The sequence below is a fragment of the Fragaria vesca genome, linkage group LG2, assembly GCF_000184155.1.
Source record: "Fragaria vesca subsp. vesca linkage group LG2, FraVesHawaii_1.0, whole genome shotgun sequence".
NCBI lineage: Eukaryota > Viridiplantae > Streptophyta > Magnoliopsida > Rosales > Rosaceae > Fragaria > Fragaria vesca.
In genome coordinates, this window is record NC_020492.1 from 14,144,138 (window position 1) to 14,201,077 (window position 56,940).

Below are 56,940 nucleotides of genomic sequence, written 5' to 3' on the forward strand. Positions count from 1 at the left end.
AACTACTCTCTCTCTCTCTCTCTCTCTCTCTCTCTCTCTCTCTTAGATCCAAAACCCGGCTTCGGCGACGAAAGCACCCCCATCGCCCCGTCAACTTCCTCCTCAGTCTTCACGAAAGCAGTTGTCGCCCCCATCCCCGACGACAATGTGGACGACGTGGAGGCTATCATCAGCTGCCGCTTCTTGTCCCCCTTCGCGACTCTCCGATCCTTTTCCAACATCATACGTGGCAGAATCTCCGGGGTCCTCCGCATCATAATCCGATCGCCGAATCTATTGGCTATGCTCCGTCGTCAGGTTTCTTCAAGAATTTGCTGATCGGTCTTTTCTTCGATGTGAATTCGATGTTGAAAAGAAATTGATCTTTTTTCCTCTATGGCAGTATTGATCGAGCTTCTGTTTCTTTTCAAATTATTAGCTAATCTAATTTCCAATCCAACTTGCATTCCAATGCTCCAAACACACAGTAGGATCAAGATATTCGTCAATCCAATCTGCTTAAAGTCCAATCCATATCAGACATGGATACTTATCTAATCTAGTCAGGTCTGCCAAACACCCCCTTAATGTTTAAGAAGGTATTGTAAAGATCTTGATCAAGTTAACAGTAATGATTGATTTTGTGAATTGAATAACGAGTTAACGATGATAAGCGAAAAAAAGAAAAAGTAATAGATTCAGAGAAGTGTGACATTTGTTTTAAGCTGGGTGTCAACCCTTTCATTGATTCAACGGAACTACGTAACAACCTGCCCCAGTGGGGTTGACAACAGAAGTCATTACATGCATGCATAGTTCAACCTATTAGTCACTCATTGTCGGTGAGCTGTGGCTTGGTTGGTTAGGTTGGCTAACCAACAACGTTGAAGTCATGTGATCGAACTTCATCGACGTATGTAGGGTGCATGAGTTTATAACAAAAAAAAGATAATGAAGCTCAGCTAAAATCTAATCTACACTAAGAGAAAAATATGCCCATATAGCGTGATTAGCCTTGACGACACCTAGCCTAAAAAAGCTTTAGGGTCTCAAATACCACATTCATCTGAAAACATATATACATATAATGATTTCTTATGAAATCCTCTTAGCTACACGAATGTGTTTGTTAGTAACCAGATGATACTTAGCTCCATGTAACATTTTCATTCCTACCAAGCATTGTAAGTTGAGATTTGCTTTTATATACTAAAGAAACAAAAATAATAATAAAAATCAAAAGAAGATATGTTTAATTCACACATGACAATTAAAATTTTTAACCTAAATTTTGAATATATAATACGGTAAATACCTGCTTATATATGATCAAAGTTCTCTCTTTTAAAAAAAAAAGTTGCATAATCAAGTTCATAATAATTCTTAACCGAAGTGCAATATCAATTGCAGTAGCTATTTTTGCCCTTGCTGCCTCCATGCATATCAATCTTCCGGCCAGTCCAAAAACTTACTTTCTCATACAATGATAAATTATATTCTAATGTTATTATACAGCTGTTCTCTACATTGTATGCTCAACTTTTCTTTTTTCAAACCTGCTACTATAGATTTTTTATTAGATTTTGCATATCCCTAATTGTAAAATTTATCAAGTTTTGTATCTTCTAACTAGCTTCAGCAATTGCCACGGCATGATGCAACTACATAATAGTTCTGTTATCTGCGTCTTAAGAAGTCTCAGATCTTCATTAAGTTTTGTATTGGTCTCTGATAATAATGTGTATTTGGCTTCTGCATTATAAGCCCTAGCTGTAGCTTTTAATTATGTCTCTCAAGTTTGTCAGAATATTTCCCATTTCATTGATTTCATCTTTGAGTGAAGTCACCTTTTTACTTAGAATAAAGAACTCTTGTTCTGAAGAGAGTAGCCTCACTTTTAAATCATCTTCAATTTGTTTTGCTTCAGTCAATTTCTTTTCAAGATCCATTTCTCTAGCCAAAGATTTCTCTAGCATCCTCTAAATGCCTTTGTTGTGCAATAATTTGCATTTCCATTGGTTCATTCTTGCTTGAAAATATATCATCTTTTAAATTTTCTAATACTCTGTTATTATTCACTCTCAATATGCATGCATTAGAGATTAGAATCAATAGTAAATCCTTACTATATCAACTTATGCACTTAAGGTGCTTATGCACTTAAGGTGGTTAGGACAACATGCGCTACCTAGTTCACCGCCCTGGCAAATGACCAGGGCCAATCCTAAGTGATAGGAGTAAGTGATAGGAGGACTCATGCGAAAATCAAAATATGACCCTATTTACACAATTTTGACCCGAAATGTATAAAAATATAGATCAATATTTAAACCCCTAATCTCTCATTCAAAAACATGAAGTTTCATATGATATATGTCAAGAGCTTCTATTTAACTTTGAACAAGAAGCTCATCTTTTCTTTTTCTTTGACGTATGGCATGACCTGATTCAAATTTCTAGTAAGATGCATTCTACCTACTCATGAAGACTAATAGTTCATCACAAATAAAACTAAAACAAAAAACAAAAAATGACTGATCAATGATTCAATGTATAACATAATGATAACAATATCAAATTATGTCATTGTTTCAATAAGATCGATCATAAGAAGAAATCAAGAATGATTTCGATAGGGACATCGATCAAAGGTTGAGATGATGAAAAAAAATGAAGAAAAAAGACCTTTTGATCAGACATATACAAATATATAGTAATGATAAAGAGCTATCACCAGATGAAAAAAGATGCAAAACGACTCAAGAAAATAGATCAATAATAATTTCAATAAGATCATCGATTAAATGAAGAAAAGAAATAAGAATGAAGAACACCGTTGAAATAAAAAAATAAAAAAAAATTGATCGTGTGATCAATTCTTTCAACGCTGTCTAAAACACTCTTACCGCCGAAGAGAAGACTCAGTTGGAGAATCTGATTCTGGGGAACATCAATGACATTTGCAGACGGCTCAATTTCTCTACACTAGAGTGTTTCTGACAGCTTTAGGAGTATGCTATTATGGCTTTACAAGAACGGTAGACAAATATTGATGTTTTGAATAAGAAGTTGGTGGAAAAAGAAAGGGAGTTGGAGGAAAAACAAGTCGTATTGGATAGCCAATCGGAGTATTTGGTGGAGCTGGCAGCCGATATCGAAACACAACTTCGAGGTAACAAGTATAGCAATCAATGATGTCAAACTATTGGCTAGGTCTGATACAGACACCTTAACCGAGTCCGTCGTTGTCTGCACCAAACTAGCTTTGGAGATCGGTATATCGGTTTTGGAGCCGTTTACAGCCTATGTTGTACAAGAGGTTAGGGTGGAGGAGAAGAAAAAAGGGGAAGAGACATCTCTTTTGGAGATAGGTTGATGAAAAAGAATTTACTGGTTGAGATTGAGGTTGGTGTGGCTTCGATTATTCTGGTGTTAAGCTTAATTGAGATTGTGATGAGTTGCAGGAAGCAACCTTGGTGGGTTAATGATAGATTTAGATGGAGGAGGGTTAGTTGGGTTCTTGGTGTTTATGAGGTGCTTATTGCTATCATGGAAATTGTTCTATATGCACTGGCTTTCCAAACTCACTGGAGTCTGCACATTGCACTGTTTGCATGGGTCTATGGATTCTATTCAATTTGTGAGAAGCTTGTGAAGAAATTGACAAGGAAAGAGAGGCTTTATGAGACTGTTTTGTTCGAAGAATTAAGAATCCGTGCAAGAGGAGGATTCGAGTAGGTGCTAGAGGAGCTGGTTGTATTTCTTTTCAAATTTCTTGGTTTGTTCATCTGGATTTTTAAGTTTGTTTTTAAGGATTGTTGTTTGTATTTGGATTTTCTCAATTTCAGAGTGAAGTTTAGTTTTATATTAAAAAAATAATAATAACAACAGAGAAAGAAATCTAAGATTAAATTATGTATCAGTGATTCAATGTTTTTAACAGAATTTGATCTTTTGAGAAATAGGAATTAAGAATTCGGGTTTTACTTAGATAATAGAATACAAAAGAGCAAGTCCACCCATATGATTTTTCATGACCTAGGTCATGAGCCACATAAGTATGATGACCCAAGCCCAAAAGTGACATTCCACCCATATAAAAAAGGACTAATTTCAGTTTACCCCCATCAACTTTAAGTTGATCATCATGTTAGTCATTCTTCTTTCAATTTCATCAAAAACACCCCTCGACTCCCAATTTTCATTAGTTGCGCATGTCCAAACCTCTAATCTCCATCCAATTCATCTGTCAAGTGATGACTTGATATCAAGAAGAAAGTCAAATTCTGAAAGTTACCTTTCGGACCATTTTTCCCCCATATCGATACACATCTTCGTTCCAATCACAACCCCTTAACCTTAGTGATTTTGGTGGGATTGAATGCAATTTGTCTATTTTCCTTTTTCTTTCTTCTTGATATCAAGTCATCACTTGACAGAGGAATTGGATGGAGATTGGAGAATTTGGACACGCGCGGCTGATGAAAATTGGGAGTTGAGGGGTGTTTTTGATGAAATGGAAAGAAGAAAGACTAACATGATAATCGACCTAAAGTTGATGGGGATAAACTGAAATTAATCCTAAAAAAAATCACACCCCATCTATCATTGGGTCTTCCCTTGGGTCATCACCATGACCTAGAATAATGACCCAAAGACTTGGGTCTTCCCAGCACTATGTCAACCCCACACACCCACATGGCCGACATCAACGACGCGGAGAGAGAAAGTTGACGCCCTATTATTACGCGTCTTACGCACAGACCACTCACTTTGCTCCATTATTTATGCGTGTGTTGCAGTCATTTGTCATGACTTGCCCCCCATCCCGACCTATGTCAACCTACATGTGGTGTATTTAAAAAGTTGAACACAAAAATAATGCAATCATGACCCTTTGTTTGAATACAAATGTCAATCTAATAGCTCACAATTTCTTTAAGCCCATATAATGAAAAAATATAAAAAAATAGAAAAATCATATAAAAAATTAGAAAATGATATAAACCTAAGACAAACACAATAATCTAATTAATATTTATATTATGTTTTAATATTTACTTAAGCTAAATTCACTTATCTTTTATATTCTATTTATATGCAATAGAAACCCTTATTAACAATAAGAAAAAGTAATATCAAATTCAATAAACTGTAAATGTCACGTGTTGACCCAGAAACATAAATCAACTGGTGGAAACTACTATACAGTGGCAATTACCCATAGTGACCCAGGTTAACCCCCAACGATGATCCAACGGGTGAACTTGGTGTTAATATGGATGAATACATATCACTATATTAGAAGTGGCGAGAAAGACATTGCAGAATGAGAAAATTGCACATAAAAAAGAAGAAGGTAGGATTCGAACTGAGGTGGAGGGGTTTTGAGTTTTAAAAACTTAACCAATTTAGCTGTAACATATCAGCTTTTGCTACTATTAATCCATTACTGTATGATAAAAATTTTCAGAGATCCTCGAAAATCAGAGTCTCTATGCGACCGCACACATGGTACGGCCCAAAGGCCGCTCCTGGAAGTGACAATCCCATGATATGCATGTATTAAGCAAAATGAAATGTAACAGTAACATGCACTCCCTAACAATTTGACTTATAAACCATATATGGTCTTCTCATTATAAAACCCTAGCAATCTCATCCCCATATACAAAATAAATGAGAAATTAATGATATTGAAATAACATTACCAAAATCATTTTGAATGAGACTAGTGGCTTACAGTTTTCTTCTCCATCGAAGCATGAATTTTTTTCTGGAACTTCAAAGATTGCATCTTGATTTCAGATACATGTTCTTGTAACTGCTTCAAAGACTGCTCAGCATTGTGCAATTTTTCTTCCATTAATGTAAATATTTCTCCCAAGTATGTGTATGGAGACAACAACTCTTGGGAAACCGTGATCTCTATTTGAAGTAGAGCCATGAGCTTATCTAATTCACCCGCCTCAGAGTCTAAAATTCTAGATAGGAGAGTGAACTCCAGTTTCATGTTGACATAATCAATTGTTTCATGCTCTTCATTGAAAATAAAGGCCTCAAAATCACTCTTCTTGGTTGCCACTTGCATCATAAAACCACTTAAATTAAGCAACTTCTCAGAAGCACATGCTATGTCCAACTCAACTCTAGGTATAACCTCACTTATTTTTTGTATTTCTGCTATAACCATGCCATCAAATGAGACAATTTCAAAACTGTCAACTTTACTCATCTCTACTATTGCGATGTCAATATTAACTTTATTGTCAAAAACACCTGCTTCATAAGTAGCATCATTGTCCATTTTAAGGGTGCAATTATTCAAATGTTTCTGAAACCTGAACATCAATAAAAAAAACAAATAAGCTCATCTTAAACAAATATTAAAAATTTATTACTCAATTATTTAAAAATTTCCTTGAACAGTTGGATCCATAATTTATGCTGACTCTCAACCCAAAGTTTGGAATTCTTTCATAAATTCAAGTATCTCAGATGCACATACATATTTGATTATGAAACAATATCTCATACTTAGGCTTTAGAATTTAGCTATTAGGATTCGAAGATTTTGCATTGTTCTTGGATAATCATAAGCCAATGTTGACCTACTACTGTAATTGTATGAGAATTCAACCGATCCAATAAGAAACAAAAATATCAAGCAGATTGAATGCATATACATATCCATACTAATGATAAATCACCAATAATTGGATCAACAACGAATTCACTTACAACTCAAGAATTTAGATTCATGACACAACCTTTTTGGTTACTATGTCTATCCTCATTTTTTGAAAAATCAAACTTTTATTGTACTTCTAAAGACAAACAATGGCACCAAACATCCTATAATCAAAGAATCATTTGTTTCTTATATATAGCATACTGAAATTCCCAGCAACTTCAATCAAAAGTAAATAAAACAAAGACACAAAATTAATTCGAAACATGAGGAGAAATAATGACCTGAAACTTGCAGAACTAAATCTCTTCGCTACTTGATCAAAATCTTTAAGAGAAATGAGGAATTAACCCCAAAGTTAAGTCTCTTGGTTGCTTGATCTCTGACGATCAAACTGTCTTTATTATAAAATTATTTAAAGCTAATGAGAAGAATGCAAAATATATCATTCTCTTTCTATCTACCTATTTCAGTTTTTGTAGATCAAATCGGGGATCAAAATCTGACCCTTGTCTCTCTCCCCAACTCTTGATTTCCACCTCTGTGGATCAAGCTGCTTTGTAGTACATTTGCTGTAATGATATTTAAATAACATAATGAGACAATTACCTACGAAAAAAAATATCAAAATGGTTATGGAATTTTTAGAAATTTTTTTATTAACTTAAACTATAGATGAGAATAATCATGGTGGTCTCAAGCCTACCCGCCTTTATTCACACTGATAAATTTATGATCCAGGGTAAATGAAGATTAGACACGTCAGACTCAAAGATGGACAAGCAATCTAAAAACTGATCTTAGATTTTGATCAAATGTAAGTTTGTCATAGTTTATCACTAATTAACAACAAAGGTTAGTTTTGATTTATTGATTGATCAATCACTTCTAAGTATATATGGGTCCAATTCAAGAGACACTTTATTTAACACAAATTTTTACACCGTTTTTTAACCGTTAGATTTAATTGCTTTCAATGGTCTTGATCCATTATAAGCATGATGTGGCAGATGATGTGGAAATAATTATATATGTATTTTCATACCAAAAACAATAGATAAACTTTAATATAATAAATTTATAATTAAGGAAAATTAGAGATAGAAGATGAAGGTATTCTTCTTTCTAGGAAATATGAGAAACAAAAGCTCTTCCTTTTCTTTGTTGATTCTTCTTGGGAAAATTCCCATTAGTCTTAAATATAGAGATTTTTTTATCACTAACAAAAAGAGATTATAAAATTCTCATCAGCCTAATAGACTCTTTGAGACTATTCCTAGTAACAAAATTTTTAACTTTTTGTGTTTTTTTCGTGACCAAATTACCTTTGTTTAGATCCCTTTTCTCTCTTTTGTTTCTCTCGTTTAGATCTTTGCTTCTCTTCGCTCTCTCTCTCATAACCAGATCTGGACTCGGCAATCACATTCAATGTCGTCGGAGCTCCAGCGTGCCTCTCCCGCCGAATCTCTCACCCAAGCCAGCATCCTTATTCACCACTAACTCTCCTCGACGTCGCCGCCTCGATGATGGCCTCTCGATGACGACGAAGGACGATGCCTCGACGTCAATTGATGAAGATCATCGACATTAAGGTTTCCTCTACCGCATCGACGAGGACTAGGTTTACGCCAGAGACGCTCGACGTTTGCTGTGACCAGAGACGCTCGTCGAGGAAGTTGATGACTAGGCCAAAACGGATCAAACTCTAATTGAGAAGTACAAGATCACATCAACATATTTTGATCGAGAATCACCAGATCTGGTCGACGACTTGAAGATCCAGACCTCCCTTAGTACAATGTGTAAATTATATCCTGCGGTTTAAAATCTTCATTCATAGTTTTTGGTTATTAAGGCTGATGTGGATTTCTAAGGAAGAATACGACGAGTCTGGTCAATCCATTGTTCACAGGAAGTGCTTCTAAGTTCTACAAATGTTTTGGCAATTTAGTTGTATTTTTGTCTCAAGTGTCATGTGAAGGACGAAGTTTGTAGTGGAGACTGATTGGGATGTTTTTTCTGCCTTTTTTTCTTCTTTGTTCTATATTTGAAGGTCTTTTTTCATGGAAACATTAATATTACTAGTTTTATTGTATCTGAATGGTAGTGTCAGTTTGTGGTCCTAAACTGCTATGAGAATTATATTTAAATATTGGCTTGGAAGCTTGAGAGGAATTTCGCTCCCGCTTGCCTGCTTGTTGTATCTGTATGTTGTTGCTCTTCCTCACAAGTTGAGAACTGAAGATGAGTTCGAGTATCCTTTTCTGCTCTCAAACTTATATCTATTGATACAACTTCAACCAATTGGGGCATTGTAAGACATTTTTGTTTTATTTTCTGTGTGCATTATTAGACTATTGATTAAGGTGACTATTGATCATAAATACACCCAAACCAGCATAGAAAACTACATCATAGATTAGAACTATGCTTCCCCGTACCAGTCCCTTCATACCACACTACCATCCATCAGCAACCTTCTACTGCGCCCAGTAGAACCCCTGACGTCATACCTCCTATTACCCCCAATAGACCCCATACTGCCCCTAATAGACCACTCGACAAACCTCCTATTGCCCCCAATCAATGACTAAAATATCAGCTTTTGGGGAAATATCGAAGATCCGGAAAATGGAAATTTCAATGGAAGTTTCAGGAAATATAGATTTAGATAAAAATTCGACTGGAATTCATGGAAACTTAGAGGATATATAGAAACATATAAACCTACTAAACATATTCCTCTCCGGCATGAATGGTTGGGAGCTTATGATATAAGCTACCAAACAAAGGTTCGAGTCTCCTTGACTCCATCTTTGCGCCATTTTTCCTAAATTTTGAATATAAATTAGTTCATTGGGGCCAAGTTGGCCATGGGACAACACGAAATTCGAGAATTTCTCCCAATGTCCAATAATTTTGAAAGTTTCCAACGAAATTGTTCGATATGTAATAATTATATCGGGAGGACGAGAAAACGAAAATTTTGCCGAAATCAATTTTGTAGTCCTTGCTCTCAATAAACCTCATACTACCCCTAATAGACCCCTCGACAGACCTCATATTGCCTCTAATAGACCCCCTATTGCGCCAATAGAATCTTGACATACCTCCTATTGCCCGGCCCCTGATAGACTGCCCTACTGCCCCCAATAGACCCCTTGACAGACCTCATACTGCCCTCAATAGACCTCATATTGCGCCCAATAGAACCCCTACTGTCTTTACTAGACACCATATCACCGGAGTCCCGTCAACGGTCGCGGAGCCCGGTAAAAAGTCGTCGAAGCCTAGTCTAATCGTTGTGAAATTCGGATAACGGTCGCCGAAGTTCGGTCAATGTCATCGGTCGTCGGAATACGGTCATAGAATCTTTATTTCATAATAGACCATTATAATTGTATATTGTAGTTAATTTAATTCATTAAGGATATAATTGTCTTTTTGCTGTCTAAGTTGACTCTTAGAAATTTAAAAATGTGATTTTGTTGATAGGAATAAAATTCTCAAAATTAGGGCTAGTGGGAATTAACCCTTCTTCTTTTTGCTTGAATAATTCATCTAAAACCTATTGTTGATTCTTCTTTTTGCTTGAATAATTCATATAAAACCTAACAGCCTCAAATAAATTCACTTAAAAGTTCAAGTAAATGGACTGGATTATGTTCCTCCCGCCTCTTGTCTATTATATAGTAATCGAAAGTCATTACCATACATCAGTCCTACAATCCTGCTATTTATTAGATTACTGGTTAGATGATTGGATCATCGTATAGACACCATTGGGTCCATTGTTATTGCCAAATGCCAAACTTGGTGTCCTTATCAAATTAGTATGAGCAATGGTACAGTTTTTATATCTCTCTTCTTCTTGAGTTTTCAATGGTCTTCAGATTCCCTCTTCTTTCTTTTACATTGGATTTAGGTAAGATTTTTATTTTTTATTTCAATGAGATCTAGATGAAGAAGATTGATGGTCTTTGTTTTTTTTATTTTTTCTCAATTACATTTATCGTTTGCAATCAACTTGGAGAATATACACTTCGAAGGAGAGAGTTAGCCGTTGTTTTCTTTCTGCACAAAGAAGAAGAAGAAGAAGAAGTTCATCTTCTAATTTTGATTTGATTTTCTATACAAAATCATCCTCATTTTGAGTTTAAAATTTTTCTTTTTAGAAAATATCATCTGCCACATCATGCTTATAATGAATCAAGGCCATTGAAAACAATTAAATTTAACGGCTAAAAAAGGGTGTAAAAATTTGTGTTAAATAAAGTGTTTCTTGAACCGGACCCAGTATATATATAGCTAGCAACTTGAAAGTCATGTAATTACCTTAGGTTACAATCGTTACATAAGACATATTCATGACAACAATGAAAAAAAATAATTAATATATTCAGAGAAAAATAAAACGAATCGCACGCGCATACATACCGCATGCAGGAATGCTAGTTAATTGAAAAATTGATATTAGAGATGACAGCTCTCAGTCTCTCTCTATGGCGACGTCTAAACTTAGGTTTCTCCCACTCAAATCCCATTAGTTCTCGACTATATTATGCCTAATTTCCGGCTGACTTCGGGTTGCTACATTCTTGTCATTCCTTTTTGGCGTCATTTTAATGAACCCTATTTTTCAATGGAGATTCAAACCGGATCTAGGATCTTAGGGTGCCAAGGTAATTTGATGGAACAATTTCTATGTTATTATGTATTAGGCGTAGGCAGCAGTAATATTCTTTATTATACTGTGTAAAAGACTTAACCCATAGTATTGTAGTAGGATAATCAAGGCCCATCCGGCCCAGCAGTAAGAAGTTGTTGTAGGCAGTTATTTCCCTTGATTGTAGGAGATTAACTCGGATACAAATTTGCTCCCCACCTTGTTTCTCCACTTTCATCCTCACCCACCCAGATATATGACATATGTCTATTTTTATTTAACTTATCTAACCATGGTTAACAATTAATATGAATATAGAATTAATTAATTTAATTTAAATTTATCAAATTGGGCATTTCAGGTTTAGGGTTTTAAGCATTAGGGTTTTAAGGTTTAGGGGTTAGGGGTTAGGGCATATTTTTAATCATGATTAGACAGTTAAGTAAAACCCTAAAACTCCAAAACCCTAAACCTTAAATCCTAAACTCAAACTCTATCCCTAATCCCTAAAAAACCCTAAAACCCTAAACCTTAAAATCCTAAATACCCAACCTCATAAATCTAAAATAAATAAATTAATTCTAGATTCATATTAATTGTTAACCATGGTTAGATTAGTTAAATAAAAATGGACACATGTTATGCATCTGGGTGGGTGGGGATGAAAGTGGGGAAATAAGGTGGGGAGCAAATTTGTATCCGATTAACTCCATATAAGTCAGTAAACTGATATAGTTTGATTATGGATGAATGATATGAATATTGTTTAGTTTATTTCCTTAGATTTCCCTTGATTTCCTAGTTTTCCTTTTATAAATGGATTCTGATCTTAACAATTGGTATCAAAGCCCAAATATGGGTCTGTTTTCGGCGAAGTATGGTGGCGTTATTTTTCACGACTATGGTCTTAGTTCTTCCAATGGAGTTCCTTTTCATCTTCAATACCCATTTCAAACGATAACCAAGTTTTCACAGCCATATCATTACCCACCACCACAACCCAACCATTATGCAACCATGATCAATGGTTACCCATTCCTTACTGTAACTCCTCAAGTCTCTTACAATAATGCACAGATGTTCCAATAGCCACCACATATTGCTCCGCTGCCCTTTAACAGTAACACTCCTCAAAGCCTTTCTATTCCTCTTTACTCACAATCGAGTTTTCCATTTGTTCAGTACAATTCATCATACCCTAACTTTGATCACAAATATCCTTCTCCTCGGCGCGAGCCATTAAGAAATTTTAGACAGAAGGTCGTCATGGCAACAAAAACAAGAACTCACAAGAGAACCCGAAAACCACATATGCTCTGTGATGTGGGTAAGTACTGGTAATTTGAAGAGACAAGGTCTGATCGATGAACACTCAGATTCTTAATCGTCCTCGCCGAATGTTAACGACATTGTTGTGGCAACCAATTTTCAGAACAAAAACTTGGCATCTGATTATATTGAAGTTACCAAGAATGATTTTCTTTTCCAGAAAGACTTCATCCTGGGTTGTCGTGGTTCTGAAAATGTTGACATACAGGATTTTATGATTGGTGATTTATTGCAAGACTGTTCTGATTCGATTCCAATAATCAAGATAACTGGTGGTCTTTTGCATAGCCATGCGGATTGCCTAAAGGAGACTGCCATACATACAGAGTATCAATTTTTTAGTTTTCCTTTTTATAAATGGATTCTGAACGTAACATAATTTGATGGTGTTGGAGGCGTCGTTGCGGGGCTTCTTTAGGGATTCTGAACGTAACATAATTTGATTGGTATCAACTAATTAAAATGACCAGCAAAATTTTTATCTCCAAAAACCCTCGTGTAAGAAACAAAGCCGCTAAACCCTACGGGAGACGAATAAAAACGAGAGGCTAGACCGGACAACATAAAACCGAAGGCACTGAATTAACGAGTGTTGGCGCCAAATTAGTCCGGTGCCGCCATGTACGGCCGTCCTTCTCGCTCCTCCGGCGCCGCATGGGGTCAGGCCTCGTCGGTTCCTCAGCCTCTGAATCCTAATTTCTCACTCCAAAACCCCAACACTCCGTATCTCTACCCTATAAACCCTGCCTTTCAAGCTTACCGGAACTTCTCCCCCAACAATCTCCCGCCGCCGCAAAACCCTAGCTTCGTTCCCCGGCAGTTCTCCAATTCGCCGTTCCGGCCTCCTCCGCCTCAGATCTCCAATGAACTGCTGGAGAAAGTCGACCGCGCCGTGGCGAAGGCTCGGTCGGACCTTATTGCCGCCGGCGACGGCGTCTCGGCGTGGAAGGTTTCGCAGTCGGCGCTTATGATGCTCCAGATTGATGGCTGGGGCTCTTTAGGGTTTCAGATGCAGCAGGTGCCGTCTCTACAGCGTCTGATGTTCACTGAAGGCAAGGTAATATTGAAAATGGATTTCAGAGTTGATTGTTACTGTTAATCTGTTTAGGTCAATGGTTTGTGTTGTTGCAACAATTAATTTGGTGAAAAAGATAAGAGAAAACGTTTTGATTGCATGGAATGTACTGAATTCATCACTATAATAGATACTGATGTGGTTTTATATTCTCGATTTGAATGAGAGCTAGACTTTGGGTGATTATGTACAGTGTTGTTTGTCTTCTGTATTCACCTACTTTTAGTTGCTTAGGGAGCTGGAGGCCTGGAGTAATAGGCCCTTTGGCATAATAGAAGCAATCATGAGGAGCTAGCAACTATATGATATCTCTTGTTTACTTGTCAACTGTGAAGAATAATGTACATTGTTAAATTTTCTGTCTCTCGATTAAATCCTGCCTCTAATTACTTATTCTCTGTTGGGATATAGATAAATGCATTTATCCAGTGTTTTGTTGCGGTTCGAAGAATTTCTTCATTATATGATATGGAAGTAGCAATCTGCAAGAATGAGGGCATCGAGAAGTTTGAAGAGCTAGGATTGGGACCGTTGGTGCGACATCCACTTGTTTTGCATTATTACTCAGTGAAGTCTAATACTAATAAAGTTTATAAGATTACTAGCGATGAGATAATATCTTTACTCTCTGCCTACATGGATACCTGCAAGAACAAAGAAATTAAGATTGAAGAATTTTTAGATTTTATTGTAAAGAAGCGATCAGTTGCAAGCAAGGAAGAGCTTGGAATACGAATTCAGAGCATCGGGTATGTCACAATTTTTTTGTTTCTACATCTTGACAAAAATTAAATGATTACTATAAGCTGGTTTGGTAAATAGTGTTGCACCATATTTCTTTATAGATCCACCGAAAGCTATAGCAGTTAGTATTCTGTCAATGTTATGGATGTTGGGTTATAAGGGTAGCTTCCCTTCCCTTAATGAGCCAAGATTACTTCACAATAATTTGTAATCAAGTAATTTGAACTGTCCTTTTCAGGACACACACAAAATATGTTCCTTGAAATTATGCAAACATACAATGGTCTTCATTGAAGCAATTTTTTTATGATCACAGGATGCATATATCTGCTATCCGCGCTGTGAAGAAAACTGAACCGTCTTTCAAGCAAACATCTAAGAAAGATAAGAAGAAGCGTTACTTCTCATTGAAAAGGCAATTAGATGAACGTTTCAGCGACATTTCTCAGCGTGTTGAATCATTTTCCTCTGTACAGAAGTTTTGTGGCGAGCACATTAGGTTTGATTCTTCAAAAGACTCGGAGGCTGATAGTAGTGATGATGATGTATCTGAAGATGGTGATGAAGTTAATGACCATTCGACAGGTAATCAAGTTAAATTGTCATCTAAATCTGTTACAAGCTCTGACCGAGCTAGCAGATGTCCTTACCCTTCTGAACTAGAAGAGAAGAAACGGCTAGGATTGAGCCAGCTTTCACCAGCTAGTTGCTCCCAAAAGCAGAGTGAGAGTAATCAGTCAGCTAAAAAGAAAAGAAACTATGAAGATGTAAACAGTGCAATTTCAGTGCCTGCCAAATTGCGTAAGAGAGATAAGGTAGGAGAAGATGCTCCTCGAACAAAGAATGGCCGGAAAACCAATGAGGTTAGCAATTCGGATGAAAATGATCTCTCAATTACCAATACATGTTTGAAGATCTTCATTACAACTTGGAAGGAAGCATGTCGGGAGAACACTGTGGCTGAGGTATGTTCATCCTGTTGTTATGATGTGTACAGCTGACCAATGCATTTTACAGTGTAGTAAACACCTGTGTTTATCCATTTTACAATTTTTTTCCTGTTAACTATGAAAGACAGAATAATGCTGAAGTGCTTTTCAAAAAAAGAAAAGAAAGAATAATGCTTAAGAGAGCAATTTTTTTTAATTTATTTTTTTTTAGTTCTATGTTCAAACCACATGAATGGAGCACTTACCCATTGGACAGTGCTAAAAAGACCACATGACAATGGTTGAACGCTACATCATGTAGTCAAAACTGTGGTAGAAGAATAAACAAATTTAACATTTCTGCATAGCGTGACTGGCATTTAGAATTTTCAATGCAATATTTATTGACGTAAAATTAATGTTGAATTTGATCAATCTCTAACTCTTTGATGATAACATTATGGTAGAAAGTTTGCCTCATTCTCTGACTAGAAGTTCTAATATTTATAGTAAAATGGAATTGCTTGTTAATGTAACCGGTTTCTGGGAAGGCTACTTGTGAAGTGATAAGAGAGAAATCTTGGGAAAAATAAGTACATGTCAAAGTTAAAATTTTTGGCTGCTGTTTAATTTTATTTTTGTTTCTAAAACTAAATGCGTTCTTAGAATATGCCTTCTGTTTCTTGTAGGTACTTGATAGATTACTGCAGCTTAATAACACAGACGCTGAGAAGAAAACAGAAATCAAGTCAATGTTTTCCTTGGATCCATTAATTGGATTGTTAAATGTTGCTGTAAGTCATTGCGTTCCATCATCGGTTTAATGCCACAAGTGATATATCATTATTTTGTGGATATTTAACTATTATATCAAGAAGTTTTTAAAGTGTGAATAATAATATGGCTTATGTCATGCATGTATGTATTGTTCTGTACAAAAGTGTAGTTTATCTACATACTTTAATTTTAATTTTGCCTATGATGGACTGATTGAATACATCTCAGTCTCCTGTACTTTACAACTTCAAGAACCGTACGTTTGTATAAATAACTCCCTTGATGTCTCCATCTATGCCAAACAGGTTCAAATAAATATGATCTTTAATGAAATTGATGAAATTCTTTGGTGGCTTTTAGCATAAATCCTTGATTAGTAATCGGTTCAAATGCTTATTTAGTTATGTGGAAAACATACATACAATTGTACAGCTTCTTAGCTACATTTCCTTATAGTTTGATTTCCCATCTAGTTATTGAAAAGACTGCTGATTAATTTTATCGTTACAGATGGTTGAAAGTTGTATTAGGTACAATTTATTTAACTTATTACTTTTGCAATACATTTGTCTCTAAGATATATAGATTGACTACACAGGTGCAGTGCAATGCTTCAAAACTGTGATGGAATATATGGTCACTTGGCTGACATTGTTGCTTCCTTGTTGTAGGTCTCATCTATCAAATCCGGATTGTGGGATAGCATGTATGATACGTTCCAAACTGTTGGTCAGTTAACTGACAATCGTCCAGATAACTGTCCTGAATATGTGAACATAGATGTTGAACCAAGTATTAAAGATGAGAAGAGTACCAAGGATGCACCAGTCATTCCTGAACATGCTGTTGAGCACAGGCACAGTGAGTGACATTGGCTTCTCGTACCATTTGACTAGAACTAGAGTTTATTAAATTTAAGAAAATTTTGTATACTTAACATTCCTGCTTTCCACAAATTACACTAATGAGAAAAGGCATGCGTAAGATCCACTTTGGATTACCTTGCACATATAAACTTTCCCATGTCAAAACTTGCACTCCATGTGGAGCCTTGTGCTCCCTGGATCTGCCTGTTATTCTCCCGATGTTGGAGCATAACATACAAATCACTTGATAATTCTCCTTAAAAGTCCAATGTATCTCTTGCATTTGATCTAGCTGGTGAAAATAGCACAGTTTCTAGAAACATTAGTGTTACAGAGATGTTCCTGTGAAATGTTCACCACAACTTCCTAGAGATTAGTGTTCAGTCCTGATATCTGAAGAGCATATAATCTAAGTGATGCTGCTTTGAAAAGTCAGGGTTTGTGTATTTTAGTTAAAGGGTGGTGCTGCATTGTCTTCGTTGCATTTTTGGTCCATCTTTTTTTTTTTTTTTGATAAAATATCATTGTATTTTTTTTTTTTGTCCTTTCTTTTCTTTTCATTATTCTTGATTTGTTATACTTTTTTTTTGTTTTCTACTAACTCTGAGTAGATAACAGAATGTTGAATAAGTGAGTACCTGAAAGTATATCTTTGGATGGTATTTGAAATGTCAGTTATCCTATCAATATTTGTCATTGCTTAGTGTTTGGAAGCAAGAGCCGGTGCTTGATCTCGGTTATTGTCTTGTTTTGCAAAACTTACCTTCCTATATAAAAGTTCATGGGTCAGGACTGCCAGTATGTGCAAGGAAAACGATATGTCTTCTATTTTGTAGATCCACAATTGAGCGGAATTGAATTTAGAAATCAAATAATATTTGAACAGCTAACTAAGCATTCTGTACACCATCAGTTTAGTGCTTTGAAAAATTGTACAACATGAACCCTTCAAGTAGAAAGAAGAATAAATACAACTAGGTTCATCTTGGACTTTACATTATCTTCTGTATTTTGACTATTTGCTGGAGTTGAATCTTAGCTTAAGGATTTTAATTTTTAAAAAATTGTTTTTAGCAATAACCAGATGTGTTCTCTAGTTCAGCCGATTCTGATATAGTTCAATGGAAGAATACTGTACTATATTGGAAGTAGCCCTTTCCCTACCCAGAACCTACACCATTTCGCTGGCGAGTCTAGTTACTATGAGTACAAACCTCTTCATTCGTATACATTGACACCCTTTTTTATGTGTTCTCTCAGTAGACTTGTAAACCTTATGGTATTTTGTTATTGAATTTCACAGGTGTTTCTGTTGAGGACATAATCAGGAAACTTACGATGTATTTTGAGATTGATCAAGGTGTACATGGCAATGGTAGATCACTCCAGGAGAAAATATGTACCTTCTTGACAAAGCTTTGCAGTTGTGAACTATGGTTAGTGGAAGAATTTTCTGTCAAGGAGTTTAGATCTCTTGGTCATGGAGAGTTTTTACAGTTCTTAGAAAATTATGCAGGGCTACTTCCACAAGAGCTGTGCAAGTACCTGACTGATGATGTAATTGGGAAGTGCCCTTTGGAAGTCTGCATGCTTCAGCCCCATTTGGTTGTTTTACTATCTCAAGCGTTTAATAGTTTATGGGAGGATGAAAATATCACAAAACAGGAAATTATGTTGCTGCTTAGGAAGCAATTCCCATCGGTCAGTTTCAAAATTATTGAAAATGGTTCAGTAGAAGACTTTTTAAGCATAGTGGGAAAACATAAAGATGATGTGATTTCCAAATGTGTTCTATTCTCAATGGCATTAAATGGCACTAGCTATGCTATTGACTCATCAGTACATTACGAGAACGTCCTATTGAAAAGCATGACAGTGAGTTCTGACAGTTGCCAGAAAGATGTATCTGTTACATCCAAGGATGCAATTAAAGTCTTAGCTAGGGCACCAATGATGTCCGACTTAAACTTATGGTCACACTGGGACCTTTTGTTTGCTCCTTCACTCGGTCCTCTTATACCATGGTTATTAAATGAAGTTAACACAGATGAGTTGTTGTGTTTGGTGACCAAAGATGGAAAAGTCATTCGGTTAGACCAATCAGTTACTGTAGATTCATTTGTGGAAGCTGCCCTTCAAGGATCATCTTTTGAAACAGCACTGAAAATGTTATCTCTATTTTCAATAGTTGGAGGAGAAAAACATGTTCCTGTGCCCCTTTTGAAAATCCACATACAACGTGCATTTGAAGTCATTTTGAAAAATTTTGTAGATAACATGGAAGTACATCACGATAAGTATGGAAAAGCATTGTTTGGACAGCAAATGGTTGGTGAAGATGCTGCTGGTAAATTATCACACAGAGACTTACAGAAGACAGATATTGGAAAACCCATTATATCAAGATTTTTTCTTGAATGTCTTGGGTATCTTCCTGCAGAGTTTCGTGCGTTTGCTGCAGATTTATTGCTTTCGGGAATGCAATCTGTTGTCAAACATGCGCCTTCAGGTATATTGAGTGAGTGCAGTCAATTGGAGCAACGTATAATGCTTCATGAAGTTGGCTTGTCTCTTGGTATAGCTGAGTGGATTAATGATTACTACGCATGTCTTACCAATGATACCACTCAGTCATTCATGTCTGCGGATTCATGTACCAACGCCGTTGGACATGAAATGGGGTTAGGTTCAAAGCCCTTGCAAGATGTTTCAGATGCGTTTGACACTTCTGGAGGAAGCATGGTTGGATCTGTTAGGGAAGATGTGCAGGAAGTTGGATGTACTGATGTCTCTCTGAAGATTGGTGGTGCAGAAACCGGCAATGAGAGAGCTGGTAGTGGTTACACTCAACAATCTGCCAAAATTAGTGAACATGAAGATGCATCCGAGGTGATTGAGTCAATCAGAAGAGATGAGTTTGGTCTTGATTCAAGCCAAACAACTTCTGAAAGTATCATGTTGAAGAAGCATCATGCTCGTCTAGGGAGAGCTCTTCATTGTCTTTCACAGGAATTGTATTCTCAGGATTCACACTTTCTTCTTGAGCTGGTAAGGCTGCCTTTTCATTTTATATATGTATTTTGAATCTGGATTCTTTATTGTGGTTTGTGCAGTCATCTACCATAACGAACGGAACCATATATGAGAGTTTTGTTTCATTGTTTGTTTTGCTCTTCCTGAATATATCTTAGGCTATAACTGAGATTCCCAATGTTATTTTGTGGTTAAAATCTTTTTGTAAACACTCTTGGGTGACTGTTAGAAAATTTGATTAGACCCTGATTCCTTCCTAGTTTTATCAAAATGCCCAGGACCGGGAATAAAGTTGATCTTATTGTAGCACTAACACCAGTGGGCATGAATCTTCCAAATATTCATTTATAGTATGTATTTACTCTTGTTTAGTGATCTTTTAATACTCTAAAGTCTAGATTATTTATACAATGTTTATATGTTTGAGACTATATTTTTTTTTTGAGGACGAATATGTTTGACACTATTGTTGAGTCTGCAGATGAAATTAAGCCTCTGACTTATAACCTTTGAATGATTCAATTCCATACATTTTTATTCTTCTTTATTGTTCAGGTTCAAAATGCAGATGATAATACATACCCAACATGTGTAGAACCAACTTTAACGTTCATTCTTCAAGACTCAGGTATCGTTGTTTTAAATAATGAGCAAGGGTTCTCTGCTGAGAACATTAGAGCACTTTGTGATGTTGGCAGTTCTACCAAGAAAGGATCTAATGCTGGCTATATTGGGCGGAAGGGCATCGGTTTCAAATCTGTGTTTCGGGTAGGTCACAAAAATTACTCTAGTTTCTCTGATTGTATAATTTAATCCTCAATGAATTTCCCCTTTTTTCGTTTTGAAAATGAAGAAAATCTTATCAATACCCAAACTGTATCTTACATAGGATGGACAAGGAGATCACTTCTATAATACATGATTTATCCAAACACAACCACAGTCCCAATCGGCAGAAAGGAAAAATAAATTAACTGACAGTGGTCCTCCATTCTCACAAACTGGGTTAGAACAAAGGGATGACCCAAAAATTACTCTATCCCAGCATGCAGGTTGTTGTAGGATATATTTTGGGTTTTTAAGATCTGCTCTACTGGATACATGGTTATTTTGGGGTCCTAAAAAACATCAGAAGGGATAAATGGAATAGAATCTGTCATACAGAGTATTTTGTTTGCTGTCATGGTCCATCAGCTAGTCAGTTTTATTTTAATTTTTTATTTTTTTTCATTTTTCATTTTCCCGATCACCTGCACTATGTAGCAATTGATGAAAATGTTGCTGGGGAAAAGCTCAATCAGTTCTTAGTGTTATGTTTCTTACTCAGATTACTGATTGGAGTAGGTGTCTTACCCTAATCTAATGAGTAATCAGATTACTCAGATTACTTGGTGATATTCTTGTCATACTTTTATCATATTCATTGGGTGTGGTGACAAACTAGGGTGCAGATAGAATACCCCAAGTAATACATTGATCCTTAAAAATGATATTTGGTTCAGAACTTTTTATATAAGTTAAGAGGGGTATCTGTAATCAACTGTTCAAACTAAGAAAGTCAATTTCCTGTTCGTAGTACACTTTCCTTAATACATGTACATTTTGTGCAGGTCACAGATGCTCCAGAGATTCATTCCAATGGATTCCATATCAAGTTCGATATAAGTCAGGGTCAGATTGGATTTCTTTTGCCAACAGTTGTACCTCCTTGCAATGTTGAAATGTTCAGTAGGCTGACTTCTAGTGACAGTGATCAACTGGATAATAATTTCTGGAACACCTGTATTGTTCTTCCTTTCAGATCGAAGTTTTCAGATGGATCTGTCATGAAAGGCATTATAAATATGTTTTCAGATCTCCATCCATCTATATTACTCTTCCTTCACCGCCTCCAGTGTATAAAGTTTAGAAACTTGCTCGATAATTCACTTACTGTCATGAGAAAAGAAACGGTGGGAGATGGTATCGTAAAGGTTTCACATGGGAAAGAGATAATGACATGGTTCTTAATATCTCAGAAATTGCAAGCAGATTTTATGCGTAGCGATGTACAAACAACAGAAATCTCCATAGCATTTACATTGAAAGAATTGGAGAATGGTGTTTATGGACCAGATTTAGGGCAACAGCCTGCTTTTGCATTTCTTCCTTTAAGAACCTATGGCCTGAAGTTTATTCTTCAGGGTGATTTTGTTCTTCCCTCATCTAGAGAGGAAGTGGATGGAGACAGTCCGTGGAACCAGTGGCTTCTGTCAGAATTTCCTGGTTTATTTGTCAATGCTGAGAGGTCTTTTTGTTCTCTTCCTTGCTTTAAAGAGAACCCCGGGAGAGCAGTGGCGGCTTATATGTCCTTTGTTCCACTTGTTGGGGAAGTGCATGGTTTTTTTTCTTCTCTTCCTCGATTAATCATTTCTAAATTACGTATGTCGAATTGCTTACTCCTGGAAGGAGGAAATAACGAGTGGGTTCCTCCTTGCAAGGTCCTAAGAGGTTGGAATGAGCAGGCCCGTTTGCTTCTACCGGATTGTTTACTAAGGCAGCATCTTGGCCTTGGGTTGTTGGAAAAAAGTATAGTTCTGCCTGATCCACTTGCAAGAGCACTTGGTATTGCAGAATATGGACCCAAAATTCTGGTTCAAGTTATGGACTCCTTGTGTCGTTTGCAAAATGGCCTCTTATCAATGGGACCTGGTTGGTTAACTTCTTGGCTAAGTGAACTGTATGCAATGTCATTCAATGCTTCTGTGGAAACATCATTTGACTCTGGACATGGAATGGATTTGATAGAAGAGCTCCGAAAAATTCCATTCATTCCTCTTTCAGATGGTACATATGGTGCAGTAGACAAAGACCCAATTTGGTTACATTTTGATGCCTTGAGCACTGGGTTTGAGGATCAGCATGGACTTGAGTCTTTTCCTAAATTATATGCTAATCTTCGTATCGTAAGTCCTGCCTTCCTTTCTACATCATGTGCAGATATGCCATCCATGGATGTGACTACAGTTGACAAACAAATACGCATGCTTCGTAGAATTGGTGTCCAGCAGTTGTCTGCACATGAGATTGTCAAGCTACACATCTTGCCAGCTATATCTGATGACAGAATTGCAGGTAGGGATAAGAATATGATGACAGAATATCTCTGTTTTGCAATGGTCCACCTTCAGTCGACCTGCTCCGATTGTCATGGTGAAATGGAATACATAATCTCAGAATTACGAAATAAAGCCTATATACTAACAAATCATGGCTTTAAACGACCTGCGGATATATCCATTCATTTCAGTAAGGACTTTGGAAATCCTATAGACATAAATAAGTTGATAAATATGGTGGATATGATGTGGCATGAGGTTGACATCTCCTATTTGAAGCATCCAGTAACAAAGTCACTCCAATGTGGACTAATGAAGTGGAGGCAGTTTTTCCAGCAAATTGGCATTGTGGATTTCGTTAAAGTAGTTCATGTTGAGAAGGGATTTAACGATACGTGTAAAGACTTGATTTCTCTTGGATCAAATGTCACAGATTGGGAGTCCCCTGAATTGGTCGATTTATTGTCCCTGTTGACCAGAAATGGTGACAAAAAAGGCTGTCAATATCTTTTGCAGGTGCTTGATAGTTTATGGGATGAATGCTATCTTGAAAAGGCTACAGGCTACTGTGCTTCTAAAGATGTAGCAGATAAAAAGGCCTTTAGATCTTCATTTATAAGCTGCATCTGTGATGCACAATGGGTAGCTTCAACAATGGATGATGCGCTCCACTATCCTAGAGATTTATACTACGACTGTGATGCAGTGCGCTCGGTTCTTGGTCCGTATGCTCCATTTTCTGTTCCAAAGGTTCGTTTGAAATATTTTTACATTGAGTTAGTTCCCACTTTAGGATTTCTGAAGTTGTTCAGCCATACTTCGTAAGTCTTAACACAGATTCGTTGGATTAGGACTTTATAATAATCAGCATATGTGAATTTTACATCAATTCAGTCTCCTGTCCTGTTTTAAATTCTCTACTTTTCTCTTTGCAAGAGATCTCATGTGATCCTTATTTACCCCATTAAAGTTTGAATTATACCAAAATGAAGAATGAGAAGAAAAAAAATGTGGCTTGTGGAGCTGAAGTATGTGCTATGCTATAGCAGTTCATGTATGTTACTCGTGTGTTTATCCATTTCTAGGTATACATGACACATAAGGATCCCTAAAATTGTACAATTTGAAAGATTGCATGAGGGTCTCACAATGCAGTCTTGTTTCAATGATAATAACTGTCCAAGTTCTAGGCGTCTACATAGAGTCTGCAAAACATCAGCTAAATTGAGATTCAGTTTGCCAATCGCTTTCATTATGATAATTAACTAGATACCTTATTTCGGATTTGGCTGATGTTGGTTCAGAGAGCAGGTCCCAAAACATAGTACGGGCCGGACTTAGACAAAAATAAGTGATCCCTTTCTGAGGGTTTGTTGTTTTTAATTTTGTTGAACACAAATCCTTAAATTTCACAGCCAAAGATTTGGGTATGCTCCCTTTTGATAATCCCACCCAGAAGTCTTTATGGCCAACCTTTACGAGTGTGGTAGTTATTAGTCCCATTTGGATTCCTCTAGTACTTCTCTTTTTGTGGTAATTTATCTTCCTTGGAATAACGATATACATTTAGTAGAATCAGGAGATAGCTCTCTTTCTTATATTGAATTCTGTTTAATTGATTTCACATGTAGAAGTTTTGTATCTTTTAAAATAGTTGAAGTGTTTATATTTAGTCTCCTACTCTGAGTCTCCGACAATAATTTACTTTTGATTGTGCTTATCCATTTCATGAAATACAACTTTTTAGGTGTATGATAGTATCATGTCTCCTCTTCAAGCATTGTTTCATGCTATTAATTTTTTTTTTTCCTTGAAACAGATAGGGAGCACAAAGTTTGCCAGTGCTATTGGGTTTAAGACAGTAGTTTCTCTTGATGATGGTCTAGAGGTATTGAAACTATGGAGATGTGAGAACCCATTCAGGGCCAGGTATTCTTTTACCCATAGCGATCTTCATCGTTTATTTCTAAGTCCTCTCATTACCTTCTTTTTTTTAAGATTGGATTTATCCTGATTTATTGGGGTTCAGCAATATATTTACTGCTTGTAGAAGAAAGAAATTCCTGGTGCTTAAAACCATTGCTTTTCATTTGCTTATCAAGGCATTAGACCATGTTAGGGATTACGTCTTTCATTTAATTTTTTTTAATCCGTACATATTATGAATCTTTGCACACAATAAGAACCTTTGAAAGTCTGATGAGACCCCTATAATCAGGCCTATATTTATCTTATATGAGGTGTGGGGTCCAAGATCCAAATTCCAATATATGTTATATAGTATACCTTGCTAACTACTAGAGTTTCCCATCTCCTAAATGTTGTAGGGTTTGTCAAAAGGCATCAGTTTTGAGCCTGAGTCCGCAAGTGACCAGCATATCTAGTTCTGGGTATTAAAAACAATTATCCTGAACTATTTGATCTCCAGAGAAAGTACTTTACCTTTTTGTTTTCTTGCATATCGGATATTTGGGTTAAGTTACCCACTCGTTCGTCGTGGTTTGGGTCTGGCCATGATATTTTTATTCGTTGCTGGTTGAAACTTAAGAGTGTTGGGCTGGTTTGAAAGCTTTGGTGATCTATAATTTTGTATAGAGAGATGAAGGATCTTTGATGATTTAGTTTTTGTTTTAATTATGTATGCCATTTCCTATTGTTGACCATACCATCAAGCCCAAGAATCACATAAAATAAACCTCAATTTAAGTGCATAGTCTGTTGTTGACAGTGGCATTATCCATCTGATACCAAGTGAAACTTGAATTGACCCCAAAAAAAAAAGAAGTGAAACTTGAATCTTTATTCAGAGCTTATCTTTTATTTGTTTTGTCTGCACGATGCTGCTCATTTTGACACTGAATTTTATATCTTGCAGCATAGCGCAAATGTCAAAATTTTACACATTAATCTGGAATGAAATGGCTTCTTCGAAGCTAAGAATTGTGGAAGAGTTCCATTCCAAACCTTCTATTTTTGTTCCGTATGCATCTAGCTCAAGGCATGAGGATGTGGTGTCTGGTATATTTTTGTCCCCTCAGGAGGTATATTGGCATGATTCGACTTCTTTGGTGGACCAAATCAAGCATATACATCCTCAGTGCAGCTCAACAGGTGTTACTCATGGCCCCTTGATCAAGACACTGTGCAACTTTTATCCTGGCCTTCATGACTTCTTTGTTGATGGATGTGGAGTACCTGAGACCCCTCCTCTCCGTAGCTACCTACAGATTTTACTGCACTTATCAAAGGTTGCTCTGCCCTCGCAAGCAGCTAATGCCGTAAGTAATCATATATAGAAGAACGTTAAAACTAATGCTAGTTGCACAATAACTCATATGTTCCTTATCTCAGGTTTTTCAAGTCTTTCTGAAGTGGACTGATGGGCTGAAATCAGGATTGAGCCCTGAGGATATTGTTTACATTAGAGATTATCTTAAGAAGATCGATTGCATGGTGCTTCCTACTGTACATGATAAGTGGGTTTCTTTACATCCATCATTTGGTCTTGTGTGCTGGTGTGATGATAAGAAATTAAGCAAGCAGTTTAAGCATTTGGATGGTATTGATTTTTTGTACTTTGGTCAATTGACCAAGGACAATGAAGAGATTCTGTGTACAAAAATGTCAAACCTCATGCAAACTTTAGGGATTCCTGCTCTTTCACAGGTAATATATGTGCTATACCCAGGTGTGTGTACTTCATGCATGTGTACATGATCTAAGAAAACAATTGAACTTCAATAACTCATAATAATCTTTCAATTCCTATGCTTTGTTTGCCATATGACATTGTGTAATATATAGTTATGTAATCTAAATTAAAGATCCTTTAACACTTTAGTCACCTTTCTTCTTTGTCCTTTTATATGCAGGTTGTGACTCGCGAGGCAATATATTATGGTCTGCAAGACAGTAGCTACGAAGCTGGATTGGTAAATTCAGCTCTCCCATATGTACAGCGCTACTTGCATACTCTACACCCAGATAAATATTCTGAACTCAAGAAGTCTGGATTTGATATACTAAATTGTTTGCAAGTAGTAGTTGTTGATGAGCTGTACTATCAAAATGTCATAGAAGTTGCTGGCAGTGAATCCAAGAAGCGGGTTGCATGTAGTTGTCTTCTAAAGGTATGTTGAATGTCTATTATATATGTTACTGCTTTTAGTGTACTGCAAACTAACTGATTACAGGTTTATCAAAACCAAATATGTTATTACAGCATGCTTGTCTACTGGGCACTCTAAATCATAACATGTCATTTGTACATAACATGCATTGTCCAAATTTTGTTTGTTAAAAAGAAACAGAAAAATGTAGAATGAAATGTATCCTCCATATGTGCAGACTCTTCTTCTTTTAATCAAATCTATCAAATGTGGTTTGCAACTGGTTTATGATTTTGATAGATTTCTATCATCAGCTTTTTCCTTTTTTTCATGTTAATACAGGGTAGCATGTTGTATACAACCCGAGCTACAGATTCTCACACATTATTTATGGAGCTTTCTCGTTTGTTTTTTAATGGTAAGCCTGAACTGCATTTGGCGAATTTCCTTCATATCATCACAACCATGGAAAAATCGGGTTCGAACGAGGAGCAGATAGAGTTATTTATCCTCAATAGCCAAAAGGTGCCAAAGCTTCCTGATGGGGAATGTGTGTGGTCCCTTTCATCGTTGCACTCATTGACTGAGGATAATAAATCACTCCAGACAAGTAATACTTCAGCAGAAGTAAATGAACAAAACAGTTCGAAACCCAAAAGGAAAGCAGAAAACTGGCCGCCTGTTGATTGGAAAACTGCACCAGGGTTTGCTTACGCTCGTGCACATGGTTTTAAGACACAGCCACCAGCGTTACAGCCCTGCGGCGCCTTACCAAATAAGATGGATGGTGATTCTGAAGGAATTGTTGGACAAATAGATAATTCAGCTCACATTTCTGTGGATACTAGTTGGTCCTTGGAAGATTATTCAGCAGCTGGGTCTTTAGCTTTGGCAGACAATAATGATTTGCTAGAACATCGCGGTGAACATTTTAATGACACTTGCTTTCCTACTCATGTTGAATTTGATCCCATTAATCTAGGTCTTGTTTCTCACCCTCCAGACTTGGGTTCATCCAGTGTTGGCAAAAGAGAACAGCTTAGATATGGCACGCCCAATGCTTCACAAGCAATTATGACTGGGAGACTTGGAGAGCATGTTGCTTTTAAATATTTTGTTGAGAAAGCCGGCGAGTCAGCAGTTAAGTGGGTTAATGAGCACAATGAAACAGGGCTACCATATGACATAGTTCTGGGAGAGAACAAGGAGTACGTTGAAGTGAAAGCAACAAAATCTGCAAGAAAAGACTGGTTTGAAATATCAATGAATGAACTGCAATTTGCAGTTGAGAAAGGTGAAGCGTTCAGCATAGCTCATGTCATGCTATTAGATAATAATGTTGCAAAGGTCAGAGTGTACAACAATCTGGCAAAGTTATGCCAACTTCGCCGATTGAAGTTAGCTGTATTGATTCCTGTTCAGCCGAAGGAGTTCACCATTGTTTCTTAAACTTGACTCGTGACAGATTTTTGTGGTAGACATTAAACCTATATTAGGAGATGGACAGAATTTTTTTTTTTTTTTTTTTTTTTTTGGGCGAGGGAGATGGACAGAATTAGGGGAGGTCATTGTACAGATCATTAATCGATACGAGTTCTGAGAGTTCGCTTATCTTCCTCAATTTTGTGTAGTTCTTAATTTATGCATCATTGATGCATGGCGCTTCAAGCTTGGAGGTGAGATTATTAACATCATGTTAAACTTAGGTTCTTATTAGACCATGTTTTAAAGCGATTTTGTACGTGTGGAAATCATGAGTGGACGTGATAAAAATAGTGTCTCTGTCATCATCGCCTAGAGACTAATCTGGATGAGAAGTTCCCATTATTATGAGTTACCTGTGCTGTGGAACATCATGACTCGCTGCTCTCAGTGCTGCATAAAGTTAACAATCACATTGAAATCGAAAAAAAAAATATCACATAATATAAATCAAAAATTTATCTACCGTTTATCTGATCAAATTAAGCTGACCTAAGGAATACTTTCGGGAATTTCTTCAAGGTGAGCAACGTGTTTAGCTTCCTTGATGAACTTAGCTTCCTTGATGAACATGGTGACGACTAACGAGGATCATGACCTTTTTTTCGATTACTAAAAGAAAACATACAAACTAAAGAACATGACCTTTGCTTTCTTTTACATGATTCAATTTGGGATTATGGATTATTATCCCGTGCTTATTTTAAATGCACAATTTAATTGTGTAGCATTGGCCTTGTAGCAGAGAGAGAGAGAGAGAGTGTTTGTTTAAGGTCTATGATTTTGTTTATACATTTATAAGCTATATGTTTGTCTTTGGGTCCAATGAGAGGAGCAAAGCTTATAATAATGGAGAGACTTTAAATTTAAGAACATTCTCAGGGCACATCAAACATTAGGTAATTTCCAAAATTCAAAAAACTACAGTGTAACAGGAAAATATCCAAAATTGTGACTTTTCGTAATGTGAGCATAGTCCACTTGAATAGACACCTCAATAATCGCTAGTGTATGAAGTAAACTTCTTGGTGTAACCTTTTCAATGAGATGTTTTTTTTTTATAAAACTTTCCAATGAGATGTTACTAGAAATATGAAACGTCATATTACATCTTGTGTGAAACAAAAAATTATGGAGTCTTAACCTAGTCGTGTCTCATAATGATGATGACTCTCTTATCACAAGGTCTACTAGTTTTGATCATAATAAGTTTCGCAAACTATTGGTGACAACTATTTTATGCATGATTTGCCTTTTCATTTGTTAAGTATATATGTTGGGATAAGAAAACTTGTTTACTTATATATGTGCTAATGTCAAGTTGATATCTAAGAACACTGTTAAGGAAGATGTAATGTGTCACACCCCGAATTTTGGATAAATAAAGATTCCAAATTCAAGGCGTGATAACTAAAAGAAAAACAAACTTTACAACACTTTAGTTTTACAACTTGTGAAAGAATAATTTGAAACAGGTAAACCTCTCTCAATACTCACAAAAATCTAGAAGTAAACCAAAAGGAACAAAGCCTATCTGCCGCAGCCTCAACTCTGCTAAACCTGACCTGCAAAAACAACCTCTACACCATGGATTGGTGCACCGGGTTGTAAACAACAAACCCGGTAAGCTTTAAAAGCTCGTATGAGTAAATCTACAACAACAGACTCAACCCATAAGATAAAAACAAGAGTTCATGCATTAAAAAAAATAAATTCAAGAGAACACTTACAAGCAAGAGAAATCAAGAAGAAATTAAGAAAACACAACAATTCAAAATCACTCAAAATCATAAATGAAATCCTGCAAAAAGGGTAGTTCAGGATTCCAAAAAATCACACAATTAAAATTAAAGAATCTCCTGCTGATAAGCATAGTTCAGGAGATACTCAAAGCAAAGAATTTAAATAACATCACATAAGAATATCACCCAATCATTTCTCTACTCTTACTTATGGGTTCGTCAACGCATAGTCATCCCCCATAAGTAACTAGACAAAACACGTACTCATGGGTTCGTCAACACATAGTCATCCCCCATGAAGTACCGACAGACTAGAGCTCTATACTGACCTTAACCAATCACCCGGTCAAGGCTTGGTTCCCGGTCCACCACGAAGGCTCCTAATCTAATGCACACCATCACCACTAAGGCACACACATTCACAACTAATGCACACAATCATCACAAAGGCACCATTCCGCAATAAATGCACTCACTCACCACTAAGGCACACACATTAGTTGCAACTAATGCACACAATCACCACAAATGCACCATTCCGCAACAAATGCACTCACTCACCACTAAGGCACACACATTCACAACTAATGCACACAATCACCACAAAGGCACCATTTCGCAACAAATGCTCTCACTCACCACTAAGGCACACATTTTATTACTCTCACGTCATAACACTTATCAAATCACAAAATAGTAATATCATCATAACCGTAACCAATCACCCGATTAAAGGCTTGGAATCCGGTTTGACTAATTAAACAACAATTCTACATCACGCTATCACATTATCATAACGTGTCTTTCACACATAAACACATGGATATAAATATTTAAAACAAGAATAATTCTACCAACTCTAATTATTACTCATGATCGGAAGTCCTTTTAAAAGATTATACTAATAACAGAAAACTTGTTTTCACTTACCATGAGCCGTTGACGATCAAGCTCATTTATATTTAAAAACAAAATCATTTTCTTTCAAGGACAACTTCACAATTAGCAACAATTATCATCATCATCAAAATCACCATCACATTCATCATCATAATAATCACATAATAATTATCATCATATCATCAACATTTCCATCAACATCATCATTAATCTCATCATCATAATCGTCATCATAACAATTATCATCATCAAAATCAACATCACAATCATCATCAAATCATGATCAAAATCAACATCACAATCATCATCAAAATAAATAGGCCACAAAGTGGACCTTAGTGAGATTTTACTCACCTTAACTCCCGCTGTGTCTTCATAAGCACAAACGCAAGCGTCTAGCTCAAAGGCAAACTCCACAAGTCACCCTAATTAACACAAATATTAACCTTAGTAACCAAACAAACTAAGAGTAACATTTGCCCTCTTAACCCAAAACTAAAATCCGAAGGTTTGCCCAAAGGAGGGCAACTCTCCTTCAAGACCTCCCAAGGTTCTCGATCACCCAAAACTAAACCTCCTACAACTGCCAAAACGGCTCCTACTTTTGAAAACACAAAATCATGACACCTCATCGAAAACAACTCCAACATTAAGCATCACAAGATCTCAACCTAGTCTTATAATATATCAACGTGCTCACAACAACAAGAACTAGCTAACCCTTGCAACTAAACCTACACATCCTGCCAGACGCGCCACCACAGGCGGCGGCGAGTGGGCCCCACGCGCCACCACAAAACTTCTGAATTAGGGCAAACTCCCAACACAAAACTTGTAGAATACTACAAGGGGGACACTTTTCATACCTGAAGGTCCAACCAGTTCGGCCGGAATCGGCCGGAAATCACCGAAACTGGTCGGAAAATTTTGGAATCCACCACCGCCACTCTCTGCCGTGAGTCGCGCTCCAAGGCCACTAGAAGTCGAACCAGGATGCCAAGGGCCTTTTATCCCGACCGGTCTCCCGCCTTGTCGCCGCCGCCGGATGTCTGAAACCCGACCGGGTCTCTAACCCGAACTTCCGAGCTTCGGGTCACCACCTCGGGACTGAAACGACGCACATCACCACCACAGGTCAGCTCGGACGGAGGAGAGGAAGAGAACCCGACCGGTGCCGGCGTCTAGGTCGGTCGGAGGTGGCCGGAAAAGCCGGTTCGGGTCACCGGGTCCGGGTCGGGTCGGTTGGAGGACTTGGGTTCTCTCGAGGTCGGGGAAAGAGAAGGAGAGGGAGGAAAATCTGGTTTCTGAAAAACTGAGGACCCAAACTGAAAATTTCCTATTTAACCTAAATATTCCCGAAAAACCACAACTTCCGCTGACCATAACTTTCTCATACGAAGTCCGTTTTACGCGTGCCATGTGTCTACGAACTCGTATCGTCGTGCTCTACAACTTTCGTGAAGGAAGTTTCTCGAGAAACCCAATAGATTTGAAAGTCAACTTTTGACCCTTTAGAACCATAAGACCGCTTCGGGACAATTATGCGTCCAAACGCTTCCGCTCTTCCTTCGTACCTCAAAACACACTAACTTCTAACTCAAAAATTCTCAATTAATATTAGAAACTAATATCAAATTTATGGGGTATTACATAATGAGTATGCATGCTAGAGAAATGAAGAAGCTTAAGAAAATTAAAATTTTAATTTTAATTTGCTTGACTTCTAATTTGTGGACTTCTATTGCAATTGATGGTTATCTTGTTCTCACTGCTTATTTTGTTGATGATGATTGGAAATTGCAATAGATAGTATTGAAATTTAGTTTTATGTCTCCTCCGCATACTGATATAGCTATGTCTGACAAAATCTATAAGCTGTTGGTGGGTTGGTTATTAAAAACATTATTTTCTATGACTTTAGCCAATGCATGTGCCAATGATTGTTTCGTTGAGTTGTTAAAGGAACGACTTAGACTACGAGATAAAATTGTATGGATCCGGATTCTCTGCTTTGATTTACTTGAATGTCTTACAACCATTAGATGAGTAAGGATGACATAATGATACCATGGTGGTCTTAGATTGTACTCAATTCAATGGTTAGAAGTCATCCAAACAAATCCAAGCAACATAAATCCAAGTAGAAAAGCCAAATTCAAATTGAATAACCAAAATTAGTCTCTAATCTGCTCTGTATCTCTTGGAGCGATTAAGAGAGGTGAGGCTATAGGGCATGTAGGCAGTGACGACCTTCCCCCAGGGAGGTCGTTTGATACTGCTTGGGAGGCGGGATAAATAGATTTGCGTTCGGCAAGCGGCGGAAGTCTGCTTCGTTCTTTGTTGGGGTCACCGCTGGCTTGTGTGGCCGAAGGTTTTTGGGGCTTAGGGCGACGACGACTTCTGTGGAGTCAGCGACATTTAGGTGAACGATTGGCATCGAGTTCGTTGAGAGCTCGGTATTGCGGCTGATTGGTGCTCTGGAGTGGTTTAGGATCAGATCTGAATGGTGTCGGTTGTGTGTTGACTGTCAGCTATAAAGGCAGCGATCTAAGTGCAGCGGCGTGCTTGATCTCTCCCTTTCGGATCGATCTGGTGTGGTGGCGTTGACTGTAGCAGAAGAGTTTGCACAACTTCTTCCGAGCAGAGTTGATGACAATTTGCGGCAGGCCCGACCGGCTGTGAAGGCACCGTTGAGGATGGTTCTGGTTTGGTGGGGGCAAGACCGCCTGTCGACAGCGGCAGACGACGGCTTGGTGTCCATGGCTTGATGTTGGGTGCGCATATATATTGGGCCTAGGCTATACTTTGGGCTTAGGTCCATGGCTTTAGGATGTGTTAGCTTATTTCCCTTTATTTCCTTTTGTTGCTAGAATAATTGCCTATAATCTCCTATTTGATTATAGGCTAAATTGTGGTGTTAAGTGAGTCCTCTCACTTTGTGATGTTTCAGTGAGTAAGACATGTGTAACGAGGGTGTTACCCTACATGAATCAAATGATCTTATTTGCTCTCTGTACGCAAAGCAATGGATCGATTTATGATGTATATTCATTTTTCGATGGAATGAAACAACCTTTTAGTCTAAAATAAAAATAAAAAATAAAAAATTAAAAAAAATAAAAACCTTAGACTATGGGATGTACTTCTAATGGATGACAAATTTTTTCATGTTCGTTGTTATGCTCACATTCTTAATCTGATTACGCAAGAGGGGTTGAAAGAAATTGATGGTTCTATTGTGAAAAATAGGAAAAGCATTTAGTATGTTAGGGGTTCACAAGGAAGAAAGCAAAAAGATTTGGACTGTGCTTCACAAGTTTCTTTAGAGTGTAGAAATGGCTTGTGTCAAGATGGAATTTGACATTCTTTATGATTGATAGTTTTATTATCAACGTGCATTTCTTCATTTGCAATTAAATGACTCTAACTACATCCATCAACTTTCTCATAATGAGTGACAAAGATTGGAAAAGATATGTAAGTTTCTTAAGGTATTCTATGATGTTACTTGCTTGTTATCTGATACTCATTAGCCCACATCTAATTTGTACTTCCTCAAGTCTTTGTGGTTGAGTACTTGAGAAAGACCAAGAATGATTGTGACATGTTTATACGCTGTATGACATCCCAAATGATCACCCAATTTAAATAGTATTTGTTAGAGTATAGCTTGATTCGTGCAAATGCCATTATATTTTATTCTCGATAAAAGTTTCAGTTTATGGGATTTTCATACAAAATAACTATATGGCAGTGATTCTATTGAAATGAAAAGGGTAGGTGACAAATTTTGATCTCATTTTGACTATTTGATGTGTACAAGAACATTCATTTGTTTTTGGTCAATGAATTATGTATATCCATCATGATCAAAAAATCAAGATCATAATCGTACTCTTACTGTTGATGCAATGATTTCTGAAGAATGCATGGATGTTATGAAGGTATGTTGTCTGTTTTTACGAATTTATTCTCTACCCATTTAAAATGGAGAAATAAGAAATTGCATATTGAAAGTATAATGTGGATGCAGATAAGCATAGAGAACTTAATATGGAGTATCCCAATTTTTCCTTATGTATGGAAGATTTATGTAATGTTGATACAATGCATGATAAGTTCATTCTACAACCTTTGACATGGTGGGCAGTTCAAGGAGCTTCGACACCAAGGCTTCAAGCCTTAGTACTCAAGTTGCTTGGGCAACCTTCGTTATCCTCATGTTCTGAAATGAATTGAAGTATTTACAAGTTTTTATATCCCGCAACAAGAAACAAGAGTACTCTAAAAGAGCAAAAAATTTAGTGTTTGTACATACCAATCTTCGTCTTTTATCTAGAAATAATCAACCCTACAAAGAAGGCCAGACTCAAATGTGGGATGTTGGAGGTGATCAATTTGATTCATTGGATGATACCAATCTAGGAGGCTTGAGTTTGAGGAACTTAATGAATCATCGGTGGAGAGGTTGTTTTGTTTGATAATTTCAAGAGAATGAGAATAATGATGATGTCCTTGATGTTTAAGTAGAATAGTCTTTATTTTTATTTGAGTTATTTGATTGTAGAACATAAGAGTCTAAGACAATGATTATGAATCTTCTATGATATTTATTTGTTTTTTTATTTTTTATAATTTATATATAATAATTTATTCTAACCTTTCTAAAACATACATGCTTCTAGAGATTTTTTTTTTTGAAAAAATACTTCAGCGTTTCCAAACGCTTCGTTTTCACGTTTCTAATTGGTGTCAATTAGCTCGGTGATTCGAGCAGCAACCAGGTCATGTTTTATGCACCGAATTTAGTTCATGTGAATGATCTAGAACAAGAGAGAGATGAAAAGAACAAAAGACGACAATGTGCTGGTATTATGAAAGTTATATTAATCTACAGTAGATCCCGCTACAGTAGGCGTGTTGCTTTTGTTTCCAAAACGAGGGGCTCCCCGACATCTGCTTTTCTAGCTTAGAAGCCATGGCTTCTAGAAACAGCAAGATGTAAGCTGATTTACCAAAAACATATGTTGATGTTGTGTATAAGCAGGTGAGCTAACCCCCCCTCCCCCTCGTAGCTTATGAGCATCTCTAACAACTTTCTTTAAAATGGGAAAGCAAAAGCCAAAATCTTTAGAAAAATTGTGCTCCAACTCTAACAGGTTTCCTATTTTGAAGATTTCAGTACTTATTACAACAATAATTACATCCTTATTAACTATAAAAAAAAATTAGATATTTCATTTTAACAATAAAATAACTCAATAAATATTCTATATATATATATATATTCTTCTCTTTGGAGCACGTAAAGAATTTATGACGACGATAATTTGAGGAATTTGACATTTGCTGTAGACTTGGGAAATGACTCATATTCTCTTTCTTCTTCATTCTTATGTTAGGCTTACACTCATAGTGAGTGTGGCTTATCCATACTCATAATATGAGCTTTCTTGGGAATGAGATAGGAATGTTGTTGCACCTTAAAAAATTATAATGTTCCTTAAAATTAAAAAAAAGAAATATAGAAAATATGGAAGCGATGCTCTAAGTTAGGCTAAGTAACCATCCAACATAGCTCTTCTATAAATGTGATTGCGAGTATAGCCACTATTAGACATTTGCTCTTCTCAATTTGGTGCAGAGGGGAATTTTCTAATATTTGAAAATTGAGAAAAGTGTAAATCCAAAAATTGAAAAGGTCGTTCCTCTTAAACCCATAACGTGGGTCCGGGAAGCAACACACTGTCGCAACTCGTTGATGTAAAACTCTGTTCAAACCAAGACTTTGGGTCCAAATAAACACACGGCACACTTCCTGCTCCCTCATTCAAAACACAGCCTGCGGATACCTCAAAAGTCAAAGACCCAAACCCTAGAGAGCCAAGGTTGACTAGGATCTTGGCTTCGCCGGAAACACACATGGCGTCGTCGAAGCTGATCTCGTCGTCGGCGTCGTCGTCAAGGTCCCGCAACTCGGATCTCTCCCGACGCCCAAAACCCAAACCCTCGCCGCCTTCTTCTCCCTCCGCCGCCGCCGCCAACCAAGCCCTACAGACCACCACCAACGGTGGAAGTTACATTCACACGGCGAATCCCGCGCCGATGACCGTCGACGGCCTCTTCCGCGACGTCTACAGCAACACCCTTCCCCCGGCCGACGCCCAGATAACTCTGATGGACTCTGCCGGCATGGAAATCAACTCCTTAGGGGCGGCGCCGTCGAGGCCGAAGACGGTGGACGAGGTATGGGAGGAAATTGTGTCCGGGGAGAGCCGGAGGGAGTGTAAAGAAGAGTTGCCGGATGAAATGATGACTCTTGAGGACTTCCTGGCCCGGGCTGGCGCCGTGGAGGAGAACGACGTCAAGGATTTACATCTGGCGCCGCCGCCGGAGACGGAGAGACTGTGCGGAGGACTGAGCGGAGGGATGTTTGGATTCGATCAGATCGCACTGAGCCCGTTTCCGTCGATTGAGAAGATGGAGGGGTCCATTGCTGGCTTCGGAAATGGTGCTGCTGCTGCTGCTGCTGAGGTGGCGGCGAGTGGAGGAAGGGGGAGAGGGAAGAGAGCCCGGGCGGTCTTGGAGCCGCTGGATAAAGCTGCACAGCAGAGGCAGAAGAGGATGATCAAGAATAGGGAGTCAGCTGCGAGGTCCAGGGAGAGGAAGCAGGTGGGAAATGGATGCTTGATAGTGTTTTGTGATTTTTGATTTCGAATATTTCTGTGGACTGATTTTATGATTTTCTGAAATTTTAGGCCTACCAAGTTGAATTGGAGTCGATGGCAGTTAAATTAGAGGTGGAGAATGAGCAGCTTTTGAGAGAGGAGGTAATGAAAATGTTGCTGCTCTTCAATTGTGTTATTTTGATTTTTGTCTTTTCGTCTCAGTACTTGTGAAATGTGCTTATATTATTCTTAAGGCCATAACTTTATGCTCTATACACTTACCTTTTTCCCTACATGATAGGATTAGGCTTCAACAACACAATTAGTAGTGTTTTAGTCCGGAGAATTAGAATAGTTGAATGCCAAATTCTAATGTTAGTGTTACCGAGTGGCGAGGGAGGTTGGGGAATTGTGTTAAGATTTAGGATCGGTCAGAGGTTTGATCCCCCGTCTGTCAGTTAAAAATAATCCACTACTATTTTTCTTCCGTTGTCTCATTCTCTAAGATTCTGTCAGTTCAAAATAGTTTACTGCTAGAAATGTAGGTTCGATACAGGAAATTTTTAATCAGTGTTGCTTGGATTTTGGTATTCCATACAATGTTGATGATAGTAATATCTAGATCACATCTGCTTATTTTCTCTTTCTTCCCAATACTAGTTTTTCTGAATCCTGTAGTTTACTTATTTCAACCTCAGACAACAATTGATCATCACTACTGTGAGCTGAAACAGTAGGACCATAATAAAAATCATTTGTGAAGGACTAGTGAGGTCTGACCCTGAATGAACTAGGACACAATAGACCAAATGGTGATGAAAGGAAAAAGGAGGTCATACTTGAAGCAAATATCATAATCCTGCCTCATTTCATTCCATTACGTACTTACATGGTCAGTATGGCTGCGCATGTACCAAGCCCTAACTTGTTCATAGTTAATTTTTGAATCTTCAGTGAACTCTCCCAGTAAAGTTATTCTCAGGTCATCAAGAGTCGTATGGGAGCAAAATCATGTCAGCTCACTCGGTTGCCTGTATTCTTTATATCACAATCAGTCTTTCACACATCTCGACTTAACCATCCGATTTCTTGTTTTAATTTTCCTTTCTTTTTTTGCTTGGTCATTTTAGCACACTCCCCTCAGTTACTACTTCTGTGACAGTATCCATTAAAATGAATGATGTAGCGCATCACTAAGACCACCTGCCCATACTTTTCTGGGCATTTTGTTATTTTCGGCGGGTGACCTATGTGATTAAAGGCTTCAGAAGGAAAAGAAGTTTGGACTTTGGTTAGATGTCAAAGCTAAGGAAAGTAAGGGTTTGAATTGAAAGAGGGTTTGCCAAAAGAAAAGAAAATTGGAAGGGGAAATGAAATTCACGTATCTATGGATAAAACGGTGGATTTAAAAGTAAACAGGGAGTATTCTTGAAGTCATGTTAATTTGATTGGTATTACTTTCTTTACCCATTTCAAATTAGAGAGAAGGAAAGAACCAGATGCACATTTCAATAAGTAAGATTCAGAAAGAGGGATTTGTAATTTCAAGAATTGAAAAAAAACAAACATGTTGAAACCATATGAAATATTTAACGAACAAAAGAGTGGAAAGTAAATCCTCCTATATAGAAACAAGAAGATGCTTGAAATAGATAATAGAGAATCAAAGTAGCTGAGATGGAGAGAGTTGATAAACAATGAATGGAAAAATTATGCTATTCTCATGACTGCAAGTTATTGTGAAGCATGGATATTCGGTAAGTTGCAGTGTTGCTGAAAAATTTCAAAAGCAGAGGGTTGGAGATTTGACATGATGTGTATGGTTTTCATGTTGATATTAGGAGGTTTACCTTCTTGTCTGTCTTACCTCTTTCATTTTTTCCTTTGAAAGAAGGAAATTAATTTAGAATGACAAACTGCCTTGCTACAGAGCCAAGAGCCCATGCAGAAGCTCAGCATAAATTAACTATCCACGTAAAATATAACAACATATGCTGCCAAACTAAGACTGAAAAGATTGGCTTCATAGTTGCCTCTGGTTTACACATACTCTCTTTTGTTTCCTTAACAGTTACTGTTTCTTTCATTGTCTAACAATAGTACCCTTTTTTTTTTTTTTTTTTTTTGGCAGGCTGAGAGGACTGAGGAAAGACTTAAGCAGGTACTCATTTTACTTGTGCCAGCAATTATTGATTTGGAAAGGGGCTGCATTTCATAGGGAAAAATCTGGAAAATGGTCTTTAGGCTGATGGTGATTTATTTGGGTATAGTATGTGAAAGATATTTATTATGCAAGCATGCAACAGACAACCTGTTATGCTGAAAATGATAATGAAACGTTATGATTATTTGATAATGGAAATGTGAAGGAAAAGAAATAACCAATATTAATCCACTGTGAGCCTGAAACTATGTTTTGTGAGCATAGATTAATATTTAGAATATAGTATAATCATGTATACTTTTGTTGGTGGAGGCTTTGGTTTTCTTCAATACCAAATCATTCATTTTGTAGTTCTATAAGGGCATCCTGATTTTTATACCAATTTTGAGTCGGTAGATTTTGTTTTGTCAGCACAGTTGACCCAATCGTTTGACTCCCAAACAAAAAGTTTGGCCTGCCAAGTTACGTGTTTTGTGAAAACTATTCATGTTATTTTTAACTCCACAAAAGTCCACCAAGTCATCTGACTTAGAAATAAAGTGAAATCAGTAGTCCAATTCTCAAGTTGCCACTCAAATGGTAGTCCTGCATATATGATTAGAGACCGCAAAACATGTTATGGCTGCTGGCGATTTCTTTTGATATTAGACTGATACTCTTGAGGGGCATTTTTTCATAAAACATTGCATTTGTGTGTCATTCTTCACTTATATTAGCTACAGAGCCTTTTCATATTAAATTTAGGTGTATCTAGTGAAGTTGCCATATTGGTTTTAGCTCAAGTATCCTCTAACAGACTTTAAGGAAACATAACTCGCTTTATATGTATGTTTTTTTATGGTGGGGATGCAATTTTTGTTTTCGGGGTACAGTTTTTATAAATACAATAGATAGAACTAGGACTCTTTTCATGATTAAATGGACGCAATGTGTGGGTAGTTCCAATAGTTGGCAGGTAGATTTTGCCTTGATAAAATACGACTGTACAATAAACAGATTCTCATTCAGTGATGTTTGTTAGGTTATGTGAGCTTTGGATTTGTGGCTGCTGGCCATTTCTTTCGATATTAGACTGATATTCTTGAGGGGCTTGTTTTTCATAAAACATTGCATGTTTGTGTCATTATTCACTTATATTAGCTAGAGCCTTTTCATATTAAAAGTAGGCCTATCTAGTGAAGTTTCCACATTGGTTTTAGCTCAAGTATCATTTAACGGACTTTTGGGAAACACAATTTGCATTATATATTTGTTTTTTTTATGGTGGGGATGCAATTTTTGTTTTAGGGGTACAATTTTTATAAATTTAATAGACAGATTTAGGACTCTTTTCATGATTAAATGAACGCAATGTGTGGGTAGTTCCAATAGTTGGCAGGTAGATGTTGCCATGATAAATACGTCCGCACAATAAACAGATTCTCATTCTTCAGTCATGTTTGTTAGGTTATGTAAGCTTTGGATTTATACTCTAGAGCAGTCAGAATGCTTAACATGTTGAATCTTTTCAATGATGAAAAATGGCTTGCATAGGTTTATATTAAGCTTTTTTTCATGTTTTTTGTATGAAGTATGAACTATGATTGCACAAGAAAATCAGTTACACCATGCCTTGAGATTACTGCTTTTTTCTATGTACTCTGAGAAACTTGTGTGTGTGTGTGTTGTTTTTTTTTTCCCTATGAAAATGTAGAAGTGGAAAAGATTGAGATTAAATGGATCAGCAATGGATCATAATCAAGTGGGTTTAATGAATTTTATTTTTATGGATTTCTTCTACTAATGTGCCCTTGGACTTTCCACTTTATTATGAAGTGAAGACAAGAATAGTTTCATTTTGATCAAGTTCTAGGAAAAATCATGAATCGACATGTGACTTTTACCAATGATTTGTTGATTAATTTCTATCTTCATTGCATATGAGGGAGATTAGATGAATACTTGGTGAAAGATGAAGGGAGTTTTATAGTTTGGAAAAGTTTTAGTCATTTATTATGAAGTTTATTTTATTATGTTTTGATTATTATGTTTTGATGCTGCAGCTAATGGAAAATATTATTCCGGTTGTGGAGAAGAGAAGACCATCACGTGTCCTTCGCAGAGTTTGCTCACTGCAATGGTAGAAATATGATTGAGGTGTTATGCAGAAAACAGACTTCGGTTTAAGACTTAGGACAAGGTCGAAACATTTAATCTGATTTCTAAGTAGAAATATGCCACCTGATGATAATCATTTTAGTAAGAGCCGCGTGTGTGATGACGGGAAATTCCTTTTGTTTGAACAAAGAGATGGCGTCGATTGAGGGAGATAAGAGGTAACAGAGCCTTCTGTTGTATGTAGCCGGTTTGCAGGGAATTGAAACCTCTTTTTCCTCGTTAATGATGTGAAGGTGAAGCACAGTATCCGGAGTTAATTATCTATGTTTATAGGTTTATTACATCTTTTGAGCTAAATATATCATGGTCGCTGCTCTTCTCATTCCTTTATTTGTAAGGAGATTGCATTGCAGCCCCTAGAGAAGAGAATTCCTATTTCATCAAATTTGCCGATCTATCAATAATATTACTAGTTTAATCTCGTTTCGTAAAATATGGTATACAGCTTTTCTAGCTTCCATTGACATCAGGTACAAGGTGTTTGGGCAGACGCTCAGAGTAGTTTCGAAAGCGTAGTTTGCTCTAAGAGTATCGGACAGTATGGGGGTTTCATGCATGAAGGATATGTAGGCCAAGAAAGTATGGCGAAGATGGTTTTGATGGCATGCATTTTCTGTTGATATGAACCATGGAAATAGTTCATACTCGGAGCCCTACATGTGCATGTGTTATGTGCTGGTGAATCAAAGCAATTCTGTGTTGTGTCTCGTGAGTGGGAGTCATATGGCTCCATGTCACGCAAATGAGCCGAGAGGAAATAATAGCACTTCTGAGCAGAGTTGGTGGTTGACTGGTTGTAGTGACTCATCGTCGTCTCTCTTTTTAACCTTCCCAGGTCCTCATGGTTGTTTTGTTTGTCCTTTAGTCCATGTCTCAGTGCTTTGTAGTATTAGTTTTCTATGTTTTTATGTCCTCTAGATAAAATGAATAGGAATAGGACCACTGCTCCTCCTCGACAAAACACACATCAAATTTGAGGTTACTCTCTAGCTTCGCGCTATTTTCCTTGTTTCCTATGCATTGGTGCGAGGCTATAGTATTATTCAGTGTGCTTGAAGCAATAACCTAATTTATTTATAACTTGAGGATAATATTTGCAGACCCATGAGTTTTAGTAAAGACACTACCCATGACCCCTTTCTATTGAGGGATCCATATTGGCAAGAACCCTATGTTAAGACTTGAGTTATGATGGACTTGTTCTTCGATTACATCAATTTAGGCGAGGGATTAAAAGAGTAAATCATTGATATTTGGTTAAGAATCATTACACTCGAGAGTTACAACAAAGTGTGCAACAGCATTAGTCCCACAACCTCCAAAATGACCCTCCCACTGCATCTCTTAATAAAGTCCTCAAATTAGCTTAGAGAAAACTCAACTCTGAATAGTCTGAGAAATGGATCCGGCTCTCAGTTTGAATTCATGATGCTTGGATAACAATTTGAAGGCCGACATGTCATCCTTATAAATCCAATTGTTATAAGAATGCAATAATTACTGATAAGATAAAAATCATAGAAGACTAGGACTCCATAGCAATATTGTTGTCATTTATACAACCATTTAACTGAATAAAAATGACTTGACGACATCAGATTGTTATCTAAGCAAATTAAAAAAATATAAATCCGAGCAAAGAAATCAAATCCTTGACCTCATGGTCGCCGAAAACCGAATGATCCTCACAATCGGTTTGAATGAGACAGAGAATTTTGTTATAAACTTAACAGTTATAGTCTCAATATAAAGAAAAACAATTTCAGAAAGACTCAGAGATTTCCTAGGAGAAAGGGATATATGTTTTGGTCGGACCAAAACAAAGTGATACTATATTATTTGGTTAAAAACAGAGCCTGCAGATTGATAATCAAAAGAGTAATCATTTTAGAATTATAAACCCCATCATCAACAATCACAGATTCACAGCCACTCATCATTTTGTTTTTTATTTTAATCACCCCTTTTCCTTAAATATATTTGTTCTTAAGGAGTAAATTTTATCAACAAAATGATTCCAACTTTTTACTGTGTAAAATAATAAGAACCCACAATCTCCAATATTAATGTCTGTCATCCATTCAAACTCCTCCCATGAAAAAGCTAAGCACTCCTGACATTTTACCAGTCTCCTCTCTTTACCACACACTCTCTCTCTTCCCCCTTTCTCTCACATTTTTCAAACCCTCTTTGCTTTCCCAGTGACCCAGAGAGCAAAAGAAAAGCTACAAAAGGACTTAAAGCCTGTCTGTAATCTAAACCATCTTTATCTTTTGCATTCACCCAAACAAGAGAGGAGCTCTTCATGAAGTTCTCCATGTTCTTCTTCCTGGGTTTGCTCTCTTTACTCTTCCAGCATTCTCACTCCACCACAATGCTGGTAGATGGAATTTCAGAGTGGAAAAACCCTACTGTTCATGTAGGAGACTCCATCAGTAAGTACTTGTAACTTCATTGCAAATTTGCTCCAACAATTTGCTTATTTTTTTAATGATATATTTCAAAGTTGGTACTTGGGTTGCATATAGACTTGAACCGACTCTTTCTCTTGTACTTTTCAGTTTTCCAGCATAAGTATCACTACAACCTCTACATTTTCCAGAACCAAGGAGCCTTCAATGTCTGCAATTTCACTCAAGCCACACTTCTTAACAAACCCGATTCCACATCCTATACGGTATGGCATCTATTTCCCTGAGACAGTCACAGACTAACATTAACATGTTTTTCTGACTTTTATGTAGTAGACAGTAAATTGGCCCTGCTTTCATTTGAGTTCTTGAGAAATAGCTCGACTAGTTTTAATCTGTATTTGACACTCTGAACTCTGGTTTTCAAGGGATAGTCCATAAAATAAGTAGGATTTGATTATTGCCTCATTGATTTGACCTGCCTAACTTAGTCCTTCATGCATTACCAATTAAGTGGTGTTTTTAAACTTGGGTTGTGCTTCAAACAAGTATTTTCCATCTGGGTATGTCATAATTGTCTACTAGATTTGAGCTTTTAAACTAAGTTTGTATTAATAGATAAGTGCTGCTTTCAAAAGAAATTGTGCTCAACATAATTAGCTCCCATTTTGGATGTGATAATTGGTTCAAAGAGATGTTACAAAGTACTGTTTTTAAACTTGGGTAGTGCTTCAAATAATGTCATATATGTCTAAAAGATTCGAGATCTCAGACATGCTGTTGAACTTGGGTTTACAAAATATTGTGCATGAATCAAGTAGTCCCATCTGGGTATGCCATAAGTTTGTCAAAGATTTTAAGTTTCCTGACCAAACATTTCTTAACTTTGCAAGTGGCACCCATCACGGCCTGGCTTCTTCTACTTCTCCTTCAGCAATGGTTCTCTGCTCAATACATGCCAAGACACTCAAAAGCTTGCTATAAGAGTTTCTTTAACAACAATGGCTCCAGTGGCTGCCCCAGAACCCAGTTCCAAGACAGGTTCTGGTGGCCGGGGAGGCAGTGGTGGTGGTGTAGTGTCATCTTCTCCAACATATCCATGGCCTTTCCAGCCTCACCAAGCTTCCTTATCGCCAAGTCCAGAGCCAAGTGTCGGCTCTTTACTTCCAAATAAAGGTGGTGGCATGCCATTTATCAACAGCAACCCTGCTGTTCCTCTGCCTACTGGTGAAGTCGATTCTGCTACAATCCGCCCTATACCTACCTCTGGCCACCAAGGACAGGTATCCCAATTCGCTCTCTTGATTTACATTGCATTGCTATGTCTGCTTATGCATGCAATTCAATATCTGATTAATAGTTTTTGTTCATAGACTTGAGTATGATGAATTGTGCTTTTCTTCAAATCTTTGAAATGAAAGGTGAGTACATTTTCTGATCATTGATCAGATGACCTGTGAGTTGATGTTTTAATCAACAGTTAGTCATAATAATTGATGTAAATACTAAGATGTGGTCACACAATGTGCTCCATTTAGCACCAGAATGAAGTATGCCTACACATATGCTTCAATCCTATACTAAGCAGCAGTTTGGTAACAGAAGTCTGTTAAACATCGCCTTCTTTTTATTTTCACTTCTGGTTGTGATGGTTTGTTGATCGGGTTTCCTTTGTATATTGACAGCAGGTGTTGGTGGGGTTATTTGCTGCTCAAATGGCTCTATTTAGTGTGGTTCTCTTGATGCTATAAAAATGTTGAGAGATTAAGAGAGAGAGAGAGAGAGAGAGAGAGAGAGAGAGAGAGAGATGGTCTGTAATATGTGTAGGTAAATCCGATTAGGTTAATGTGCACCAGACAGTGGTTTTGAGTCTAAAGTAACTTTAAGAGTGATGATTATACCATGTATTGGAGATGCTCTTAGTCCCTACTTTGGAAATCATTAGCACTTTTCATCCTTTGTTAAGCAATCAGTAGCCATCTTTTATTTTCTGCTTGCTTGATCCTGCTCTTTTCCTCTTCCTCTTGTGTTTTTGGATGAATTTAAAATTTGAAAGTCACAAGACCAAATACTTGTTGGCTTAGGAAGTAATCCTTGCATAGTGGTACTCAAGGAAAATTTTAAAATTAATGATGCTTTATTCCATTTAATCTAAAAATAAATTTCAAGCAAAAGATTAAATCTGAACCACACAATGTGGGTCTGTGGCTGAATGATTAGTGGGCATAGTGTCTATAGTGCTGTCCAACTTCTATCACAGCTTGTTATGAGCAACTCCATAAACTGTGGATATGCCAGTTTGATTAAGATCATGCCAGTATGATGAAATGATCATGCTATGACAAAAAGTAGAGTTTATGTGCAGGTTGTTGTGGCCCAAATAATTTGTCAACTAATGATTTTCCAAACTCGGTAAGTTCTAGCAGGGGCTTCTGATTTTCATATTCTTTTGTTCTACATAATAAACCATATTATAAATTTATAATTATATTCCCATGGACCAACACTCTTAAGTTGGATTTGTGTTTTGGAATCAAAGAAAGCAGTTGGCTTCGCGCCAAGGCAAACTATATTATTATGAAAAGGAAGCAACGGACTTAACTATTCTTACAGACTTCACAGAATATCATATCATGAAGCAATGAATTTGTGCCTTGTTGATATGCTAGAAGGCAAAAAAGACCATCAATATGGACTTTATAAACTTAATACTCACACATTTGCGCATTCTCCTACTCATTTAGAGAGTAAAAATTTGGAGTTTGCAAGGTGATTCCAGAAATGGACCTTGAATTAGGACTCAAGATCAGCCATACTACGGATGATCTTACTTCCTCTTCTGATTTTCGGATTGCGAAGAACAAATCTGCCCCTGTTTTCATATCCAATGAAACGGAAACCTCGTTCATCCTCACTGCCCACCTTAAAGGTCAATACCATTTTCATTCATCTTTGTGAGTATTTGTTTGTTTTGGTATTTATGAAAGTTTTTCAGGTAACTTCAGGTTATAAAAAAGAGCATGTTGATATTGACATTAATGAAGAAGGAACTCAGCTAGGCATTACTGTTGAGAAACCAGTTCATGAGAAGGTGATGTCAGGATGGTCAATGAAAAGCAAAGAAGGGGAGACAAGGGGATTTAGAAAAGTCTTTCGGATCCCAGATGGAGTGGTTTTGAGTCGAATCAAGGCCAAGTTTAATGATCAAGACTCAACTCTCAAAATCTTCATGCCAAAAGTGGTGAAAGGAGTCGTTGGCGTTGGGGTTAAGGAACTGCAAGAAGAAGGGGTGATCATAGGGAGACCACAGATGACAGAAGCTGCGACTGATGAGGTTCCTGAAACTGAGAAAATGAGAATGAAAAAGAACTCTCAGGCTAAGGGAAAAGAGGTAGAAAAAGAAACCTACACGAAAGAAATTGTATTGGATGATCAAGAGTTGCAGACCAAGGATCCAAGAGAAACTAAAGGTGGAGGGATGGAATCAGAAGAAAGTAAAGAACAAAAGATTGCAGAGAATAAAGAAGCTGATAGGATTGAGAGAGAGGATGCTGAACGAAGAAGCAAGGAAGAAACACATGGAGGTGTCAAGAATGATAAAAGCACTGAAGCAACTCATAGAGTTGCTAAACCTTCACAAGAAATTGAAGAAACTGAAACTCGCATCGAAGAACCTGCTAACTCAAACGAAATGCCAGAAGCAATGCCAGAGAAGAAGAAATTACTTGACAAGTGTGAATGTTCTGAAATGGGGAAAGGAAAGGATGTGGGTGAGAAATCAACTGCAGAGAAGAAGCTTGCTGCATCAGAAAAGTCCAAGTTGCTCTCCACTCCTTTGATCATTGCAGGTTCAGCCCTTCTCGTCTCTATTGTACTGCTAGCAATTTACAGGATTAGGAATAGAAAGAAATAGTTTTCATTTGTGTACTAAAGCTATACATATATCACTTTTACTTTCTCTGTTCTAGCAGATATGATTGATGTCAATGTAGTACAACACTACTACACTTGATAAATACATGGGACTAAAACCATGGTGGCATGGTGCATATTCAGATTGAAATACGATTAGAAACACCATATGCAATTACGCACTGTACACACCAAAAGAAAACACATAAATCTTTTGACACAAATACATATATCAAGCTCTAAGCACAGCCGAAGAAAACCCCAGGTTACTGTCCGCACAAACCCTTCTCTTTCAAAGGCAAAAATACATATATAAGTTCTAATACAAGGCCAAACCCAGCTTACCAGGTCCAGGTTACATCCACTGCTCCAGGAGGATACAAATTGGTGCACAATACATCTTTCGTCTGTCTTTTATACACGTCACTAAAAACTGGAATTTACACAGGAAAAGCGACTAATGTTTCCTATTACTACAACAGTATTATGTTATAGACTTATAGTAATAAACTGGCTAGACGTCATTGAAAGCTAATTATACGACCAACACTCACAGCTAGTTACTCTTACACCATTTGAAACTTTTTACATTACAGTTGATAATAATAAGGATAGCTTGGCCAACAAGATAACACCCAACGACAAAGAGAAGATATATCTTTGACGCACGATCCTTCCCAGAGTTTTGATAGCTTCTACCTTGCATTGATGGTGACAAAAACAAAAAGCCATCAGTATTAATAATTTCTCCATCACCTCCATTCACACATGGTAAGATGGGTTAAAATAGTACTACTCATCAGAATGAAGAACAGCAACAAAGATGGGGGACGACGATGAGAGTACTTAGAGGCATGCAGCCATATATATATATATATATATATATATATATATATATAGAAGAAGTACATGGTGGATGACCTGAATGAAGGATGGCTTTAATATCTATTGTTGGAGATTGATATACCAATGCAGCTATAGGTTGCCTTTCCTTGGTGACATGATCATCATTGTGATTCTTAAAATTAATTTGGTTGTATAATTTTATCTACGCGGGATTGTTTTGGTACCACCAAAGATTTGCCATTAATGACACATTTATTAACTTAAAATTGAACATATCATAAATCGGTATAAACTACAATGAGAGACGAAATATTTCATTTCCATTCAGCTATTTGGTTACTATAAGGAATCATAATAGGAAACCACATGAAATCAAAATTAAAACTATTTTGATTATTAAAATATCCCTACAAGAATCGAAGCTACAGGTATTAACAATTTTTTTTAATTTTATTTTAAGATTGATGAAATTCCCAGCAATATTAGCAATTTGCATAAAATGATAATCACATATATTTGATGTTGTTGTTGCTATCTGATTGATAATACAATATATATTTCTAGGGTTGGGTACTTTAGAGATATTAAATTAAGCAAGTGTATTTTAGGGATAAAAAGTTGATTCCATAGGCTTTGATTCCTAAACTCATCGATTGAATTAGGGGATCGTATGAAATCAATTATTGATAAGGAAGTGGGACCCACATCCATTCAAATTTCTTGATGTGTTAGTAAATGCTAGAGTTCTCTCATCCTGGAATCAATTCTGTCATTCTCAATTAGGTAAAAGTTATAAATGGTTCTCGTGGTTTGGGGTCATGGTTATGTTCGTCACCGTGGTTTAAAAATGATTAATTTTGGTCCTCGTGTTTTATATATCGACTAATCATAGTCTAATGATAACATTTTGTCTAACACCGTCAGTAAGGTTCTCACGGCGACATCATATATGATGAGATAATTATGTCTTATACATTCCTTATCAAACAAAAAAAATAAAAGTTAGATAGAATTATAAGGAAAATGAAAAAGCAAATTACTAAGAATAAGGAAGAACTCCCATAACCTAGGAATAATTGTCATGGCGTATTAAAAGAATTCTTTCTTCATCTTATCCTTGTTTCTTTGTCTTGTTGATCAAATTAATCTTCCTAATTCTCACTTCTTTTCCCCGTAATAGTTTTGACCCTTTTACAAATTGCCAAAGTTTTGTATGAAATTGATGGATAAGAAGAATATTGAATACTAGAATCAAACCAAGCCATATAAAATTTTTAAATCTAATACCATTTTTGCATTTGATAGATGAATATTGATTTTAAATTTTACATCTTAATCGCACCAAGGGTTGAGTTCCAATGCAAATATCTGAGATAAATCATGTCGCCGATTAACTTTATTCTGATTGTGGGTGTTAGAATTTATGGTTATTTTCATTCATTATATTCTAGACAAATTGCCTCAACATGTGACGCGCACATACGTGTCTCACTAACGGTGATAGATAAAATGTTATCATTGGACTATGATTAGTCGATATATAAAACACAAGGACCAAAATTAATCATTTTTATACCACAGTGGCAAACGTAATCATGACCCCAAATCACGAGGACCATTTATAAATTTTACCATTCTCAATTTCATTCTAGGTTGTAAACGTGTCATAATTGTCTTATGTTCGTGAAAATGAATTCCATATGTTGCTAGCTAGCCGCCACTTAAACATCATCTCTGTTATCCACTTTACTTCGTGCTTATGTTAGAGAATTTGGCTAATTGCAATTTTCTACTCTACATTCGAAACTTTTAACTCATAGAATGAAACATGATGTTCCAAAGTAGTAACAAATTTATATCTCCTGTTGGTTTGATTATCCATTTTAGCTTTTTTATCTGGTAACATTAGACCTTGAAATCAATGAAAAAGATCAATGGATTTGCAGCAAAATTTTTCCCACTGTAATCCAAGTACCAAAAAGAGGAGAATCAAAGCAATAAATATCATCAGGGATGACTTCTTGAAATAAAGGTAAAGAAAGGAAAACTAGTGCCATGACTTAGATGATCCTAGAAAAATGGTAGTATCTTAGATTATTTTCGTGAGAAGGGTTTCAGGTAAGGCCATTAAAGTAATTCAATATATTTCTGGAGTTACTAATTTTCTCCATGAAGTCATAAAGTTCCTTTCTTTACCTTTGTTAGAACTTTAATAGCTATGTTAGTTAATGTTGTTAAATTGTTATAATAAGGCTTGCATAAATCTTAAGTCATGAGCTTGTCCAAACCATAGGCATTTTGAGGCTATTCTAGAAGCAATCATTTTCAAAATGGGTTAATAGATTTAAAATAGGAGAGTGAGATTGCACACCCTCAATTACAATCTACATACACTAACTCACTTTTAGGTATAAAATTGTCAAAAATGATATTGCCCTGGACAACTTGAAGAGAAAAAAATTGGGACATTTTTGATCTTTTCATATTTTGCAACAAAATTATTCCCACAAAGGTCTAAGAATTCAAAAAATTGCTACCTCACTTGGGAAACTCTTACATTCTTAGAAGCTTTGTCTCTCTCCTTCACCGTCCTCTTCTTCATCACTTTATGTCTCCTAATCTAAAACCTTCATCAGTCCTAATATGAAACCTTGCTTAGCCGCTTTAAATCTAATAGCTGTCTCAGAAAATCTTAAAGAATAGATACCGACATGGTTAAGCAGGAGGTGTCAAATTCCTGGGGATTGGTTGATGATTCTTTGAAGCTATTAAGCAGGAGGTGGCGGGTCTAGTACCTAAACGGTCCCCCACAGGAGAGGCAATAATGTAGCATGTTGGTTAGCAAAAAGGGGCGTCTACAACTTCTACAACTTTTTTTTTTCCGGTCAGCAAGTGAGGCTTTGAGTGTATATAAGTATATGGAAAGAATTACAAATGGTCCTCGTCCTCTGCAAAACATTCCTTTCAACCATGGAATGTTCTTAGACCCTACCACACCGGTTTATGTAGAAAGAAGCTCCATGGCACTGTTGGAACGTATAGAGTACTGTTACATAACAGATTGCGTCAAGTAGCAACACCTATGGAATATCGTTACATCTTGAAGAAACCATTTAACTGAATACTGATGCCAATGATCTAGCTCTATCTAACCAGCTGCTACTTTTGTTAGGATCAAAATGAGTACTGATATTGGCATTGTATTGGTCTTGGGCTTCTATTTGGGCCTGATAGTATTATCGATTGAATATGAATATTGTGTTCGGTTATTTCTTGCTTTTCCAGCATTGCATTCCTGCAACAATGCAATCACATTTTTTTTTCAGCAAAAAAAAAAACTCTTATATTCTTAATGGTTTTGCAATCAATTAGTTCCAAAATTCTAAGCTTTGATAGATTGTTTTGTTAATATTGTGAAATCCTTATTATAAGGCTTGCATAAATCTTCAGTCCTGAGCTTCTCCAAACAATAGGCATTTTGAGGCTATTCCAGAAGCAATTTCCAAAATAGGTTAATAGATAGAAATTAGAAGAGCGTAATTTGCACACTCTCAATGACAATTCAGAAACCCTGACTCACTTAGAACTGTAAAATTATCGAAAATTTCCCTATGTTGGATAACTTAAAAGGGAAAAAAAATCAGGACATTTTTTACGTTTTCATAGTTTGCAACAAAATCATCTTATTATGATTCAAGCACAAAATAGAGGAGAATTGAAGCAACCGATATCATCAGAGATGACTCCATCAGAGACAAGCACAATCGTCAAGAAGCACCTAGGTGGAGAAAGAGTGGGCAATGACAAAGGTTTTATGATGAAATGCAAGTCTAGATTTTTTTTTTTTAAGATGAAATGATAAATTTTTAATTATATTATGAAATAGGCAAATTTTCTAATTATAATCTAAAATCTGTCATACACCTAATCTAACAAACATTATCTTGTTTTCAAAACAACGACTCAAAACTAACAATCTAACAAAAACTTAACTGTCTGTCACATTTTTCCATCAAGATAGCACTTCTCACAAGGCTCATCACTACACAAAAAAGTTCATCAATTTACTTCCATCCGAATTTTATTTTATATACCTAAAATATGATGTATTTTTTTTACTGAGCAGCATACTCTTCATGTCTATCTTCGTTAGCATGTAATAATTGTATATGAACAAAGACAGCTCCATAACTGAACAACTAATTGCTTGCTCAATTTCCTCGGGTGTTAGTTTGTTCTTAATCCTGCACTTATTACAATGCGTTATGAGATTCTTTGATACTTCTAGCATCTCAAGTCCATTGTCTTTTTTTTTCCTCACTTTCTTTCGTTACTATGGTGAATAGTCTTTGCATTTTCACTAGCAATTTTGTTGTACGGTCTTTTATATTATGATTTCTTGGTGTCTTTTTTTTTTTGTTACAGAAGGTGCCTAAAAGTCACAAACAAAACAAAGACTAGAACAAGGACAAACGTGGCCCGTGGATCACATTGTACCGATACTGTCCCAACTTAACCACCTTTAAGGTGTTGGATTTTAATCACAAAATGCCTTGGTACAATTAAATGTGATCCATCCACTTATAAGTTGTATTTTATTTATCCTTTTTCCGATGTGGGATCTTTCCTCTCCAACACAAAGGAAGAAACTAAACATTACAGCAGTAGCCAAATCTTCTGGCTCTAGTAACAGCACGTAAGTCATCAATAAAAACTTAGACAACATGAATAGGAGGCTCTTCAAAAACGATCAAACCAAATTTCTTTGTGTTTTTTCACACATTGGCTTGAATTTATCTTGCCATTTCTGTTTTTTTATTCAACATCAACCATCAATGGTATATGGTTAACAATCTTTCCATCATGTATAAATGGATGATTCGGTATTTGGTCATGATATTCCTTGCATAAAACATTAAAAAGTTTGATGATATTATTCAGTATGCATTATATGGTCTTTTATTATCTGTTGTTGCTATATTTGTTCAGACCTAGGCCTCATTCTCAATGCTATGAAGCAAGGAAAAATCTCATCTAAGAGTAACATAATATGGGGCATCTTACCTGAAATTTTTGGATTAGCTCTTGCCTGTATTCAGTGCAGTAGCTTAGCGCTGCAATTTTCATTTCTTTACAGGCATGTTGCTAATCCTTTGAAATTACCTTTAGTGCCTAGGTAGAAGTCTGTGTCTCGAGTAGAGAATGACTAGTATTTTATTGTAAAAAAGTTTGATGTGTAGACCTAATATAGTTTGTTCTTTTACAAGCCACACAATGAAGTCTTATACTAAACTGAGAGAGAGACAGAGAGAGACAGAGAGATCGAGTCATCGCTAATCTTGTATAGCCTTAAGCCATTGTTAATCCAGTGGAGCCTCAAGTAGATAATCTAGTGGAGGCTCAGGTTCAAATCCGCCAATCTATTCAAGAGTTTTTGGAGCTTGAACCACTTACTACTGGCCAAGCTGGCTACTGTGAGGACTGCAGACAAATTGTGGATAATTTCCAGAAGTATTACCACAGAAGTCATAAGAAAAATGTATGTTTTGTATGCAAACGGATCTTTAAGTATGACAAAAAAGTCGGTGGACAATTTCAAAGGAAGACATCAGCAAAATTGCAGGTTTTGTGAGAAGGACAAGTGCACCTCTGCTATCACCCCAAAGGCATAGGTGCACTCTTATCCTTAGCTCTAGGCTGTACAGATACAGAGCTAGCTGCCCAACTGTATTCAGAGGTTTGTTAAAGGGGAAATTCTATGGTACCTACCCGTATGTGATACCTACATTTACAAATGTGACAACATATTTGTAGTCAAAGTGGTAATGCTGAGTCGTATTGTTTGTAATCTTGTTCTAATAATTGTAATTACAAAATGTACAACCATTTTACAACTTTTTGAACAAATTGTTCTCATAGTTGCAATTTTGTTTAACTTCATGTAAATAATGTGAATAAATTTGGTAAATTTGTTCTCGATGTTGTAATTTGATTCATAACATTGTAATTTTTGTTCAAATACATGTACAATAAAGGTAAGATATACATCCCAGTACCATAGCTTGTCTCTTGTTATAGAAGTGTTGAAGTATGGAAGTTGAATGTGACACTAGATAAATATTTAAATATTAGTAACACAAGTTGAAGGAGATACTTGTAAATTTATACTATATACTAATTGCGAGTTTGCTTGTGAACAGTATATGTGAGTAGGAAATGACAGTTTTATCCCTTTTCGTATTAATTTCATGTATGCCCTTATCTTAAATTCTGACATACGAATTTACCTTTTTGTCCATCCTGTGAAATCATACTTGGAAAAAGTACATTTCATAATTTCGATTAAGTGATCCAATTCCATGTATCGGTATGTACCTAGTTTATCTTCCTTTTTTTTTTAAAACATTACTCCTCTCGTTAAACCCAAATAGAAAAAAGAGCTATAACAAAGAAAAATAATAATATCTATGTATCTATCTCTATAATTCTTCAACTACTAGAACGAAGTTGAATATTTTGCTAAATATCGAAAATGGCCTTGAGAAATTCATTGATCACACATCCTATTTTCGCCAAATCATTTAAGTTCTACTGTCAATAACTTAAAGTACAAGTTATCCACAGTTTGAACTTGATTGTGTGCCAGCAGATCCATTACATAAACATTACCCAACATCTCATCAAAAAGGTTACGCCAAGAAGTTTGCTTTGTACATGAGCGGTTATGGTGGTGTATCCGTGGAGCTATGCTCAAAATACTGAAAAACATAATTTTAGATATTTTTGTGTTACACTACAGTTTTTTGAATTTTAGAAATTACTTATCTGATGTGTCAAAAGTATGTGGCTTTTTCGGAAGAATGTGTTAGTCTCTCCCATTATTATAAGCTTTGCTCCTCTTTCGAACCAAAAATAAACATATAGCTTGTAACCAAAATGAAAACTTTCTCTCTCTCTCTCTCTGATGAGAGATGGGTTGAGGGTGTATACGACACGCTGCCTATTTGTGATCCTTTCAAAGAGCCCGCGTTTCGGTCCCCAACACATGCTCTCTTGTTCTGGAAAGTGAATGTTGGTGATGAATGTCGGATTCTAGTGTACGACCTTGAAGATGATAACCTCTGCGTTATTGTCAGCCATACTGAAAAACACAATTTTAGAATACTGAAAAACACAATTTTAGATATTTTTGTGTTACACTACAGTTTTTTGAATTTTGGAAATTACTTATCTGATGTGTCAAAAGTATGTAACTTTTTCGGAAGAATGTGTTAGTCTCTCTCATCATTATAAGCTTTGCTCCTCTTTCGAACCAAAAACAAACATATAGCTCATAACCAAAATGAAAACTCTCTCTCTCTC

At 36.6% G+C, this 56,940-nt stretch overlaps 4 protein-coding genes across 4 annotated transcripts; all 4 read left to right on the forward strand.

Moving 5' to 3' along the window:
* The first annotated feature begins 13,129 nt into the window (after nucleotides 1-13,129).
* LOC101312697 lies at nucleotides 13,130-28,819 on the forward strand. The gene is made up of 13 exons (XM_004292475.1): nucleotides 13,130-13,722; nucleotides 14,152-14,489; nucleotides 14,801-15,449; nucleotides 16,103-16,207; nucleotides 16,862-17,051; nucleotides 18,360-20,104; nucleotides 20,645-20,857; nucleotides 21,700-23,937; nucleotides 25,007-25,116; nucleotides 26,063-26,465; nucleotides 26,539-26,853; nucleotides 27,060-27,317; nucleotides 27,639-28,819. Exons 1-13 carry the CDS (start codon nucleotides 13,285-13,287, stop codon nucleotides 28,743-28,745), a joined length of 8,109 nt encoding a protein of 2,702 aa, XP_004292523.1. The 5' UTR covers nucleotides 13,130-13,284; the 3' UTR covers nucleotides 28,746-28,819.
* An 8,404-nt stretch (nucleotides 28,820-37,223) lies between these two features.
* Nucleotides 37,224-42,938, forward strand: LOC101293647 (G-box-binding factor 4-like). The gene is made up of 4 exons (XM_004290463.1): nucleotides 37,224-38,092; nucleotides 38,179-38,250; nucleotides 40,220-40,249; nucleotides 42,295-42,938. Exons 1-4 carry the CDS (start codon nucleotides 37,343-37,345, stop codon nucleotides 42,373-42,375), a joined length of 933 nt encoding a protein of 310 aa, XP_004290511.1. The 5' UTR covers nucleotides 37,224-37,342; the 3' UTR covers nucleotides 42,376-42,938.
* A 1,823-nt stretch (nucleotides 42,939-44,761) lies between these two features.
* On the forward strand, nucleotides 44,762-46,805 carry LOC101293943. Its single transcript, XM_004290464.1, has 4 exons — nucleotides 44,762-44,844; nucleotides 44,971-45,086; nucleotides 45,714-46,103; nucleotides 46,506-46,805. Exons 1-4 carry the CDS (start codon nucleotides 44,784-44,786, stop codon nucleotides 46,569-46,571), a joined length of 633 nt encoding a protein of 210 aa, XP_004290512.1. The 5' UTR covers nucleotides 44,762-44,783; the 3' UTR covers nucleotides 46,572-46,805.
* Nucleotides 46,806-47,563: 758 nt separating this feature from the next.
* LOC101294229 lies at nucleotides 47,564-48,872 on the forward strand. Its single transcript, XM_004290465.1, has 2 exons — nucleotides 47,564-47,749; nucleotides 47,826-48,872. The coding sequence occupies exons 1-2, from the start codon at nucleotides 47,602-47,604 to the stop codon at nucleotides 48,731-48,733; spliced, it is 1,056 nt and encodes a 351-aa protein (XP_004290513.1). The 5' UTR covers nucleotides 47,564-47,601; the 3' UTR covers nucleotides 48,734-48,872.
* The last annotated feature ends 8,068 nt before the right edge of the window (nucleotides 48,873-56,940 follow it).

What these genes read in the sequence shown, in the direction of transcription:
- LOC101312697 (XM_004292475.1), top strand. Translation starts at nt 13,285, where the DNA reads ATGTACGGCCGTCCTTCTCGCTCCTCCGGCGCCGCATGGGGTCAGGCC. An exon ending in GGGAGAACACTGTGGCTGAG is followed by an intron (nt 15,450 to 16,102) that starts GTATGTTCATCC and finishes TGTTTCTTGTAG; the next exon opens with GTACTTGATAGATTACTGCA. An exon ending in TGCTGTTGAGCACAGGCACA is followed by an intron (nt 17,052 to 18,359) that starts GTGAGTGACATT and finishes TGAATTTCACAG; the next exon opens with GTGTTTCTGTTGAGGACATA.
- LOC101293943 (XM_004290464.1), top strand. Translation starts at nt 44,784, where the DNA reads ATGCTGGTAGATGGAATTTCAGAGTGGAAAAACCCTACTGTTCATGTA. An exon ending in TCATGTAGGAGACTCCATCA is followed by an intron (nt 44,845 to 44,970) that starts GTAAGTACTTGT and finishes TGTACTTTTCAG; the next exon opens with TTTTCCAGCATAAGTATCAC. An exon ending in CCGATTCCACATCCTATACG is followed by an intron (nt 45,087 to 45,713) that starts GTATGGCATCTA and finishes TAACTTTGCAAG; the next exon opens with TGGCACCCATCACGGCCTGG.
- LOC101294229 (XM_004290465.1), top strand. Translation starts at nt 47,602, where the DNA reads ATGGACCTTGAATTAGGACTCAAGATCAGCCATACTACGGATGATCTT. An exon ending in CCTCACTGCCCACCTTAAAG is followed by an intron (nt 47,750 to 47,825) that starts GTCAATACCATT and finishes AGGTAACTTCAG; the next exon opens with GTTATAAAAAAGAGCATGTT.
- LOC101293647 (XM_004290463.1), top strand. Translation starts at nt 37,343, where the DNA reads ATGGCGTCGTCGAAGCTGATCTCGTCGTCGGCGTCGTCGTCAAGGTCC. An exon ending in GGTCCAGGGAGAGGAAGCAG is followed by an intron (nt 38,093 to 38,178) that starts GTGGGAAATGGA and finishes CTGAAATTTTAG; the next exon opens with GCCTACCAAGTTGAATTGGA. An exon ending in AGCAGCTTTTGAGAGAGGAG is followed by an intron (nt 38,251 to 40,219) that starts GTAATGAAAATG and finishes TTTTTTTGGCAG; the next exon opens with GCTGAGAGGACTGAGGAAAG.